The following is a 72,089-nucleotide window of genomic DNA, read 5'->3' as shown; positions in this document are numbered from 1 at the left end:
GGCTGCCAGCAGAGGCAGAAAAAGATACTCTTGCAAGTTAACTGCCCATGATGATGGGTTATGTCTACCTGACCAAATGATAAATTTTCTCCTGCAAGACAAACAAAATCCAGTCAGCTTTTCTGTTCTCCCTTCACCTATAGTATTTCAGAGGGTGTGTTGAGTTTCAAGACGTCCTTGTTGTAAATCACACCGGTGAACAGTCATGTAATGACTGGCTCAGAAGTGACTCTGTGGCGTACAACCCAACGTGCTCTCTCTGCAGAGCACAGCACCAGAGCCTAAAGGGTGGTTTAGTACTGCCTTAGTTTCAGGGCGTGATCCTGGAGACCCAGGATCGAGTCCCACGTCAGGCTCTCTGCATGGAGCCTGCTTATCCCTCTGTCTGTGTCTCTGTCCCTCTCTCTCTGTCTCTCATGAATAAATAAATCAAATCTTAAAAAAAAGAGACAATCTTTGTTGTTTTTCTATTTGTATTACTAACATTAATAATGAATCAATTATTACATTATTTACTAGTAATTACTTAAAATTGGATAATGCAAAGTGAGAGAAAATAAAAGTAACTTGGTGATAGTAATTATAATTATTAATATCTTCATGCATTTCTTTTTCTAGACATATGTTTCATATAAATATATTTAAAAATGGGATCAAGTTATAACCTATCAAATTTTTTATTCTGGGTAACTATTAAACATCATATTGTGATATTTACCTTAGCTTAACAAAATATTCCTAGAAAGGAATATTTGATATTTAATGATGCCTCTAATTCTAATTTTAAAAAGTCATCATATTTTAAAAATCCCTTTTCTACTTTTCTGCAAGTTGGTGCTTGAACAACATTGGGAATTGGGGCACCCTGCACCACATAGTCAAAAATCTGTGTATGACTTTTGATTCCCCCAGAAACTTGACCAGAAGCCTTACTGATGACATAAACAGCCAACAAACACATATTTTGTATGTGATATGTATTCTATACTGTACCCTATATTGTAGTCTTACAAAAAAGTAAGCTAAAGAAATGCTGTGAAGGAAATAATAAGAAAGAGTAAATATATTTACAGTCCTGCATTGTATTTATTGAAAAATATCCACATATAAGTGGACCTTGCAGTTTCAACCCCTGTTGTTCAAGGGTCAACTGCATATTGTCTTTTTTTTTTTCTGCTTCATCTTATAAGTTACATTGTAGTGAACATCTTTACACACAATTTTAAATATATATTTTATTATTTTTTAGGATAATCTGTGGCAGTGGAATTAATGGGTTAAAGGGTATGAACTTTTTTTTTAAACTGTAGGGAGAATATAAAAATCACAAACTTCCCCCCTTCTTTTAAATTGCTGTTATAATTTATACAGAGCAAAGTACAGCTCCTATATGGATCACTAATATTTACACATGTGTTCACCAGATATGGAATGCTGGCATGGGGACACCTGGCTGGCAAGTAGATTAAGTGCCCAACTCTTGAAATTGGCTCAGGTCATGATCTAATGGATTGTGGGATTGAGCCCCACATGTGAGGCTCTGTGCTCAGAGGGGAGTCTGCTTGAGATTCTCTTCCTCCCCCTCTGCCCCTCCCCCACACTTGCATGCACCTGCTTGTGTACCAATGCATGAGTGTTCTCTCTCTCAAATAAATAAATCTTTTTTTAAAGAGTGTTGGCATGAATATTTTAACATCTCAATATTGATTTCATATTACATTACAACCTTGCTTTCCAGAAAGATTGAACCAATTCACACTTCTTCTAACAGGATACCATCATTCTAATCATCTTTCTTAACAAAGGCTTGCCAGCACTGACTCTTAATGCCTTAAACTATCTGGTGTTTGGTGGGCAAAAAGATGATTTTAAGTTGCATGTCATTGTTTTTCTTAGCCACTTGTATTTCTAGTGTGCATTATCTTTTCTTACCTTTTGCCATTAAAATGTGATGTTGGTGGCATCATAATTTTGGAAGAGCTGTTTAAATTAAGATTGTTAATACTTTGTCTGACAGTTATTCAAATATTTTTTCCAGTTTGCCATATGCTTTTTAATTTTGTTTGTACTCCCTGATGACAAAAAATATTGTAAAAAAAAAAAAGTTCTCAGAGGTATTAGTGTTCTTTTTTATGATTTCTTCTTCTGAGTTTATCTTCAGGAAGTCCTTGTCCATTTTGAAATCATTTAAATAAACACCTATGTTTTCTTTCAAGAAAAGAAAAATGTAAGTCACTATTTAAATGATTTCAAGATTGTTTTTGAAATTTCCATTAAAATTCACTTGTAATTTATTTTAGTAATGGTGGAAAGAGTGTTACAGGTATCTCATGAGACTATTTTCATCATACATTAAGAGTTTATTATATATACTAAGGTCTATTTTAGGGCTTTCTTTTCCATTCTTTTGAAATTGCCTGTTGTAATTATTTTAGATTTATAATACATCTTAATATTTGGTTAGGCAAGGTCTTTCTCACTGGTTTTTTCTATATTTTTCTGCACTGGTTTTCTTTCTTTCTTTCTTTCTTTCTTTCTTTCTTTCTTTCTTTCTTTCTTTCTTCTTCTTCTCTTTTCTTCTTCTTCTTCTTCTTCTTCTTCTTCTTCTTCTTCTTCTTCTTCTTCTTCTTCTTCTCCTTCTTCTTCTCCTTCTTCTTCTTCTCCTTCTTCTTCTTCTCTTTCTTCTTCAAGAGGGAGAGAGAGAATCTTAAGCAGTGGGGAGCCTGCTGCAGGTCTTGATCTCATGACCCTGAGATCATGACCTAAGCCAAAATCAAGAGTCAATACTTAAATGACTGAGCCACCCAGGCGCCCTGCCTATTTATTCTTCTAGATGAAAACTATTATCTTTTCTCTAAAACTCTCATTTGCAATGAACATATAAATAGATTGCCTTCCCAATCAAAAACATCATTCATCTAGTTTCATATGCCAAAACCTAGTGTGACTGAGACAGCACTCAGGATGCTCATGTAGCCTTCATAGGCTTAGGACTAGGTGACTAGCTTTGGCCAATGGATTTTAAGCAAAAGTCACCAGAGTCCATTCCAGGACAAGGAAATCACAACTTGGGACACCTTTTTCCTTCTCTCCTGCAGAACCCTTTTGCAGAGTCAAGTACTGACATGACAACACCCTATCTTGAAGAAATCCTGGATTTCAGAGGCAGTCCTAACCCACAGCAAGCTTTGCTTGCATAAGAGACAAATGTTTATTTCTTCAACCACAAGATTACAAAATTGATTTGTGGTTGTGTATCAGACTCCCTTATACCTTCATCTGTTTCCAAGGCATTGAGGTGCCATTTGGGACACCCTCTAACTTCTCAGACCCCTAGCCAATCCATCAGCAAGTACAGAGCCTCAACCTTTCATACTTACCCCAATTCCAGTAATTCTCACCACATTCATTGCTAAAACCACAGACCAGTGGACTTGAAATGAGAGTTTTTCACATCTGTGGGGTTGCATGAACATTTTCCTGAAGGTACAAGAAACAGCTAGTCTAAGACCATTGATTTCTTTGTTCTTCCTCAAGCGCACATGCCTGAAAAAGATGCTGGGCTCATTCATGTCTTGGTGCTTCTCTTCTTGTGCCTCTCCATTCCCAGTTACCTTCTCCATCTTTTATAACAGAAGAGTTTGCCCAACACCCACTCCTGAGCTTGCACTGACATCTTGCCCTGGAGTCGAAGCCCTCTGGGGTTCCTTGGGGAAAATAATAAAGAGGGATGCATCTAAGGACTGGCAAATATCCTTGGTCAAGCATCTGCTCCTGGTGCTCAAAAAGCAAAGCAAAGCAAAACAAAGCAAGAGCAAAACAAAACATAACATAACAACAACAACAAGGAAAGAACTACCCTGGGCTGATAGATCATTTGAACCCATCTGAAAATAGGTTAGCTTGTCATATTTGGCATACAACCCAGGAGTTCAAATCATTGATATATCTTGTTACAATAAAACTTGTTTTATTTCCATTTATATCTTTTGGGGAATAAGTTTTTTCAGCACTTAGATCAATAAAAATTACAATTGGGATAGAATTGATGTTGAGTCCTGTCTCATCTTAGCGGTAAGTAAAAACCATCCAAGGAAACAAGAGCCCATTAACTGCCTGAAAAAGATGCACTTCTAATACACCTTATTTTTTTATGTCTAATCATTATTCAATAGCATTTGAAATGCATTTGTTATTGCAATCAATTGTGTGTTAATAATGTATTTATGGTATTGTAATCAATTGCATATTATTGTGATCAGCTGCACATTTGAATCTCTGATATTGAATCAGAAAAAATTCAATCAGAAAAGAAATTGCCAGGAATTTATAGACATAGGAATTTTTTTAAAAAATTAGTTTTTACACATACTTTTGATTCAGTGTGCTAGGATAGTCAACAAGAGACCTCAAACGTTAAAATATATTACATCAGGATAAAAATCTGTAGGGAAATGTAATGAAAAGCAGAATGAAAATATGAGAGTTAAAAGATAAAGGAATAAACAATTGAGCATCATGCAAAGCTTGTTAATATACTTTTTAAATGAATGCCAGCTTTAAGTGGTATTTAATAAGTCATGGTATTTATAATCAATTAAATATACTGAAAAATGTGACATACAACAATGTTATTTGAAACTGTCAACATGTACCATAAGCAGAAATTACATGTTTTTGTAACTATGTACACTTAGATTGAAACATTTAAGATGTTAACTTAAAAATGTGGGAAGGAGCTCAAAGTTTGTCAAAGTCCTTTTTGGGTGAACAAGAGAAAAATGTTTAGAGACCATTGTCCTAGAAGAAGCAACCCTTGTCTGTTATGTGTGCTTCTACACTCACGCCCTCACTGCTCCCTCTGCTGCTAGGCTGGCCCTTCTCACTGTCAATTCTCCACTCAGCAGCCACACTGGGTTGGTGTTTCTTTCTTTTTTTTTTTTTTAATAATAAATTTATTTTTATTGGTGTTCAATTTGCCAACATACAGAATAACACCCAGTGCTCATCCTGTCAAGTGCCCCCCTCAGTGCCCACCACCCATTCACCTCTACCCCCTGCCCTCCTCCCCTTCCACCACCCCTAGTTCATTTCCCAGAGTTAGGAGTCTTCATGTTCTGTCTCCCTTTCTGATATTTCCTACCCATTTCTTCTCCCTTCCCTTGGGTTGGTGTTTCATTTCTTAAGTTAAATCAGATGTCTTTATTCCTCTGCTTGCAAACTTTCCTATGTCTTCCCATTGAACACAAACTCCTTCTCCTAGTCTATAATGCCCTTTTCAGCCTGGCATATGCTATCTTTTACCTCCTGTCTCCTTATTTGCTTGATGCTTGTCATTTTGAACTTTCTGATTCTGGAACATACCAAGATCATTTTGGCCCCAATGCCTATGAACCTGGTCTTCCATATGACTGTCAGGCTTGTTCCTATCCATCATTCAGGTAACACTTACTCAGAGATTCTCCCTAAAACTCATTTGAAACTGCTTCCCTACCTATTCCCTTTCTACTTTCTGGCTTTATTATCCTTCACAGCACATAGGACCATCTGAAATTATGATATATATATTTCTTCCTAAGTTATTTTGGTGTCTCCCTCCATTGAATGTAAATTCCATAAGCCTCACGTGTGGGGCTTTTGTCTATCTTGTTGTCCCTTTGTTCCCAGTTGGAGTAGAGCCTGGTACATACTAAGTGCTCAGTGAATAACTGTTAATGAATGAAAAGAAATAGTTGGAAACTATCTGTTTACAGGCAAGGTTACATTTTTTTCAACATAATGTGTAGACTTTAAACTCATGTTTAAAAAAAATTTATAATGAGTGAAAAACTCAAAAACTTAATGTTTAGTGGAAAAGATACAGGATTAAGATATTTATATCTGTGTCCATATCTAATTTTTAAAAATATTTTATTTATTTATTCATGAGAGACACAGAGAGAGGCAGAGACACAGGCAGAGGGAGAAGCAGGCTTGATGCAGGGAGCCAGACATGGGACTTGATCCCAGGTCTCCAGGATCACGCCCTGGGCTGAAGGCAGTGCTAAAGCGCTGAGCCACCTGGGCTGCCCTCTGTGCCCATATCTAAATCCGTATATCATCCCACAGGGTAAGATGAGATGCAATTCCATAAAAAGAATAATAATAGTTTCATGGTTATGGGTTGCTTTGTGCTGTGTTTTAAAGGAGTACTTGCATTATGTAGGAAGTTCGGGAGTTTGAAAAGATTAAAGAAAGGTCAAGGATGCCATGTGGCACTAACATAAAAAGAATCATATTAATATACAGAGACTGTCTTAGAAGCTCTAGTATCCTTGAATCTAATTCTCAGGAAAGTGTATGAAGTCCATATGTACCAGCCAAGTTAGGCTATTGTAACAGATAATTCCCAAATATCAGCGGCTTAAAATGGATTAGCCAATTATGGCCCATCAGTCAGATATGGCCCGTGGCCTATTTTGGTATGGCCTACAAACTAAGAATAATTTTCATATTTTAGCATTGTTTTAAAAGAAGAAGGATATGTAATGGAGATAGGCTGCAGAAAGTCTAAAATATTTACTATCTTGCTCTTTACAGAAAAAAATGTATTGACCCTGGTTTAATACTGATTTAATTCTTGCTCATTATGAGTGCCCATTATGGGTTGCAAGAGAGGGCTCTTCTCATCCTTGCCCCTCCTGGACCCAAGCTGATAAAGCAGATGCCATCTTGAATATTGCTGGTTACTCTGCCAGCAGGCAAGAGGGAGCTTTGGGAGTCACATACCTACAATTAAACCTTAAACCCAGAAGTGACATATGTCATTTCTGCTCACAGTTCATTGACTGCAAGTAATCATGTGTCTCTCCACAATCCTAAGAGGCCAGGAAGTGGGGCCTGGAAGGCAGGAAATGACTGCTATCCCATGAGAGGGGCCATAGACTGAGGGCCACGGGAGTGAAGTGAATCTGCAAGGCCCACAGCCAGTTTTAGAGGCAGAGAGTAACTCTAAGTCTTATTCTAGTGGTTTCTGGTGAATATGATGACTGCATCTCATAGCATGGAACCAGTCAATATTGGAAATCACTTAGAGTTCCACAGTTTATTTAAGCGTTTGAGAAACAGAGTTTTTAAATAATTAAAGCCATGACAAACTGGAATCAGAACTGAAGTCATAAACTCTAAGATCTATAGGGGCCAGTCAGGCAATGGGAGCCACGGGAATAGGTACAGCAGGGAGTAGTGGGGACTGTGGTGAACTAGAGGGTGCATGCCCATCTCAGGAGGGTGGTTACTATTCAGCTCCAGCTGATTCTGGCCAGCGTTGGGAGATTTTTATTTTATTTTACTTTGAAGAAGAAAATATTAATCTGGGTTTTTATGAGAGATCATCCAAATTTTTTTAACTGGCAACAAATTTTGAAAATTTACAAAAATGGTTTCTCTCTCTCTCTCTTTTATCCCCCTTATGTTCATTTGTTTTGTTTTAACTCTAGAGAACAACCTAGGGGTTGTTGGCGGGGAGGTGGGCAGGGGCATGGGTTATGTGGGTGATGGGGATTAAGGAGGGTACTTGTTATGATGAGCTCTGGGTGTTGTATGACAAATCACTAAATTCTATTCCTAAACCAATGTAACACTGTATATTAATTGTCTGGAGTTTAAATAAAAACAAAAAAGTCAATTTACAAAAATGAACAGACCCAACAAAGCAATGCCTGTGGTGAACTTTCATCTGAAGGCTTTGAATTTGAAAATCCGGAGCAAAGGAACTTGGTTTTTCCTGTAGAAGATGGCTCTACCTGCTTGGGCTTGGTGCCTTTGGAGAGCTGCCCCTTGAGTTTCCTGCAGGTTAGCTCGTGGTTCAGGGCAGTGATTGTCTTGCCTCTTAGCACACCCATTCCTCCCTCTTCATCTCTTCCCATGGCTGCAGAGGAGGCTTGTAACTCTATCCCAGGCCCTGGAGGAAATCTGTAGGGTGATTCACCCAAGCTGGGCTCACAGTGGTTCAACCCTGCAACCTCAGGTTCTCTGAGGAGGAAGTGGCTGGGCGCTGTGCTTTCCTTGGAACAACCAAGTGCTGCGCTGTTATCGGTGATGTGCCCTGTGACTAGCCATGGCTGCTGCAACCTCCTTCCCAGGAGCGAGAAATCTGACAGTGCCCTGTTGCGGTACCCTGGGTACTGGGCACATGGTGTATCTCATTTTCTGCTTTTAGGTGTGTCTCTAGGAACCCTATTGGCATTCACACGCGGGCAAGAGACTCACTCCTCGGGGCAGTCATTGACCCATGAGGTATGAGAGGACATGGATAAACACTCTTCTCCTCAGTCCCCATGCAGATAAGGCTGAGGAACATTCCGGAAACTCCTCAGAGACTCCGAGAAGAATCAAGCCCAAGGCAGTTACCATCCTGATAAGTCATCCTCATATTAGCTTTCCTTCTTTTCCTGAATCACTTTCCAATCCCGCACTGAGGGTTCCTGAACTCATGTCCCATAATAAATCAGCTGCACACAAACCCTTGTCTTAGGCTTTTCCTACTTGGTGAAACCAAGTCAAGACAAAAGGAACTCAATAAATGTTGAATAATTAAAAGATCCATACATAGAAATGAGGACTTGCAATTTGCTGCAACAGGACCATCCACAGGAGCGCACTGATTCTAGTGGAGGACGTTGCCTTTGAATTCTGCAGGAAGAATCTGCGGATTGTAATTCCAAATTGCATGAAGAATAACAGGCTTCCCTGGAATCATTCCACTCCAGGATGGACTCTCTGCTTTTTTGGCAGAACACCCTCTGCCTCTTAGTTCTGTCCATCCAGGCATCAATATCCCACTTTCCCAACAAACTAAATCCTCCCCCTTTCTCCAACAGTTCGCTGATTTGTGGAAACCCACTAGGCCTGTGATAAAAACAACCACAGGTGCCAATTCCAATGGGGCTGGTCATGGCCTGGAGACCTGGGCGGAGGGATCTGAGGCTTGCTGTAGAATCAGGGAAGGGTGATCCGAGTACCCAAGGGCACGGGAAAGGAGGTGATGACACTTGTGCCACACGTTTGCCCTCCACGCACAAAGCCATCCGTTTGTTTCTGAGCTGTTGGTTATAAACACACCCTCTTTGAAAGCAGAGTTTACGATTATTTTTATCAAATCACATATTTCGAGTTCACTAACGACAACTTTAGACCTGGTCTGTCCTAGCATTTTGCCCTTCCCCACTATCATTTCGACATCTGCCCCCAGTTCTGTATCGCCATGTGAACTAAGTTTTTTTTTTTCATCATTCTTAAAACAGTCTGCTGAGCTTAAAGAATTACAGTATTTGGTCCAAATAACCCAGGAAGACGCCACATGCATTTATGTGTTATAAAAACAGAGGCTCCTAGAATAGCATGTTTAGAAATTAGAGATGACAGACATCTAACAGGTCATTGGCAGCCCTGTACGATTTGGCTTAATGTCTGGTATTTCTACAGAATTTCTTTTAACGCTGCCTATTTTACCAAATATTTCTGTCACACCTATGAGGAAGCTTGATTCATGTATTCTTTTTTTTTTTTTTTAAGATTTATTTATTTGAGAGAGAGAAGGGGAAGAGGCAGAGGGAGAGAGAGAATCTCAAGCAGCCTGCTGAGCACAGAGCCCAATGCAACACGACACCAGGCTCTACGCCACAACCCTGAGATCATGACCTGAGCCCAAATCCAGAGTGGGTTGCTCAACCGACCGAACCACCCAGGAGCTCCTGATTCGCATCTTCTCTTCAGGCATATTTAGAAGGCCACTGCCTTGTGGAGCTTATGTCAGCTCCTTGCCTAGCTTGCTTTTATTTATTTATTTATTTATTTATTTATTTATTTATTTATTTATTTAAGATTTTATTTGTTCATTCATAGAGACACACAGAGAGAGAGAGAGAGAGAGGCAGAGACAGAGGGAGAAGCAGGCATCATACAGAGAGCCTGACGTGGGACTCGATCCTGGGGCTCCAGGATCATGCCCTGGGCTGCAGGCAGCGCAAAACCGCTGCGCCCCCAGGGCTGCCCCCTTGCCTAGCTTTTAGCTCTCAGAAAATGTTCTAAAGCATCATCAAGTTATTCTGTTTGCACAACAATCGCAATAACACTTAAACACAAATATTTACCCGGGAGGTGGTTCGCCAAAGCAGTTTACAACACACACACACAAAAGCTTCAAGCAGTCTGAACGTCTAAAAACAAAGGATCGATTAAATAAGCTTTTGTACGTCTATGACATATACTCCTAGGCCGTCATTACAAATGATGTAGATGCAAATTTATCAATTTCAAATAATGGGTACAATAAAGACTCGAAAGTGACAAAAGTAGATTACAAAGTAGTATGTACACGCTGCCCTGATTTTTGTTGGCATTTGTATATTTGTTTTCCAAGTTTGAAATGTTATATACTATAAACCGGTTAACACCAGCTAATGCTGGTTGCTGAGATTATGAGTGCTGTTAATTTTCCTATGTGTATTGTCTGGCCCTCCTAATTCATCTATACTGAACATGGAGGCTCTTTATAAATGGAAAAGAAATCATTTTAACGAGGAAAACGGCTCGAGCCCCTTCTTTCATTTTAATACCTGGGCCAAGAAGGGTCAGTCCCCGCAAGTTCATTCCAAGACAGCCACCGAGATAGGAACTTTACCAATCAATATTTTCCTTTCTGCTCCCTGGCAGCGTGTGCTAACTGATAACCCCTCTGAAGAATATTCTGGAGTTGGATTGCAAAGGCCCCACTTTGGGCCTTGCTAGCTTCAGCCAAGGTGTCCTCTGTGTTTTGTTAATTCTGCTGGGTACATATTCTAACTCTTTCAAGCCCTGGCTTGCTCATTTAAGCAACTGGGATCCAGGTGCAGACCAGAATCGGTGTCCCCCAGAAACCCCCTAAACGCAGGGTTGCAGTCCTCCGGCCGCCTGCAAACCCAATCCCTCACTCCATGGACAAAGGAGACAGCCTCCCCTATAAAGTTACCCCCTGGGATTGCAGGAGCTCTCCCGTGTGCTCACCTAAGCTTTGTTTATATCCCTTTGAACAAAGACCCAGAAAACCACCAGGGCAGGAAGGTGTGCCCAGAGCTGAGTGTGTCTTGGGGAGCCCTGCGCCGAGTGTAATGTAACTCTCTCCCATCACCTCCACCACCCTGCACACCCCCCCCCCCCAACTTTTAAAAACCCAACAGATTACAAGTGTTGTTAAAGGTTACTGAACTAGAAAAACAAACCATATGCCGTGGCTGGTGCATTCCTAATTACAGACGAGACTGTGTTTAGAACAATTGTTTTCGTACCTCAACACTTCTCTGCGCCCCCACCAGGAAGTGGGCTGTTTCTCCTTGGCCACTCAGAAGCGAGGATTACTGACAATCCAGCAAGTGCTCTCAGCTTTCTTTTCCATCCCAAACTAATATGAAACCATTTCTCAAGTATCAGCTTTTCCAACAAAAGTCTTTAGCGACTGCCATTGCACCATAAAAGCCAACTCCCCAGACCTGACCCCGAGGTATGTGCTCTCTCCCGATCAGATTCCAGCGGAGAATTCCAGTCTGTTGCTGGTTTCAAGGGGAGGATGGAACATGGAAGCTGGGGCTGTTCCTGTCGAGCAGGAGCCTGTAAGTTAACACCACCCATCCTTCTCCTTGTCCTTTTCTGTTGTGTTTTCAGGGGTAAGCGGCTTAGTGGGTTCGGCCCACTGGGTCTGCAGCCCTTGACCCGAGGTGAAAAGGAGCCGGTTGGAGAGAGCAAGCTGGACGGACATGATGGGTGGCATGGTCCTTGGTGGTGGTGGTGGGGGGGAGTGAAAAGGGGGTTTCATTCTGTCTCCGCTCCCATACGCCTGGATCAGCAGAGGAAGCACAGGGCTCCTCATGCTGTCTGTGTCACCCGGCCCATTTTCCCCTGTGCATCCACCTCCAGGATGACACCCTCTCTGGGACGGTCCCCCCACCCCCACCCCAGGCCTCATTGTCAAAGGGAAAAGAAATGAGAGAAATGAAGGACTCCCCCCCCCCCCCCTAAAATACTCTCATTAACACCAAAGGAGACATGGAAAATAGGAAAGCACCTGGCCTTGTACTCGCTAGATGTTTGCTGTGGAAACAATCTGTTCGTTTTTAACAAGAAATGACATCATCAAGTGTTCGCTGCCATCACAACGGCTCCTTGATCTCAGGAGTCGTACTTTCTGGGCTCTGCAAACGACTCCAGGATCGCAGGAGGCGACTTTCTAGACCAGAGAAGATCGGGCTGCAGGAGAGGAAGGTGGCCCGCAGGCCAGGGTTGTGACAATGGCGTCAGGGCCCCCTTGTCACTGTGCCAAGCCTGCGTCTTTTCTGAACACCCCGTTCTTGCCAAAGGGCCGAGGAGCTATAAAATGCTTTAAAAACATTGTATTTTAACAATGCCACGCAGCAAAAAAACGGTTTGCTTTTAATGGCCATCTGTATAAAGTCTCTCTCTCTCTCTTTTTTTTTTTTTTATTTAGGAAAATCTATTTTAAATTAAATATCATAAGCCCACGAGCCATAGCAAACAATATTTTGGGCCATATGCTCTGAATTAATATGCCAAACATTGCAACCTCCGTTTTCTTCGTAGAAAGTCGCCCCACCCTGATGTGGGCCACGGTGAGCCTGGAGGCCGGGGTCAGGGGGAGGAATTTTCAATAAGACCACTGAGGATAGGATGGTGGCTAGGAACCAAAACCAGGCTGCCCCCAGAGTGATCCCTCTTCTGAGTTATCTCAACTCACATCCACTCCCCCCTACCCCCCCCCCCTTTTTACGATTTAATCATGAGAGACACAGAGAGAGGCAGAGACACAGGCAGAGGGAGAAGCAGGCTCCCTGCGGGGAGCTCAATGTGGGATTCGATCCCAGGACCCCGGGATCATGACCTGAGCCGAAGGCAGATGCTCAACCGCTGAGCCATCCAGGTGCCCCCACTTCCCTTTTAAGAAAGACGTTCCCTCTGAGGCCTGTTCCTCCCTCGCCTTCATCCCAGCAGTGCCAGTAAGGCAGCCACACTGTAGCTGACTTTGGCAAGTTGCGGGCATTCCTTTCATCGGTCGCTTGCCCTCTGCTGGGGTGATAATGGTTCGAAAGCAAGTCCTTTCCTCGGGTGCTGGGCAGAAATGGAAACTGGGTGTCCATATCCCTGTGTGGGCCACTCTGCCCATTGCCCCCTGCTGATGTCCTTCTGTTCAGGCTTCCAGTTCCTTCTGCAGTTCCCCTACTAATGGAAGGCAAAGAGCAGCCTGGCTACCCTGGGGAAGCTGGGCCCCATGGTGCCCAAGAATTTAGTGAGTTGTTGACACTTGACGGAAGTGGGGGGTTAAGAGGATTCACTTAAGAGTGGTCCAGCTGCCTTTTGTCTTTGCAAACTTTGGGGGACTGGTTGCATGGGAGTTTTAGGTGCTCTAACCTCTGGGTAAGAATATCGGATTCTTTACTACGAGATCCCAGGGCTTGATGGCACTTGGCTGGCACTTCTTCTATAGGGGCGGTGGCACCAGGAGTTGCTTCAGGCTGTGGATAGCCTTCTGCATGGGGACTTAGAAATCATCCAGCCTTGAGATCTGATTGTTCTTGCTTCTTGTGTTTTCTCTCTGCTAATTTCTTCTTTCTTCTGTTCCATTTTCACCCAATCTACCATGTGTCTTCTTTCTTTCTTTTTTTCTTTCTTTCTTTCTTTCTTTCTTTCTTTCTTTCTTTCTTTCTTTCTTTCTTTCTTTCTTTCCTTTCTTTCTTTTTCTTTCTTTCTTTCTTTTTCTTTCTTTTTCTTTCTTTCTTCTTTCTTTCTTTCTTTCTTTCTTCTTTCTTTCTTTCTTTCTTTCTTTTCTTTCTTTCTTTCTTTTCTTCTTTTCTTTTCTTTTTTTTCTTTTTTTCTTTCTTTTTCTTTCTTTCTTTCTTTCTTCTTTCTTTCTCCTCTCTCTCTCTTTTCTTTTTCTTTTCTTTCTTTTTTTTCTTTCTTTCTTCTTTCTTCTTTCTTTCTTTCTTTCTTTCTTCTTCTTTCCTTTCTTTCTTTTCTTTCTTCTTTTCTTTCTTTCTTTCTTTCTTTCTTTCTTCTTTCTTTCTTTCTTTCTTTCTCTTCTTTCTTTTCTTTCTTTCTTTCTTTCTCTCTCTCTCTTTTCTTTCTTTCTCCTTTCTTTCTTTCTTTCTTTCTTTCTTTCTTTCTTTTTCTTTCTTTCTTTCTTCTTTCTTTCTTTCTTTCTTTCTTTCTTTCTTTCTTTCTTTTCTTTCTTTTCTTTCTTTCTTTCTTCTCTTTTTCCCCCTGGTTTCTTTCTCCCTACTTTTTTTGCGTTTCTATGAAACCTACTATAATTGTTCTTAATATCTAGGATTAATTTATTGTTATTTTTTAAAGATTTTATTTATTTATCCATGACAGACACAGAGAGAAAGAGAGGGAGAGAGGCAGAGACACAGGCAGAGGGAGAAGCAGGCTCCATGCAGGGAGCCTGACTTGGGACTCGATCCTGGGTCTCTAGGATCACACCCTGGGCTGAAGATGGCGCTAAAATGCTGGGCCACCTGGGCTGCCCAATTTATTGTTATTTTGATCCCTGCTAAGTACTATCCGATTTATGAATATCATTGTCAAAACTTACAACAGAAACTTGGGTATCATCACCCCTCTTTTAAAGATAAGAAAATGGATTCTGAGGGAGTTTTCATGAAATGCCTGAGAATCCACATCTCATAGTTGTGGGTGCCAGATCCAGCCTGCATCTGTTCCAGAGTTCATATACTTTCTCCTGTGCCCTAATGGTGGCCCTAGTCCATATTTAGGTCTCTCTCTCTCTCTCTTTTTGTAAAATACCTTACCACTGTCTTTAAGCTCTATTGTCCAAGTTATAAATCTGCTATGGGGCCACACAACAAGATGAATCAAAGCAAGTGGTCAATTCCACAAAATAAAGAGTACACAGTAGATCAAAAGTCTCTCTCTATTATCCCTACTTCATGCTGAGTTTAAAAATCATTTATTCGAGGTGGCCTTGCCTGAATCACTACTTTTTCTTTGGGTCTGTGGCTACTCTCCATCACTCTCTACCTCTCATTGCACTTATTAAAGATTAGAATTAAAATTGTATTTCACATATCTCTCATCTACTAGACCGAAGTGTCCATGGAGAAAGATCATGATTGTCTCGTTCTTTCTTCCATTTGGGTATTTCTTGGTCACCACTTCAAAATACCCTCGGCTCTACCTCTTGTTCCAGCTGGGTGACTAGTTCCTGGCAGGCCTTGACAGGTTTTGAACAATTGTGATTGGGTGTTGTCCAGCCTTAAGCCTTGTGCTCTGGACATGGGGGAAAGGACTGACTGACTTTCCCAGGTAAGTTTTCCTTTGTCAGCTGTTTTCCAGTTGTTTTGGCAGGTATGTGGCATTGGTGGGGGATCAAAGGGCAGGAAGAAGGGAAAAGCAGGGGTATTTCTCCCCCTGTCTCTCTGCCTCTGATGCAGCTGTGGCAGTAGCTAGGGGGAGGAGTCTGTGGTTGTAGCTCTCATCCTGCAGTTCCTCCTTCTCTGGTCCCCGCTTCTACTAGATAGTATCTGCCACTGTTCTAACCCACGTGGACACCCTTTCCTCTCATTGAGAACATGTTCATTGTGGGTTGAACTGTGTCCCTAAAAAAATAATATGCTCAAGTCTTAACCTCTAGAGCCTTTGAATGTAATCTTGTGTGGAGACAGGGTCTTTGTAGATGCAATTAGTTAAGAGGAAGTCGTACAGGATAGGATGGGTCCTTATTCTATATGCCTTGTATCGTTGCAAGAAGAAAAGAGGACAGAGATCTGGAAAGGGATACACCATGTGAAGGTGGAGGCAGAAATTGAAGTGAGACGTCTGAAAGCCAAGGGACACCAACAGTAGCTTCTGTCATTTCTGCTTTCTGTCCAAGAACTTGAAGGATGTTCTTCAAAAGTGCATCTTTGTTCAAAGTTGTCTCATATTTTAAAATCTATTAGTTTGCTAGGGCTGCTAAAACAGAGTACTATAAACCGATGGGTGAAACAATAGAAATTTATTATCCCACAGTGCTGGAGGCAAGAGGTCTGAGATCAAGATGTCACTAGGATTGGTTCCATGCAAGTTTTTTTTTTTTTTTTTAAGATTTTATTTATTTATTCATGAGAGACACACAAAGAGAGGCAGAGACAGAGGTAGAGGGAGAAGCAGGCTTCCTGTGGGGAGCTTGATGGGGACTCAATCCCAGGACTCCAGTATCATGACCTGAGCCAAAGGCAGATTTTCAACCACTGAGCCACCCAGGTGCTCTCCATGCAAGTTTTTATATTGTTAGCACATGCAAAGGAACCCATAAGCAATATATAGCATAGTTTTACATTTTAAGAAACTATTATAAATGGTTCATACTCTATGTGTTCTTCTATTAGGATTTATCGATGTGAAAACCTCTAGCCCTAATTCATGAACTGTGCTAGAACAAACACTCTTGGACTAGTCCCATTGTGCTTACAAATGGGTTTCTGTAGGGTGTATGTCTGTTTTCAAATTTTCTAAATTTTGCAAAATCTAAAATAGTTATCCTACTTTATTCCTCTATCAGCAGCAGCATAGGAAAGTTCATGCTCTACCTGTCCACTAGCATTTGGTCTTGGCAGAGATTAGATTTTTGGGTCAAATTTATTATGGTTTTAATTTGGCTTGTACTTCCTTGCTAATTCTGGAGGAGACTGAACATCTTTTTACATATTTACAGATCATTTAGGTGTACTCCTCTGTTTATCACAGGTTCATATCCTTTGTTCTTTAGACTTTCTAGATAATTATCCTTATTGGTTATGTGCATTGCAAATATCATTTTGTAGGCTGTGGCTTGTCTTTTTTAAAAGTTTTTTTTGTTGTTGTTATTGTTATTTATTTGACACAGAGAGACAGAGAGAGAGAGAGAGAGAAAGAGCAAGCTAGAGGCATGAGCAGAGAAAGGGCAGAGGCAGAGGGAGAAACAGACTTCCTGCTGAGCAGGGAGCCCAACATGGGGGTCCATCCCAAGACCCCGGGATCATGACCTGAGCTGAAGGCAGATGCTTAACTGCTTAACTGACTGATCCACCCAGGCTCCCCTTGGCTTGTCCTATCACTTGGTTTAACATAATTTTGTTGTTGTTGCTTTACAGAAATTTTAATTCTAATGTCATCAAATTAATCATTCTTTTGCTTTATGGCTTGCACTTTGTGTAACTTGTTTAAGAAACTTCTCTTTAGCCTGAATTACTCTATCCAACCCTTAAAGACTCCAAATTTCCCACCACTTTACTTGGGAACTAGTTCCTTAACACCTTCTAGAAAAATATTTGGGCTTCCAGGGGAAGGGGACTGTCTTATGCATGACTCTCTAATACTCTCTGCCTCTTCCATTGTCTAAAACTCCTGCTTTTTCCTCAGATCTCCCCTCAGAATCTTACCTCGTATCTCCCAAAGTGTGTTTTTCAAGATTTAGATCTGCAAAATAGCTCACTATAAAAGGGATCTGTGGTCAATTAGGTTTGGGGGAAACCCTCATAACTATATAATGAAGATAGAGCATGTTAAAGGCTCTGAAAAGTCCTGCAGCAGAGAAACTGACCATAGCAAGCCCGGTGTTTCTCATTTGACCACTGACTCTTCTTTTGGGTAATATCTATTATCATATTGTAGAACTAATATTTTCTTAAATAGATACTCCTTGGATTGTTGCAAGTCTTTATTTCAGGGGTTCTAAAAAAGTTGATTTTGCTGAGTTTTGCTTCTCCTTTCTGGAGGAGCAGATTTTCAAATTTCCACCATTTTGGAAGATTTGCCTCCTAGAAATAATATTTTAAGATAGACTAATGCTGAGGTCTCCTTTTCTGCAAAACCATCTATCAAAGCTGTATTTCTCACTCTTTTCTTCTTCAAATTCCTTTGCATACAGGGTATCTCTTGAATTGTGTAGGGATTCGTGCAGCTTCCTGGTGTCCATGCATACAACAGTAATTGTGAAAAGGACTATTACAATCACCTTATATCTCTCTGAATTGCTAGAAGATAAGAAGGAAAAAATATTGGCAGGGATGTAAAGAAAAAGGAACCCTCATGCACTGTTGGTAGGAATGGAAATAGGTGCAGCCACCCTAGGAAACAGTATGGAATCTTCTCAAAAGTTAAAAATAGAAATATCATACAAATTCAGTAATTCCACTACTGGGTATTTACCCAAAGAAAATGAAAACACTATTGCAAAAGGATACATGTACTCCTATATTTTTGCAGCATTCTTTACAATAGCCAAGATATGGAAGCAGCCCTAGAGTTCATTGATACATAAATGGGTAAAGAAGATGTGTGTATATATAATGAAACATTATTCACCCATAAAAAAGAATGAGATCTTGTCATTTGTGATAACATGGGTGGTCCTCAGGGGTATTACACTAAGTAAAGTAGGTCAGACAGAGAAAGACGAATACATGTGATTTCATTTCTATGTGGAATCAAAAAAAGTAAAACAAACAAGAAAAACAACAACAAAAAAAAGTAGAAACAGACCCATAAATATAGAAAACTAACTGATAGTTTCCAGGAGGGGACTGGGAAATGGGCAGAAGGGATGAGTGGGAGATACGGGCTTCCACTTATGGGATGAGCAAGCCACAGGGGTGAAAGATTTGGCACAGGGAATATAGTCAATGGTCTTGTAGTTGTGTTGCATGGTGACCGATGGTAGCAATATTTATAAACTTTTCAAATCGCCATGAAACTAATGTAATAGTTTATAACTATTACTTAACTTACTTAACTAATGTAAGTATGGTTGAGTCTCAACCATACTTCAATCTAACAAATCTGATAGTTGGAAAGTGGCAAAAACACAATAAGCATAGCATAAATTATTTAATGATGGTTAAAAAAGAAAAGGACTTACGTGCTTTTCCCTTTTCTAGTTATTTAGTAAAGTTTAACACTTTTTTTTTTTCCCAGAAAGCCAGAAGCCAGATTACACATTGGTTGTACTTTCCTCATGTTTGTTAATAGGTGAGTTATTGGACTTCAGGACATATTTTCCTATAGAAACAACATTCTACACGAGTTTGCCAAACTCTAATGTGCATACAAATCACCCAGGGTCGCAAGGGGGCTTGTTAAAATGCAGATTCTGGTTCAGTAGGTGTGAGGTGGGGCCTGCGGTTCTGCATTTCTGAGCAGAATGACCATGCTGATGGTCCACATATCATACTATGGGGAGCAGTGTTCTACGAGGACCTACCAGATGGAATGCTGTCTCTGTGGGAAATGCACTAGATTCTCATTTGGGGAAAATGTATTTCTGAAATATCAGATATGGGAATAATGCATGGTGAAAAGGCTCCAGAATTCCATCAGAACTACAGGTCATCCACGACACAGATTAAGGAAGCTCTTGCGGGCTGCTTTGTGAATCAACAACTAAATGATCTCCTTGTGTGCATGGTATGTACTCACTACTTTAGGACCTCAGACTATCTAGCATAGTGCTAGGAGGGGTTGGATGTAGGCTAGTTGTTTAATTTCTGGATTGGGATAACTAATGCTGGTTGGCTTATAATGTGTAGTAGGCCCTCCCCGGAGTTTAGGATAAACTCTAACCCCTTGTTAGGGCCTGCCACACCCTATACATCTGACCCCTGCATGTCCCTTTGACTTGACCCTCTACCACACGGTCCTTTGTTCATGGCACTTCATCTACTTGAACCTTCTTCCTGCTTCTCATTATCCTAAACTTGTCACCCTTAAAAAAATTCATAAGTTTATTTATTTATTTTAAAGCTTTTATTTATTTGTTTGAGAGAGAGAGAGAGAGAGAGAGTGAGAGAGCACAAACAGGGGCAGAGGCAGAGGCAGAGGGAGACGCAGCTTCCTCGTTGAGCAGGGAGCCTGATGTGGGGCTTGATCCCAGGACCCTGAGATCATAACCTGAGCCAAAGGCAGACACTTCACCTACTGAGCCACCCAGGTGCCTCCCACTCTCACCCCCAAACACAAAATTCAGAGGCTATTTGTCCTTGTTGTGTCATCTACCCCAAAAGAGAGTGTTTAGATGTTCATGCTTCTGGGTCCTGTTTGTCATTCGTGTATCAGCTCAGATGTCTTCTCTTCAGGGAAGCATTTTATGACCTCTTGCTCCACCACCGACCATCCTCTTTTATTCCTAGCATTACTACCAACTTAATGGATTATAGGTATTTATACATGTAGTGGAAGCTACAGGCTCTGACCAGATCACCTTGGCCCACTAGGGGGGCCACTCCCCAGCCGCTGCATGTTTTCACTACTAACGGCCCACAGTTGCACACTTCTCCCTAGAATTGCTCTTGGCCAACAGGAGCCACCCAGCCAGGGGATGCCTAAGAGGCTGGGATGGCACCCACTGACCCAGCAGGACAGCTTGCAACCAATGGCTGACTCCTTACTGAGTCTAAAAGCAGCTCCTCAAGGTGAGTGAGCTTTTGGGTCATTCACACTTCAGAGCTCCCCTGGGATCAGGCTGAGGCTAGACTCAGCTTTGCCCTCTTCTGCCGTCCACACCTCCTAACACATCCTTTGTGAAACTCGCTTATTGAGTCTTTAATAAATCACAACAATCCTCACCTCAGACCCTGTGTCTAGAGAACTCTACTTAGTCAATGTGTTTCTTAACCTGTTCGCCATCTGTCTTCCCCACCAGAGTCTAAGGTCTAACCCTGTCCTCTCCATGGGAACAGAGACAACGTTTCATCCACAACAAATTTCACAGCACAATGCCTGTTACCTAGTAGATGCTCAATAAAGATGTGTCGAATAAATGGGTTTGTATAGTCCTCCTCTGAGTAGTGGCAGCTCGACATCAACATTAGAATTATAACCCACCCCTCAGCCTGAGCCCCCAAAAGCATAGACTCGTCTGCGTTATGAACAAGTGTGTACCCCTTGATGTGAAGGGCACGGCAAGTGTGCTCTTCTTATTTTTATCCTTATGAAATGCCAAACCATAAAAAGCTGGGGGTGGGGTGGGGATGTCAAATCCACCCCACAATACGCCTCCTTCAAGTATCTGATTACACAAAGTCCTCAAAGAATATGATTAATGTAACTAAGCCATATTCACACTCTGACATTCTTCCCAGCCAAACACATATTTTAGCCTCACCCAGTCCCTTTCAACAAATAAGCTGTTTTGAAAATGATTTCCAGGGCGATGTCTGTTGCCATAGGAATGACATTAAATGAAAAGGATAGAAAATATAGAGGGTGATAAACTGCATGCTTGGATGACACACTTGACTTGGAAGCCTGTGTTCAAATGAGGCATACATGCCAAGATTTTTATGAAAGACAAAATTAAAATGTATCGCTATCAAGCTGTAACTGACAAGGTATTGTGTGGCGGGCTGTTAACATACTGCTCCATATATTTATTGTTTGTCATTTTACTGGCCCTGACAAAGGTCTCTCAGTGCTGTAAATCACACCATTAAATCTGCCACGAGCAACAGAGGCTGCTGGAAAGAAGAGAAAGAAAGCGTGGTGTTGAATCTCAGTTTCTGATACATGCTGGGCGAGCTAGCGTGTCCTCCAAGGAGACTTCCCCTTTGGGCTGACACTTTTATAAGTGTCAGATTATTGGCTTTTGACCCCTGGAAAAGAGAAGAAAAAAAAAGTAACAAAAGCTTCTCCCACCCTGGTTCTGATTGCTCTTAATGTTGCTGTTCAGAAAGATGTCTAGAAATTGCACCCCACTTTGGCCCCATTTTATGCTGTTTTTGGGTGCAGGACCCCAGAGGCTCTGGGGTGCCCTGTGGATGGGGCCCTGCCTGAGCTGGCTTTTATTGTTCCCTTGGAGGTGTGCTTGGGTTACCATGAGACTTAACCTCTACACCAGTCGAGACTTGTCCGTTCTTGAACAAGTAGGGTGAGAGTAGGTATCGTGGTGGCCGCGTCCTGCAGCCTCAAGTGTCTGGACTACCTCTCTGTGTAGCTAGATATCAGCAGGCTTGACCCCTAAATCTCCTTCATCCCTTCTTTCCAGACGTTGGTGTCATGGAGACAGGGCCATAGCACCAGGCGGTCACAGTGCTATGGAGACTGGGAAGAGGAATATGGAAAGATAAATTCAGATCTGAGTTGGGACCCTGGCTTCCCTCCGATGAGATGTGTGATTCTGGAAAGCGTTTAAACATCTGTGGACCATAGTTTTGTCATGTGTTGTGGAAAAGGAGGTATTGTTGGGTCTCAATTACTTCTGGGTTGCCTTCCAGGTTCAATCTTATTTTATTTACTTAATTATTTTTAAAGATTTGTTTATTTTAGAGAGAGAGAGAGAGAGAGAGAGTGTGTGTGTACATGAGGGAGTAAGGGGCAGAAGGAGAGAGAACCTCAAGCAGATGCTGAGCTGAGCGCAGCAGGGTCCATCTCACGGCTGGATCTCATGACCCTGAGATTAAGACCTGAGCCGAAACAAGAGTCCCACCGCTTAACAGACTGCCCTTTATCCAGCCAGGCTCCAGTTTTAAATAAAATTAAGGGACTGGCTGGGCCATTTTACCATCTTTGGAAAGGACTCTCCTCTATTATTCAGAACACGTCTCCATCAGAGGGGAGGCTGCATGAAGAACCATCAGGCAGTGTGCTATTCTCTCAGTAGGAAAGAAGAAAAAAAGAAAAGAAAAAACCCACCACTTTCAGAGTCTAAGCTTGGGAGTGGGGAGACAAGAATCCAAGCACTAGTTTGGAGTGGGGACAGTGTTTTCAGGATTCATTAAATGCGAGAGAGTTCCCTGCCAACGCTTCTCTGTAATGTCTGCATTTATTTTTATAACACAAATGGATGTTTTAGGCAACAGAGTTTAGAAGATCAGACAGCTTTTATCTGCACATTTATGTTCAGACTATCTTTTTCCCAAAACCTTCTAGGCTAAGAACCACCTCAATAATATTTAAAGGTCTTCTTGTCCGAAGCCTAAGAAGTGCGTTCTTTAATATTTTGAAGGCAGACAATTGTTATTTGGGTCAGATATTGTCATAACTCTGCACATGCATGCTTCAAAATCAGCAACTTATGTGTTGAGTTTGCAATAATCCTATAATTACAGATTGGAAGGAAAGTTAAAGTCCCCAATAATTGGGAAAAGTCTGATCAGTGAGCCACACCATTCTTTCATTGATTTGCTGTTGTAATCAAGCCCCATCCTCACCTTGGAACTGGCCTGGAGAAGCTCTTTTAAGACGCTCTTGTGTGGCTCAGCGGGGCTGCACTTTGGCTCAGGGCGTGATCCTGGAGACCCGGGATGGAGTCCCACGTCGGGCTCCCAGCATGGAGCCTATTTCTCCCTCTGCCTGTGTCTCTGCCTCTCTCTGTCTCTCTCTCTCTCTCTGTGTCTCTCATGAATAAATAAAGAAAATCTTAAAAAAAAAAAAAAAAAAAAAGACGCTCTTGTGAGAAGGCAGGCAAAATTCCAAGTTTATGTTTAGAGTTGAGCCCTAGGCCTTGGTTCTGGTTCTGTAGCTACTGATGTGGGAAACAAGAAGGTCACGTAGGGGATCCCTGGGTGGCTCAGCGGTTTAGTGCCTGTCTTTGGCCCAGGGCCCGATCCTGGATCCATGGATCCTGGATCCATGGGATCGAGTCCCACATCGGGCTCCTGGCATGGAGCCTGCTTCTCCCTCCTCCTATGTCTCTGCCTCTCTTTCTCTCTCTATGTCTATCATAAATAAATAAAATCTTAAAAAAAAAAAAAAGAAGGACACGTAGATAAAATTAAATGTCCTTCTAACCTGCAGCCCTTGCTAATACTTGAGATAAGCAGATTACAACATTCCTCCAGCATCCTGAGTCTTCCTTAGCATATGAAAGTCCTTTTGGAACTTCCCTTAGTCACAGCTCTACCATCTATTTGCTGTGTGACTTTGGCCTTTATTTTTCTCTCTAAGCTTTATTTTTTTTTCATTTGCAAAATATGGTGGTTATGATTCGATGAGCTAAAGCACGCTAAAGCTGATTTATTGCATAATAAGGACCTAATGAATCTTAAGTATCATTAATTATTATTATTCACTGTGATTTTATAGAAGTCAAGCAATATCTCAAAAACTTTGATCCGTTCCACCTATGAAAACAAAGTAATGCTACATATGCTGTCATTACCGCAAGACTGGTATTAAATCAAATGTGATAATAGCTCTCAAAGCAATCTGAGCCTTATGAAGGATAGGTACAAATAAAGAAGTGATTGTTATTTTGATTTTTATCCTGTCTTGTGTTCCAGACCAGAAAATCTTCAAGTAAGATACAATGACAGCTTTAGTTATCACCAGATTACTCAAAAAAATTTTGACTGTCATTTAAGAATATTAAGAATAAAAAATAAACTGCATTGAATATCTACTGCGTTGGTCAATTAACAAAAATTTAAACCTACGGTCTTTTTGCTTGCTAATTGTGAGCAATTTTACATCAACAATTACATGAGATCTCGTATGTACAGCGTTGGAAGTGGTATCTGGGCATAGGTCCTTCAGTGGGAGAACACCCAGCTGCATGACATTTCCAATCCTTATGCAAATTACAACTATTAAGATCTTCCAAGGCTCAAAGAAGTCCCATCAAAGATGATTTAAATCTATTTCAAAATGTTGAAATATTTAAATGTATTTAGAATATATTATATAGAGAGAATATTCTATTTTATTTTCTATTTAGAAAATTCAAATTCATATTCAATGTAGAACTTTTAAAAAACCAGTAAGAGATGGACATTTCAATAGAAAAAAAAGTGTGCAAAAGAATATATACAGTAAGCCAAAGGAAATACACATAACCTGTACCCACGGATAATCAAAGAAATAAAAACTAATATAAGGATGTGATGCTTTTCCCTTACCACTTGGGCGGAATATAGAGATGAGGTGATCCAGGGTCACTAAGGGTTGATGGGAGTAAGTGTCATGTGGTCTATTACTGGTAGACTTGCCTCTCAGTGGTGAAATTATAGATAATCTGTACTTTCTCATTTTCATATATTTCTGTTTTTTTCTGAATACATTTGAAGGATGGATTCCTTTTATGATGAGAAAAAATAATAAAATGATTTTCATTCTCTGAAAGCACTCTAAAAAGTTATTTGAAAATACCATTAAATTGAACACTATTCACAAATTTGTTCGCTAGAGGTGTTTCTTGTTTTTGTTTTTGTTTGCTACACCTTGTGTTGAGTTTTTAGTTGGGACAGAGATATTTGGATGAACATAGATTTATCACACTATCCCATGTCTCAGTGAGGGTGGTCTTTCAATGTCCTAAATATTTGTGTCCCCATACAGTTGCTTTGATGTTAATTTACTTAGAATTTCCTTGAGGCTAAAATTATGTCCATGAACAGAATTAATTAAATGCCGAGAACAAATGGCCTTATTTACATTTTAAGAAAAAAAAATAGAATAAAATTTCTAAATATTCTTATGGGTTCAAGGCTGGATCACATACTGAATTTTAGGGGATATAAACCTGGCTAGAGAAAAAGTTTGAATACATCTTCAAGGCCTATCTGATTAGTGTTTTCTCCCCATTTAATGGCTTAATATTTATAATTCACATTTATTTTTCACTCATGTCAAGTCCAATTGATGTAGGTGTAGGAGGGATAATGGGGTGGAGGCTGCTCTGTGCAGTCATTCAGGGGCCCAGACTGATGGAGGCACACCATGTTCACTACCAAGCATCCAAGGGCATCCACAGCAGCTATGAAGACAGGGTGGAGGATCACTCAGGTGGTTCAATGAGCCAAGCCTGGAAATGGTGCACACCACTTCTGCTCACATTCCACCAATCTGTGGAGTACTTATCTCCTGGTCACCCCCATCTATTAAGAGAGGCTGGTGATGTCTTCTGGCCATGTGCGGAGGGGGAAGGGAATCGGTATGGCCAATTGTAAGCCACTCTACCACAATCTCTAATATCTTGTACCTTTCATGGAGTTATTATATTCAAGGCATCTGTGACATTCAGAGTATTCAAGCAAGTTTTCCTTCTCACTAGGGAGTCCTAGATTTTTTCTCCCATAGTTGTCAGTAATTTTCCACAGTCCTACTCCCTGAATGCCACTGGGTTGGTGTCACTGTTCACGGACATTCATTTTCCTGATGGATGCCCTAAATCTTTCTCTCAGTTGATACCTTTCTCATTTTGATACCTTCAACCTAAGTAGTACACTTCACAATAATAGCTACTCTTTGTAGCTACCGTTATTCTTTTTTTATTTTTATTACTATTTTTTTTGTGTGTGTAGCTATCTTTAGATGCTACTTGTAGATAGGACATATGCTAGTTTGCCAGGACATCAGGACAAAGCCATAGAATAAGTTGTGTTTGTTTGTTTGTTTGTTTTTTAAGTAGGTTCCACACCCAGTATGGAGCCCAATGCGGGGCTTGAACTCATGATTCTGAGATCAAGACCTGAGCTGAGATTGAGTCAGGTGTGTAACTGACTGATTTACCCAGGTGCCTCAATGAATAACTTTTTTTTTTTTTTTTTTTTAAGATTTCTCTTTTTTGAGAGAGAAGGGGAGAGAGGAGGGGAGGGGTAGAGGGACACGACGACGAGGATCTCCAACAGACTTCCAACTGAGAGTAGACCCCCTCAATGGGGGGCTCCATCTCATGATCCTGAGATCATGACCTGTGTGGAAATCAAGAGTTGGATGCTTAACCAGCTGAGCCACCCAAGCACCCCTAGAAATAAGTTTTAATAACACTTTTGTGAATAAAGAATGAGGCACAGAGGCGACACACCAAAAGACAGAGACCCTACAATTAATAATGGGTTAAATAGTAAATGAACCTCAGACTTTCTGGTTGCAATATCCACTCCATAGCTGCCACTCAGCCTCCTTTCTTATTTCTATATTCTGCAAATGACCTGACAACAGTTCCTCCTCACTTCTGTTCAGCTAGCTTTCCCCCTGCCTCGAATGAAATATCTACCTCTAACTTTCAGTTGAAAAATCTCTGAAGGCAAAATGTCCTAGTGCCTCACCAGATTCGCTATAGATCAAGTTTGCTAGTTTTGGCTTGTGCCCCACTCAGCCTGCCATGGGATCCAGTTCCACCAACCCTTGTGGTGTTCCCACTATAATAGTTCATATTGTTTATTGAGTTCTTCCCCTATGCCAGGCCCTCTGCTAACTGTTTTTCGAGAATTATCTGAATTGATCCTGAAAACCACTCTGCGGAGTGGCAGGGGAGGGTGGCCACTATGATCATTTGAGTTTTGCAAGTGGAAAACTTGAAGCACAGTGAAGTAGCCTGCCCCAAGGAGACCCAAGTCAGCTAATTTTAGAATTCAGGCTTTCCATCTTCAAAGATGTTGCTTCTCATGGCTTTGACAGTCCTTGGAGGGGAGGTGGGGCCAGGTGTGTGTGTACAGGGTGATTAACATTAGGGTTGGAAGAATCATCCATAAGGAGTGAGACGTACCCACTGATGTTAGTGATTCTAAACCCAGTGTGGTTTCCGTCTCTTGTTCTACCCCCCAAATGCTTCAAATAAATCCCGATTAGGAGGGATTCAGCTCTAGCATCAAATACTCTCTTGTTTTCATATGCAATTGAATGCTCAAATGTGTTCAAAATTCTTTTTATGGAAAACTTTTCTGTATAGTATAATTTTCGATAGTTCTCAACGGAGCGGTGAAACTGGATCAGCACATCACCTGTGTTCATTTTCTTTTCCCAGGCAATTTTGAAAAGGGTGTAAAAGATCTTTTATTTATTTATTTTAATGTTAATCTTCAAAATTCTTCTGGGGTATATATAATCCTGAAGTCAGCTTAACTGCAACCAATACTGAGTTTTCATTTTTTTCCCCCGCAAGCAAACAAAAACAATCAGCAAAAAGATAATTTACCAGGATAAAACCCTCTCTGCTGATCTCTTTTATATGTAAAAATATTTTTGGATGTTCTGCTTTTAGCTATATGAAGTTTTGAGAGCTAAATTTTGAAGAGATCGAGGATCTCTATACAACAGAAGATCACGTGGATTGGGGTTTGAGTGTACCCTTCCATTTTTACTAATTTGTAATGTCATTTTAAATTTGTTGCATTTTTTAGACTATGTGCTTAAAGATGCACCCCCCACAGGGCCACACTAGAAAGTACATCTAAACATAAGAGCAAGACTAATTACTTCATTTCTTCAAAATAAAAGGAAACTGAAGCTGTCAAATGAGCACATTAATAATCCAAATTCCAATTTATCACATCTTAAGGGTGTCTTGAAAGCTTGAGTCACTTCTGGCATAAATATTACATCGAGATTTCTCATTAATTTAAAACCAGCCAATTGATATGAGGCAAAATTTCATGAGCTTTAATTTTTGTCTTCCTAGTGACTGAAAAAGCAAAATCTAATTAGGAGGTTGGTAACCACGCATCTCTATTACCCCGATCCTTTGCAGAGTTGGATTGAAAAACAAACAGAAGCTTCAAAAATACCTATTTCAAAATCATCAATGGCTTTTTTGGTTCAAGATTTAACTGGAATCTTGACCAAAATGTCAAGGTTCTTATGAGTTTACTTTTTCGTGTGCTTTTTAAAGCAAAATCAGTGAAAAGTGGACCATTGTTATAAAGTTACCCCAAAGGAAATGAAGACTGGGCAGGCATTTTTGCCAGAAAAATGTCTCATAGAAAAGTAGGTCATGCCAGTTTCAGCGCACATGCAACTCTTCCCTTTGCCCGCTGAGCTAAGGACAGATGTTCTCTTATGTTCTCTTGTCCACAGACAACTCCTCTCTCAGCTCCAAGTGAGACTGCTGTGTTGGCCAGGGTCATCCTCTGCCATCCAGGAACTTTGGTATCCAGCTCCTCAAGAAAACTAGAGGCTCCTGAGTGAACAACCTGTGATTTCAAGTTTCTTACCTGCTGGGAATTCTCTGGGACCTAATCATTCCTAGGTAGGTAAGGTTTTAATAAACGGACCAAAACATGGCAGCAGAGCAAGAAAGCCTGAAGGATCAAGATGTTCTTAAAAATAAAACTCTAAGTAAGTCACACCATTATTGTATGGTTGTTAACCCAAATGTGTGTTGGTGAGAAGGTTATACCCTAAGTACTATGCTTCTTTCAAGCTCTGGATGTTGCCAGAGGGTCTGTGTTAATCGTAGGCACATGCCAACCCGAGTCTCAATGGGGTGAGGCTTGCTCTGTAGAAGATCAAAAGGAGAATGGGAGGACAAAAGGCAAGATTGCCTAATGGTCTAGCCACTTGTTTCTTGGTGATGTATCCTGAGACTAGTCATTTCAAAAGATAGGAGGTGATCAGTGGACCTCCAGCTTGGAAGAAAGCCACCGAGGTTCTCAGTGAGAAGCTCAGCAGGCTGAATGTAGCTCCTTGGGGTCATGGGCTCGGAAGGGCTGATCCCACTGAAAGGGTTTCTGAAATCTTGAGCCCTTTGTTGTCTAATTGGCTGCATCAGTAACTTGCTGGTGGTGAGCTTTAAAGGTTACAGAGCAGGAATAGGTTGTGGCTTTACGGGAAGGCAGGTGTGAGGCCATTAAAATTTCACTGTATCCCAGTGCTTTTAATCCCACTGACCAATTACTTGGAATTTAACTTGGAATAAGTAACAGAAAATGTGGTTCCTACTGCGTCCTGGGCATGTTTTAAATACATATGCTAACGTATACTATAATTGATCATGAAGAACAGCTCATTTCTTCTCTTTCTCTCTCTCTCTCTTTTGAGCTGGTTTAAATTTGGGGGGTGATTATACTCAACATATTGAAAAATGCTTCTTTCAATAACTTTTTAGGCAAGGTTAGTAAGAATTCAAGATTGGATGGGGATTTATATCCAATGAGGCATTTTCGATCCTAAGGATTCGACGGGTCTTTAAATCAAAGATCTCATGTGATCATTTCACTTGAATTAATTGTGGTAAAATGATCTGGTTTCTCTTTCTACCTCTCTTTATCTTTGATGCTTATTTGAAAATATGTAAAATGGATGAAAACGCTCACGATAGAAATCCAATTTAACAATTATTCACTAGGTATCTACTACTTGTGTAGGATAGTTTGGGGAAGAAGAGTCACCCAAGGAGAACCGAGGAGTCTAAGACTTGCTCCCAGACCCTCAGCCAACTGTGCATTCACGTGAGAAACAAGATAAGGCGACTCACTTGGGAAATAAATTAGAAATAAGTATAAAACAGTATGTCATCTGTTACCAAGATGAACACAATCGATGTTCAGGGCTCTGAGAAGTCAGAGAGATGGGCAGGTTAGATGATTCTGGCAAGTGATTTAGGGGAGGAAAGCTTGGAAGCCTCTAAGGACAGGTTTGGGATAGAACACATGAGATGAACAGCAGCAAGATTTCCTGAAAGAGTAAATAACTTGTGAAACCCCTTTGAAATTCCTTTTTTGTCAGCAGAGGGAATAGGTTTCTTTTCAAAGCCAAGCTTGAGAACAAGAAAGGCACTGTGGCCTTTCATCATGGAAAGAAAGAAAGAAATGTACTTGGTTCATTTCTTTCACCAGCAGGGCTGTCTTGGGTTGTGAATCTTGGTAAAACTTAGGGTACTGAAATGTATGATTTGGAGACCCATGAGTCTACAGTAAAATAACTATTGAAAGGACGGAAAAGAGAAACCCAGAAAAACCAGAAGTCAGATGGGATTCCCACAAGGATATTTTGTTTGTTCCCTGTGTCCAAAGTGAAGTCCAAATGAAGAGTGGATACTGTGCTGGTAGAAATGAATGGGACTTAACTAAAGTCATACTGGGGGGGTAAATATATGACTCCTACAAAAAGGACTGGGTCTCTGTAATTAATGTACCTTTTCTCCTTCATGGAAAGGTCAATGAGAGAGAAAAGACAAGTAGAATATTGTGAGCCTTCCTGGCTTTGAAAAGGAGACCACAGAGCTTTGCTGGACTGTAAGAGCAGGCCTGGAAGTTGTGGTAAAGGGCACAACAAATTTTATGGGGGCCTTTCCTCTGAAAAATAAATATCTATCTACAAATACTGGGTTTGGGAATGAGAAGCTTCCGCTCTGCCATGAAGGAATATCCAAGGTTTCGGCTTCCCTGTAGCCCCTCCTTCTAGAGTTCCTGTTTTGCTTTTGCTCATTAAGGGGCAGCAGTGGGAGTGGATCATCAATCATTGGGTCTGAAGGCATAGATTTTGGATTTTTTAAACAGGGTGCTGAATTGAAGGGATTTATTGGATTTGGGGGTTTTGCTTGTTTGCTTGATGTGTTCATTGAATCTGGTATCAAAAGGACACGAGTGGAAGAGATCAAATATTTCTGAAGAAAATGACAAACAGGAATAGGAGTTACCCTGTCAGTGCTCCCTAAACTTTGGACCAAAATAACCCACAGCAAATTCAATTAAGATTTGAAATCCCCTACCAAGGAGAAGAAGAATGCTCGTTTGTCAAACAGCTGCGTAATAACTCCAACAAATTAGTCACAAATAAAGATCATTATTTAAACATCACTTAGCTAACTTCATATGGCTTACAAAATCTCTTTGAGTAATAGATAATTAATACTCCAGACATGCTCTAGGATTCAAGATGAGTTTAGAAGCTAACATTTTTTTTTTTTTTTTTTATGATAGGCACACAGTGAGAGAGAGAGAGAGGCAGAGACACAGGCAGAGGGAGAAGCAGGCTCCATGCACCGGGAGCCCGACGTGGGATTCGATCCTGGGTCTCCAGGATCGCGCCCTGGGCCAAAGGCAGGCGCCAAACCGCTGCGCCACCCAGGGATCCCAGAAGCTAACATTTTAACCAGAGCTTTGCGGCCTGGATTTTATTTCTACCCCAAATAAAGCTCCAAAATTAAAAAAGAAAAATACTATCCCAATACAACTTTGGAAGATTAAAAAAATTAAATTAAAAAATAGTACTTAATTAAAAAATTAGAGTTTCCATTTCTTGAGTGCTTGCTGTATACAAGGTGTCTCTTGAAGAACTGGACTCCAGCATTATATCATTTCCTACTGCCCCTGACGACTACGCTGGCTGAACTTGAGAGCATTATGCTAAGTGAAATAAACCAGACAAAGACAAATATTGTATATTGTCACTCAGATTTGGAATCTAAGAAAAAAAAGTAAAAATCATAGAAAGAGTAGAAAAGTGGTTGCCCAGGGTTGGGAAGGTGAGGGGAAATAGGGAGAGGTCAGGAAAAGAGCATAAACTTCCAGTTATAAGATGAATAGATCTGAAGATCTACTGTATATAAAATGGTTATTATAGTTGATAATACTAAATTTTTTTTTCAATTAAAAAATTCCCAAAAAACATGCATCGAGAGTCTCTTATGGGCCAGCAATAAGCTAAGTAGTGGGAATGTAACTGTGAATGAGACGTAGTCCTTGACTTTGAGTGGCTTGCAATCCTAAGTTTTCAGATGTCACTTGGTCCTGTGCCCCGTACACCTCTAGAGTTGGCACCTTTTGTGTTCTAATTTACTGTGTGCACCATATAATTCTTTTTTTAAAGATCTACTTATTTATTTTAGAAAGAGAGGAAGGGGGCTGGGTGGAGAGAGAGGGAGAGGGGGTGGAGAGAGCCCTAAGCAAGGCTCTACACTCAGCTCGACTTAGGGCTCAATCGTATGACCCTGAGAACATGACCTGAGCAGAAACCAAGAGTCAGATGCTTAACCGACTGAACCACAGAGGCACCCATATGCTCCATATAATTCTAAATAAAATTAAAATAGGGATGCCTGGATGGCTCAGTGGTTGAGCATCTGCCTTCAGCTCAGGGTGTGATCCTGAGATCCTGGGATGGAGTCCCACATCGGGCTCCCTGCAGGGAGCCTGCTTCTCCCTCTGCCTGTGTCTCTACCTCCTCTCTCTGTGTCTCTCATGAATAAATAAATAAAATCTTAAAAAATAAATAAATAAAATAAAAATAAAGTAGCCTTTATATGAAAGCTGGAGAGACCTGTGCATCTATGAATTTTATGGAATTTTATAGGATTTTAGGGGAATCATTGATTCAAGATGACTTGTAGCACCTGCCACAATTTAATATTGGAACTGGCCAATGTAGAAGTTTGCTCAGCCATTCACTGGCTGTATGACCTTGGCCAAGTCATGCTACTATTCCAGGCTTTACTATTATCATCTGCAAACTGGGAATGTGGACAGGACTTGGTAATAAACATCAATTCCCTAACCCAATGCTTGGCATGTATTAACTATTTTTACCATTTGAGAGGGGGAAGGACTTTTTCTGACTTTTTTTAGCAAAATGAAATTTCAAAAATTTCGCTGTTGTTTTGTTTTTATTTTTTGACAACATAAGCAAGATATGACTCGTTGTGGAAAATCCAAAAAGCACAGACTGGTAGAAAGAATAATATGGTGAAATATTTCCTCTTGATATTTTTCTACATGCATGTGTTTTCCACATAAATGAACTATGTTACCTATTCAATTTCATTTCCTAGATTTTTCATAAATAAATTTTAAGTATATGTGTAGTCAGGCATATAAATCTTTCACATTGCCAATGATGTGCTGGTAAACCAGCTACCTCAAGAAAAAAATTCTCTTTGCACCATTTGTGAAAATCAGTACAGACATAATACATCGATTGTGAATTACTCTATTCAGAATGATGTGAGGTCTTAATTTCAGTTTTTTTTTTCCCCCCTGGTAGCTAATGTATGATTATAGTGCCCTGCATGGAAAAATCCTTTTTAATTTTTTATATGCCTTTGATATGGGTTGCTGCTTTTGGGCGTATATTGCATGTTTATATTTATTAGGATCTGTTTATAGACTTTCTATTCTATTTTTTTCCATATCTCCACCTGTTCCTCTGCTAATCCCAGACTGTCTAAATTATTTTGGCCTTATGATCTATCGAGTTCCTTGAGAACAGTAACTATGTGTTTCTGTCAATACATCCTCTGGCCTAAGAAAGATGCCTTATATGCAGTAGGTTCTCCAAAATACGTGTTCTTGCTGATGTATTTTACTTCCTGGCAAGATAAATCCTTCAGGGAAATCCTGGTATTCTTAGGTACATGCCAAGTATTTACTGGACCTGCATATTTAGTAACAAATCTCTAGAAGTTTGTCCTTAAAAGAAGTCTTTGGACATTTATACCAGTTACCTATTGCTCTGTTAACAAGACACTCTAAAATTTAGAGGCTTAAGATGAACATTTATTGATTCCCATGGGGTTGCTTGGATGGCTCCTAAGCCTGTTGGCCTGAACTCACTCATGAGGCTGGATGAAGCCAGAGTATCAGTGTGGGGCTGGGCTCCATCAGGAAAGCTATGATGGTTGGCCTCTCTCTCTCCATGTGGTTTGTTATCTTCAGTGTCTCACATGGTGGCCCCAACATTTCAAGAGGGCAATACCTATACCTAATTATTAGGCTTTTCCTTGCAGTGTGTTTGCTGAGCAAGTCGCATGACTAAGTCCCATGTTCAGATGAGGGGAGGCTACATGAGGATGTGGGTACTGGGAGATGTGATTCATTGACACATTCATTCAGGGGGAGCATTAGCATATCAATCTATAACGACGTTTAAATGTTTCTTTCTCCTTTTCTGATCCAATCTGGCCACATGATTGGCCTCCATGTAAATGGAATTAAGCATCCAATGAGCTGATTATAAATGTTATTTTTTAGGTCAATCATACTTATTATATTCTTGGCATACGTGATTTTACGTACATGTGTTATTTATACACCAGTTCCAAAAGGACTAGAGGCGGCTTGCAATGAAAAGCAGATATACAATTAAACATTAGAAATACTCCAAAGCCTTGAAGGCTAACTTTGTTGTTTTAATTGAATATTAAATTTAACATCGAGCTTCCTAGGAATCAAGGCAAAAAGGGAGAAACACGATAGGTCATGTGCTCTTCATTCCTTACTAAGAGGAAGCACACTGTTTTTAGAAGTGATCATCTTTCTCTTGTCTGTAAATCTGTAGAGTGTTACAGAGACTGTGTATCCCACAGCTCACTACTGAGAGTGGAGAAGCACTCTCCGTACATCCTGTGACAAAAACCAAAGGCATGGCATGATCGTTGGCGCACCAATGTAGCACAGGGAGGAACTTCGAAGACCTCCAGTGGTCACTGCAATCTTAGACCACAGGGACACCGTTGGAGATACGCAGGGCCACTCACTGTTCATCAAACCCACCACAGAGCTCTGGTCCTTCTTGTCTTCTCACTCTAGATCATTCCTGCACACATTTGCACAGTTTCCCACTCCCTGGCACCTTTCAGGTCTCTATATTTGAGCCCCCTCATTAGAATCTTTCCCTCCCTGATCATCAAAATCAGTCTCTTCCCATCCCCCTCTCTGCTAATGTCACTCTCTAGGCACCCATCCTGCTTTATTTTCGCTCACGGCTCTTGTCATCACCCAGCAATGACACACGCAGCTGTGCACGGTACTTTTGAAGACAGTCCAACACATTGCCCCCCAGTTGACTTTTCTCTGGATGGAGTCTTCACATCCATTTTGTTGGATCCCCAGCTGATGGCTTTTGTGAAGGCACAAGATGCGCGAAACTTAAAATAAGGTAAAAGCATGTCCACATCTCCTCTGCACAGAGGAGCCACAGCCTTTGTGACCGGGTCGGCTTCAAGCACAGGTGCAAATAGTGAAGTAGGTGAGGGAGGAGCTGGGTTTCAACAGGACACGGATCCAGTCCCCGCTCAGCCACCTACTACTAGCTGTGTGACTTTTGGTAACTGTGGGCTTCCATTTTTGCAGGGGTGACATGGGGCCAATGATGGTGCCCACTGGCCACGTGGTTTCAGTCGGTGACAATCACATAAAAAGCAAGCTTAACTCAAGGACTGGCACACATTATGAATTTTCCCTTTCTGGTCACATATATACGAAAGAGACAGAAGTTGACAGAAGAGAGATCTAGCTCTTTTTTTTTTTTTTTTTTTTCTGAAGGCAATTTGTTGGACTACCGCAGGGATGTTTATTTTCTTAAGTAGGGGTCACGAGACACGAAGACCACTAATGAATGAGATCGGTGGCTGGGGGAGCTGAGGGGTTTCCCTGCTTCTTCCAAGTCTCTTCTCAGACTAAAAAAGAAAAAAAAAGAAAAAAAAAAGGTCCCCTGTAAATTTTATGACTGCAGTGTCAAAAGTCTTCTATCCAAATTGCAGTAAATATTCTAATGAAGTCTGGAAAGAAAGCCATTTGTAATGGCTCGGGGCAGAGTATTAAGATAGCCTGTTTCTAGTTAGTCAGTCATTAGAGAGATCTAACATGCATGGGGAATGATTTCCTGTTCTAAGTGCTTTAAAACCAAGTTTTAGGAAACCCCGTTTCCTGCCGGCTCATTTGGAGACAACAATGTGCCAACTGGTCAGACTTTTCAGATGGCCAAACGGTTGCCTCCTCAGCTGCAATTTTGTTCAGCGACATCAGTGTCTACCAGGGAGCATGGGCTTCGCATCTCAGGAGTCCTGGCCGGGAGTTGACAGGTCCACAGCGCAAGGACATCTGGACCAAGGCACCACTGGGGGCTCTCCATTGCCTCTGTTTTAAGAGCTTTGGAATTGAGTGATTCACAGTATGAATCAAAAACAGGAGGAGAATCTCCCAGCCCGGAGCCTGGATAGAACAGTCTAGGATCAGATAGATGGGGCTAAGAGGACAATGGGAGATAAACTGGGGAGGGACAGGGCAGCTGAAGGGAGAGGGCATTCTTTGGGCTACCTGATGTGTTGTGCATTAAAATGGGATTTTCCAAAACAAGGAAGTCCCAGAGACTTCAATTAGGATGTAGATGAAAGTATTTGCTAATCAAATCCATTTGCCTCTTTTCGTGTGTAAGATGAGGGTCAATACTGTATGGAGAAGCAGGAAATTGATGGATCCAGGAAGACCACATGTTTCCTCACCTCCAGGAGACACCTTCTTTAACAACTGCCCACATCAAAAAGGGAGATCCTTAGTCCTTAATCCGTCATTGCTGCTTCACCCAGGAGAGGACTAAAAACACACCCACCTCTCCGTACCCTGCCGTTCTCTAAGGGGGCACAGCCACATGGAAGTCCTGTACACGCACTTTCTTAACTGATTATCAGGATAATGCAGCGAGAAAGTACTTTTATTAGCCACTATGGTAAATCATATTTTGGGGCCCAATTCTTTATCCCTCGTTTCTTCGACACTCTTGCCGTAGCCTCATTCTGGGCAGAATTTATCCCTCGATTTTGGGCTTGGCTGTGTCCTTGTTTAGGCCAATGACATACAATAAGAAATGTCAGTGTCAGTCCTGAGCCCAGGTCTTCAGAGGCCACACATGTTTCCTCCTGCCCTCTGGCATTTCTGTCATCACTGTAGGAAGAGCCAGCTGGGTCTGCTGGCCCCAGAAAGATGACAGACACATGCAAGGAGCAGAGCCACCCCTATAAACCCACTGAGTGCAATGAGAGGCAGCAGCCCCCGGAGCCAATCCTTGGACACATTAGAATAGATTGCGGCTCTCTTAAGCCCCTGGGTTTTGGGGCAGTTTGTTATAGCACAATAGCTAACTGATACATCTCCATTTTACAAATAAGGGAAATACAACTCAGAGATCATGGTAGTGATTTTTCCCAAAGCACAGAACTTATAGCTGGTTCAGTGAAGATTTCAACCTAGAGACATTTAATTCTTTTTTTTTTAAATTTATCTATTTATTTGAGGAGGGGTGGGAGGGACAGAGAGAGAGGATCTCAAGTAGACTCACTGCTGAGTGTGGACCCATGAGATCTTGACCTGAGCTGAAATCACAAGTCAGATGCTCAACTGACTGAGCTGCCCACATGCCCCTAGAGACGTTTAATTCTTCACCAGCATGCTGAACTGCCTTTCCCACGGACCCTCCTATTGATGGACTAGCAATTTCTAGGAGGTTTCTCAGGGTTTGATTATTCTTTGCTTTTTAAGGCAAACTCCATTGTCACCTTTTTGGTTGGAACAACTAAAGGTAGAGTTGATTTGACAGCCAGAGTCTTCAGCTCATAGGTAGGAGGAATAGGCAGGCAGAGAAGAGACCCATGAAGTAGCCATCTCTCTGCTATTTTCAGACCTAATTGAAGATCTTTGTCTCTGCTCCCCTTATCATCTTATTTCTGCCCAGTTTTAGCCTGGATCACTGCTTTCCACCTAAGTTGATATCTAGTGATGAGTACTTTCATTTTAACAAGGAAAACACCCTTTTAAAAAAACTCTTCATAATCCAAAGTAAATGGCAAAATTCAGATCTGCTGCTGGGACAAAAGGTTTGGTCTGCCTAGGACACCTTAAGCCAAAATCCATAGGTAGCCACTTTTTAGGCAGATCCTGGTGGGAAGGTGACTTGAAGACAGCATTGCAGATTGGAAGAGCTTTGGCCAAGGGTCGAGACCTACACTTGAGGCCCATTTGTGCAGCTAACTTACCACATGAACCTGAGAGGCTCCACTCTCCCTTTCTGAACTTTAATTTCCCCCAAATGTCAGTGCAATGCATTTGGTCCTATTCAGCTTTCTTGTGAGGTGATTCTCATGGCGAGGTGCAATGCATTTGGCCCTATTCAGCTTTCTTGTGAGGTGATTCTCTGTCGCTAACCACAAGGCCCCAGAAGATCCAGGCAGTGCCATAAATACTGAGCTTGAGTCAAGTTTCCCCGTCTCAGAACATCAGATCTGAACCTGTTATTTTCCTGATGTGCTCTGAACAACCCAAGATTTCATGTCACTGGGTAGAGCATAGATATAATTTGGAAAAGAGGAGGTTTATAAGAAGTACAATAACAGTCCTCATTATTTATTTTTTAAAATCTTATTTAAATAAAGATTGTGCATTTAAAGTTGCATTTGATTGAACAACTGTCCTTTTTTTTAATTTTCCCTGACAAAAGCTATGAATTATTAATTTCTGTCATTGTATTCACTGAACAAATGTAATTGCAAGTAAATGTCTGAAGTTAATGAAAAAATTAAGAAAAAAAGATTTCTTTATAAGAATTAATGAAACATTTCCACAAACCTCTTTGAAATCGTGATTATGAAGCCTTGCAACATTTCTTTGGAGCTGCATACCCAGAGCAAAGGGGTTTGAGCTCTACTCTTTCTTTGGCATGAAGGATGAAAACATTTTATTAGGACTGTACCAGCTGTGGAAATTACCACACACAAGGATTCTAACCTTTACCCTCTTGAATATTTCAATTCTCTTTAAACTGTTTTTTCATTTGCTCTGAGCCACTGATGGGAGGTCATAGCGTGTTTTCATCATGTTACCATTCTGGCTGCTGTCATAACCATTAAAATTTCTATATTAACATAATGCCACAAGAAGTTATGCTTTTATTTCGTAAAGAATAATAATAAAAATAGACAAGGGCACACAGGGATTGGGTCTCTGCATTGGGCTGGTATTTAGGCTCAAAATAGAGAAGTGAAATAATTTTATGTCCCATTCCTCAAATATCCTGTGAATAAGACTTTACCAACACTTAGATGAAACCAGAACTAGTCTTCTGATTCTATCTAGCCTCTAGCTCTCTTGAGGCCCTCACCCTGACCTCACCCCAACTCTCCCTCCAAGTACCATTAACAGCCAATTTAACACTGGAGTATTATTACTTATTTTTGTGACTTGGAGTACAAGCAAGTCCCTGTCCTGCTCAGAGCCCCATTTATTTATTTATTTTTATATATTATTTTTATATATTATTTTATTTAAATTCAATTTGCTAGCATATACTTTAACACCCAGTGCTTATCTCATATCACGTGCCCTCCTTAATGCCCATCACTCAGTTACCCGATTCCCTCACCCTCTTCCCCTTCTGCAACCCTTTGTTCCTCAGAGTTAGGAGTCTCTCATGGTTTGTCTTTCTCTCTAATTTTTTACCCCTCAGTTTCTCCCCTTTCCTTATGGTTCCTTTCACTATTTCTTATATTCCACATATGAGTGAAATCATATGATAATTGTCTTTCTCTAATTAACTTATTTCACTCAGCAAAGTACCCTCCAGTTCTATCCATGTCAATGTAAATTCATCCTTTCTGATGACTGAGTGTATTCCCCATATCTTCAGAGCCCCATTTAAAATAGGGATAACAACACTTGCCCTGCCTCCTTCATAGGACTAGCATGAGGGCTGAGTGAAATTTAGCATATTGTCAACCATAAATACAAATGGAAGAAAATAGCTTTTATTGTTATTTCAAGTCCTTTTGTCTCTGAGGAAATCCCAACAGCCAGGCAACAGTACTGTGCTGTGGCTTCTGAATCAAAATAGAGGTTAGAAAGCAGTTGTCTACATTTCCTAGCATCCTTTGCAACTAAGTGGAGCTACATGACCGAATCTGCCTCACACTCCATTAAACCTCTCACGTAGTTCTCTTGACTTCTCTCTCTCACTCCATCTTTCCCATTTCCCAGGTGAATGCTGAGTATCCAGTGGAGCTCTCCAAGTTTCTGAAGACGGGAAAGTCACTAAGATGGAAACATATTGAATACTTGAGTCACCATGGAGAAGGTCACCCTCTGAACACCCAATAGGACTACAATATAACCAACAAATAAACTTTTACCATGTTAAGCCACTGACATTCGGGGCTGTTTGCTGTATCAACTAGCATGACTTACTCTTACTCATCCAGCAGACTGAGTAGACCCTATGGGGAAGCTTGAATGTCAATCTACAGACAACAAAGTTAACATTGAGTCATTTTTGCTGGGACCGTTTCAAAACAATTTTTCTGGGTTAATTGGCCACCAACTTATATGATATGAAGAGGAGTTTATGTTTGGAAAGCTCAGTCCCTGTGGGGTAACTGCTGGAATGGAGCAGAGCCAACAGAAATTTCTCGATAGGAAATCACCAGGGCTCCACATCCTTGGTTATCCTCTGAAGCCAACTCAACCATTTTGCCACCAAGAGAAGCATGGGAGTGGGGAGGGCCTGTGTGTGGTTTATGATTCTGAGGTTTGTAATGCAGAATCTTTTCTCTTCTCTCTAGTATTGCCAGAGCAACATCAATGACCAAATAGGGACAAAAAAGAACCATATTTTGAGTGCGTGCACTCTCTCTCTCTTTCTCTCTCTCCCTGCCTCTTCTCATGCACTCACCACCCTGATCTGAAGCATTTCTAAACATAAAAAAAGAGATCAAGCGAAAAGGCATATTCCTATAATTTACCCCAATGTGCACATTTCAATCTATGGATAACAGAGGCTCCAAATTACCCCCAGACCAACACACTCTCTTTATTTAAGGAATCCTCTTAGCTCTTTTCCTGAAGTCTCCATAAATCTGCCTGATATATAGATGTCAGGCATTTTCTGGCAGTTGAAACATGAAACATGACATCAGCTGGGGATTAAGTTACAACTCATAAAGACCATGTTTATTTGCTGGTTCTGTTTAAAAATGTTTTCCAACTATCATTTTACTCAAATGGCCTCCTATTTTATGGGAAATAAAGTTAGAACTAATGAGCTCAGATAGACATGCAGGCTGTGGCCATCTTCATTGTAACCAAATATTTAAATTATTTAGAGCTGATTACTGTTCGCTGTGTTGACAAAATGGTACCATGGGTTGATATAGAAACTTTCAGGGCAGAGATGGGAGGAGACATCTAAGAATCAAAGAGATGTTAAAAATGAGAGGAAAATGATTTTGAGACGGGGGGTGGGCTTGCAGTGCTCCTTCCCTCAGCAGCCCTCACTTTCTGTAGAATACTCTAGGCCATTGGAAAGAGGGCTTTAGGCAAGTACACAGGCCTACCGCACCCATCTGTCTGCTGTTCACGCGTGGGGTTGGAGCTGCTGACAGGAGACACCATTTCCCGAGAGTAGGAGCTAGCACGAGAGGAAATTTCTCTTGTTGAAGGGTTTCAGGGCATAGGAAGAGCCATGCAAAGAACTAAGTTCTTACCACTAGAAACTCTGGTGCTTGCACACTGCTACTCTTCTTCTAAGCCCTCCTCCCAAACACACACACACACACACACACACACACACACATCAGTAATAAAAAGAACTTTGTATATCCAGGCCCCAACGTCAGCCTGAAGTAGGTCTTCAGGAAAATTTGTTGAGTTAAACTCTGCTCATTTGACAGATCTGGGCATATGGGCAACAAGGGAGGGACTGAATCATAGTTTTTTTTAAGTAGCATTGGGAAGCTCCCTTGCTTTAAAGCCCCGAAAATTCCCCTTCCAGAAAATCTGCCATTGCTGATTCTATCTATGCCTAACACTTTGTTTTGGCAACACTGGGAAGTCTCCTTGTTATCCGCCCCGCAACAAATGCCTTTCATAAATCCTATTTATTTATTTACTTATTATTTATTTGTTTGCTTTTATTTTCATCTTGCTCGCCTTATCTCTCTACTTGAAGGCCTTTGCTTTAGTGAAAATAACCTTGAGAGAGGTGTGAAAAGGCATTCTTCACATTCTGTAGTGAATCTGGTGGATCTTCTCTCTGTCTTGTTCTGCGCAGCATCGTGCTAGCCTCAGTGAGCAGTGGTACAAAATTTCAGGATGGGGACATGCGGGCTGGCTCCAGTCACTGGATGCTTCTTTCTGGCTGAGCCATGGACTAACACATTATCTGAGGGTCATATTTCCTACCTTCCCTCGAACACTACTTCTTAAACAGGGAGGGATTTCCCATATTATCAGTGATTTGGGGTTCTGGGTCTGGGCTCAGCAAGCCAGCTTGGGAACCATATCTGGAACCTCTGCCTGGTGAGACCCAAAAATCAAGAATGGTTTTTACATTTTTAAATGATTGAAAAAAGGAGTGTCTGGGTGGCTCAGTCAGTGAAGCATCTGCCTTTGGCTCAGGTCATGATCTCGGGGTCCTGGGATTGAGCCCCACATCAGGCTCCCTGTTTGGTGGGGCCTGTTTCTCCCTCTCCCTCTGCCCACCTTCCTGACTCTCTACTTCCTCCCCATTTGTGCTCTTTGCTCTGTCTCATGTACTCTCTCTCAAATAAATAAGATCTTTAAAAAAATGGTTGGAAAAAATCAAAATAAGAAAAATCTTTTTGAGTTGCGAAAATCATATAAAATTTAAAATCTGTGTCCACAAATAAAGGTTTGCTGGAAACTGGCCATGCTCATTCATTTACATATTGTCTATAGCTACTTTCACAATTCAAGGACAGAGTTGAATGGTTGCAATAGAGACTGTACAGTCTATAAAGTCAAAATATTTACTATCTGGCCCTTTACAAAAAAAAGTTTGCCAACCCTTGTTCTAACCGGGCATTTTATGGCTTAAGAGACTCAGTGTTTGTGCACTTTTTGCATTTTAAAACTTTATTTACCGGTGTCATCTTCCTAAGCAAGATCACATTCTCCAGGCTGTGTGGGTGTGTGCATTAAAATATACATCACAGAAAAATTCACAATTTTCACCATTTTTGAGTGTACAATTCAGTGGTAATAAGTGTATTTACCAAGTCGCAAACCATCACCATTATCCATTTCCAGAACATTTTTATCACCCCAGAGACTCTGTGCCCATTACACAATAACTCCCCCTTAGCCCCTCCTCCCAGACCTTTGTAACCCTGATTCTGTTTTCTGTCTCTATGAATTTATCTATTCTAAATAGGTCATATAAATCATATCATACAGTAGGTGGCCTTTTGTGTCTGGCCTCTTCCACTTAGCATCATGCTCTCGAGATTCGTTCATGTTCTATCACAATTGCATTCTTGTTCATCTAGTCCCCCTCATTGTGTGAGAGATGGTGCTTCAGGTTCATTCAGATGTCTGGTTCAGTGGGATGCACAGACAAAACCACCATGCTCAGAAGGGGGTGAATGGTGGGTAAGAATCCTCCATTTCTGGACATAGGCACCTCCATCCCCAAGGGGCTAAGATCAGGTGGTTCAAAGAATACCTTAGTCCAAGCTCTCACTTCTCTCTGAGTGCTTTAATGCCCTAGGGACTCAGCAGTTGATGGGAGCTCCTTAGATATTTCCCTACATGTAGAGAAAATCTGGGAGCCTCAGAGATGTGTCCTTTCTTCACAAAGAAGTATCTATGAAATATCTCAAATAGAGATGACTTTTCACCAATTTCCACTATAGAAACCCCCTGAATATGGGTGAGAAAATATATTGTCATGTGTTGACAGTGACTGAATATGTGTACTGCGTATATTTTACCAAATTGTCTTACTTTGAATTAAAATGATCTAAACAAGAAAAAGTGTTAACCAAAGCACTGTTCCTAAAATAGAGTCTGTTGAGTTACTGTGCTAGGCACTGAAGATATAAAGATGGGCAATGTAGATCCCATAACATCCAGAAATGTCAGGTCTAGTGTTATGGTTCCCAAACAGTGTGGTGGGGCACTCAGGTGCCACAGTGAATGCACGAAGGCACACTGTCCAATATTTTACATTTTAGAGGAAAAGATAGTCACATTTGTAGGACACCGCATGAACTAGTAGCTGGAAGTAGTTCATAGTTTCAACATTAGGATCGCACTACATTTCTTTGGATGACTTCCTATCTGTGAATTGGAGCTTTCAGCAGTTGCTGTGTTGAAAAGCAAGATCGATGTGGAACAGAAAAAGAGGGTCCAGGCCCATTCCAGGACTAACAGGCACAGACATCCCATTAGTAAGTAATTGTGGGTATTCGAGGATAAAAGAAACTTATTTTTTCTTTCAGTTTTTATGTATTTTTTACATGCCTATGAAGTTGTGAGGACCTCAGTACTTATGAAGTTGTTTGGAACTGACTATTGAATAAATGGAACTCTTAGACATTTCTTTTAAACAGGAGCACCCTGAAAAAATTAGTGAGACATGAAGGGTAGTAAGAATTGAGAAAGTTGGTGAACCTCTGATCCTGTGAATCAAGGATGCTACTTATTGTGTATATAAACACTTTTTAAATTAAACGCAAACAACAGACAAAGGCTAGATGTTATGTAAACAATTCAGCAACAAGCAATGTTGCTGCTGTTATAATTCAAGGGTAATCAATGTGATGCCATCGGCATTAATAACACACAGTCAATATGCGCAAACTTTTAATATAGGCCTCATTATGAGTGTCTCTTTGCATGAAACTAAAAATATTGAAAATGGTGACATTGGGGAGGTGCCCTTGGATCAGAACTCCTGAGGAAGTCAATAATCTATTATGATTTTCATTTTGCAGAAGCAATGCTATTATTTCAAAAGGTCTCAAAAATCAATTTGGCATTCAGTATATCTGTGTAATAATGACATCCTAATTAAAAATCCCAATCTGAGTAGTACAAAGGATGATGCTTAATCTCTAATCAATGAACACCAAGTCTAGAAGTTATAGATGCAATAACCCTTTTTAATGAACTTTACTACTTTTCTTTGACTTGGTATACTTTTCTTCCTGCAATTTGGGGAGCCTTTTTTGTCTGGAAACATATCTGAGGAAGCTGGGACAATTTGGTGCAACAAGCACATAAATTAAAACCAGGAACATCAAAGAAAAATATCTTCAGAATTGTGTGGGTTTCTTTTTAATTGGAATTTATAATTACTCCTAATTATAGGACATATTTTAAATGTTACTTTGAGAGGCTGAAGGAGGAGGTGGAGCCTTGTCCACTCCAGCCACATGAGCTATAACCTTGACGTTTTAATTAGATATTATTTTGAAATATGTAAAAGGGATTTATATACTCAGCAAAACAGATCATTGATTGTACGATTTGCCCAAGAAGGCAAAATGATACATAATTTAAAAACCAATCAACTTTTCAGAGGAACTGTAGAAATTCTTAAGAGGGGTGGAAGAGACAAAACATGTCACCATTGTGAACCCATTAAGGTTTTCTACTATTTTCCCCAGGCAGAGTCTCCTCTTTGTTACAAGTCAGTGTCAGTGACAGCATCAGACCGGGCAGAGGGAGGTGGGTCCATTGATTTATGGGCCCTACACACCCATATTGCAGATAAAAAGGGAGGTCAGAGGAGGGTCAAGAATCTTCTCTTAGGAAGGAATTTCTGGTGCCATATTACCTGGCTGCAGGAGGGTGATTAAAACAATCCCTTCAGTTGCCTTCTCATGAGATGCCTTGCTCTTTGATGCTTCAATAAATTAACAATTTAGGGCAGAAATTATAGAACAGATGGGACAAAGCCATCCTCCAAACTTTTTTTTTCCAACTTCCGTCATAGATTAGCCGAGGGGGGGAGGGGGTTGCATGAGATGAAATTTACTGCTGAAATCCAGCAGTTGGGAACATTTACTTAGGGAAGTCTTCTGGCAGGGAGGAGATGAGAACAGAGAACCCTATGGATCTCCCCAGCTTTAAACATTATAGTAATCTTTCAGGATTACTGAAGGTCCTGCCTCGAGATTATCTGTAGGTCCTGCCTCGAGATAATAATTAGGGGGAGCAATAAGCCTCATAAAATTAAACCCAGCAAGATATGAAAGAGAAGGCTAGATGGTGAAAGGGGAGCTTTGCCACTATGAGGCTCTGGACTCCGGACCCTTGCCCAACTGTCTGGGGCACTGTGTGGGTGACGATGCTTACTTGGAGAGGGATATTCCCACCAACTTTGAAGGAAATGCCTTGGTTGTCAGGCTCCACTATCCATTAACTTGACTCCCTGCCAAGGTCAGGATCTGAACCAGGATTTGGGAGCACTTGGAGGGAGACGCTCTATCCAGACCCTTTCATTCCAGTCCTGGCCGGCATCATGTGCTTCAGCCTTGGCTGCACCAGTAAAGGGAAGACACCCCATCCTAGATGTTAGGTTTAGGGCCCCATTTTGCCCTGGTGGTTTTCTGCTAGGCAGTCAACTTCCGAGTTGGCTGGTGTCAATGGCATCCTCCAGCCTCAAGGGGGTGCCTCTGAGTTATGTCACTGCATTGGGATGGGCCAGAACTAGGACATTTTTGAGGTGTTCATGGGTGAGATGATGCTGGAGAAGAGAATAGGAGGGACATGAGATGGAGGTACTTAAATGGGCTCTGAAAGAGGATGTGGCCATACTATCTTGGACCCACATTCATAAAGCAGATAAATCACATGGGTATGAAACCCGAATCCTGAAACTCAGAGTAATTGGGGCACTGGTAGAGTCAGGGGCCATTTCATTTTCAATTAGTGGCTTAACACTCACAGTCCTTCTAGAGAAGATATTGCCTGAGTTGGAGGAAGGAGACATAGGGAAGACCTACCCTCTAGGGCTGTTAGAAGCTGGCTCTTTCAATGACAGCAGCTGGAATTCTGTTTTCCACTTTCTGCTTTCAGCAGCTTACCCCAGCCTCCCAGACCCCACTGCAGGGAGTTCACCACTAGCCACTCCTGAGCTAGCTACCCTTTAGGCTTACCCCACACCCTCCAGCATGGGGGGCAGTCCCTCATCACCCCTGACATTCTGAGCTTGCCCTACAAAGCATGGAAAATGTTCCCTGGGCAAGGAGAAAAAGCACATGGATGTCTCATCCATCCATGGGATGTCCTCTCCACTGAGGACAGAGGCATTGCAAAACCCTCCTGGGGAGACAGCCGGGCGGGGGCACACCCCTCTCACAGTGGACTCATAAAAACTCACTCTGTGTCCAGGATGCAACTGTATTTCCTCCACACACCTCAACCTAATTTCCTGTGGATTTCAGATCATCTTTTATTTCCAATTATGCTGCTGTTCACATTATCGATTTGGAGGATACAAATGTTGAATGACAAGAGAGAGAGAGGAAGGCGGGGGGGAGGGAAAAGAATTCCATTTTGCCTGAAGGATAAGATACTCGAAATGCCACCCTGCACAGCATCTCTGAAGCGTTCATCAACGTGGCAGAGGCTGGCTCAATTATCTTTGTGTCAGATGATTATCTGAGAGCTTAATTTAATCTCCATTATCCTCCCCCGTCATATTTCAATTAAATCTGCTATCAGAGTGTTAACACATCTTTGAACCTGCTATTTCTTCAGTTAATTTTCCACTAAGAGGTGCTGGAGAGTAACAGATGTCATAATTATGCAATTATTAAGTGTATTTGACACTCGTTCTCTCAGGATTTTGTGGTTGGGGTAGGAGCGTTGGAAAATTAATCTGATGACAATATGCTTCCGTTGTGATCCGTAACACCACTGCAGGCTGGGGGACTGTCCTCCCGCTGTTTCAGAAGCTCCCGCCAAGAAAGATGGAAGATTAACTGATTGTGCATCAGATTTGTTTCACTTTTGTACATCTGGTAAATCCGATGAGTTCATTAGGTGAGCAGAAGTTCATTTGGGGGGGGGGTTATTTCACCCTTTTTAAGACCTCACAAAGCATAGCAAGTGCATGTTGGGTTATAGCGTGAGGTAGACAATTGAAATGTTAAGATTTTTTTATTTAAGAGATCAGAGTTTCATGTGGGGATTGGATGGGATGTCAACCAACAGTATGACTTTGGGTTACATCATCCCCTCTCCGAGCTTCGGTTCCATATGGAATGAACAAGCTTGACTCTATCATTAACCACCTTTTCTAGCTCTACCATTTTGTAAAAATGGAGAACAACTGACTACTCTCAGTAGATAGATGATAGATAGATAGATAGATAGATAGATAGATAGATAGATACATAATCCCTCTAGATAAAGATTGCTGTCTAGATAGGTAAATCTCTTTCTAGATAGATAAATCTCTTTACATATATAGATGATACGGATATATAGACATATATCTATAGACATCTATGGAGATACAGAAATTTATGAGATATATAGATAGATAAATCTTTCTATAAATATATGAAAATATATGTTTATGAAACATATAAATGTACACTTATTTTAAATATGTTTTTAAAATTTAAATATATGTACATTTATGCTTCATAAATATATAAAATACATATAAGTATATATACATTATTCCATATTATCTCTATCTGTAGCTATTTAAATCTTCAAATCTGTTAAATTTGAAGTCTGATAAGATGTCTTTGTTGGCCTTTGGCTCTGTGATACCTAGTCACTAAAACCAAAAGCTCCTTAGGACTCTAAATCCTGCTTCTGAATGTGTACTGTCTGCATGACCTTAGACAAATTGCTTTCCCTCTCTGAGTTTCAACTTCCTCCTCTATGAAATGAATATGGAATGATGAAACCTCGTTCACAGGGTTGTTGAGATGATTAAATAAAATATTATACGTATCACAGTCTATTTCTACCCACATATTCAATTCATATCTTAGGAAGGAGCTACAAATACATAAGAAAAGCCAAAGTTAGGAATGGATATGCAGACTGGATGAGTATGGGTATTTGGGGAAATTTCTTCTGGATGTCACATAAGGTTTTTTTGTAGTAGGAAAGAACGCTGATATGTCCATGACGATCTCAAGAGACTATCAAGGTAGAGCCCCTGCCCTTTGAAGAGAAGGAAATTCTAGCCCAGAGTCTTGGGTCTACCCAGGCACATCACTTGTTGGTGACACAGTAGGTCCAAGAACCCAGCTCTTCTTGCTCCCAGTCAGGGTATTTACTCTGTGCACTTGGCCCCTTAATCCAATGGATCAGTTTTACATGAGCTCCAAGTTTGCCACAATAGTCTCAGATGTGCTTGTCATCCAACCCAGACTCCTCTGCTTTGTTACTCTTTCATGCTACCCTTGTGGATAAAAGGTCAACAATGAGTATTCTCAACCCAATAGACATACTTATGAATCTTGCCTCGAACTCTTCATTCAATGAAAATCCTATTTGGAATCTAGATAGATAAAAACATATGAAAGTAAAATGCTCCGATTAAATCAGGATTATGATATTAGTAGTCTGGTGTGCTCACTCACACTCTTCCGTCCATGATGGGTTCCAGGGAAACCCTGGGGTTCTGTAGATGGCATTTAAAAAACTAACATTTCATGTCATAATTTTCTGCCTGAATAGAACTTTATTGAATGAACGTAGAAAACTTAATTGACTAATCGCCTTTTCTTGGGCATCTAGGTTGTTTCTGATTTTTCACTAAAAAGATTTGTAAGAAATTAGATATTTGGTTTATGAAAAGCTTCCTTTCATATGTGTTGGTTCCTAATAGATTTTCTGTCTCGAAGGTGTCACCTTCTTTCCCTTAGGAAAGATATCAAGATTAACCAGGGCTCGATATGCATGCCTACATTTATCAGAGCCATGGAATGAAGTAAAATATATTACTATTCTCTGGCAGTTAGGTCTTTGGAGACAGTATCTCAAGTGAAAGAAGAGAGAGGCTTCAGGTATTGCTGGATCAAGGGCTTAAATTACATCATCATGTTTGTCACTTGGGAATCTCATTCTCAATACTCTGTCCCTCTGTGCGCTGGCCTCATGCTCACATATACAGACAGGTTTCTTTCACGCAGCCAGAGAAGGGAACCACCAGTAGCCACATGTCTCTTGCAAAAGATTTTCTTTCTGTTTTTTTTTCTTTTAACCTAATACTTTACTATCAATGTAGACTGATAGTTCCTGTCTTTTGCATACTCTGTTTCTCCAGATCATTCTCCACTTTTCCCCACCCTCTTATAGTAACTGCTTTAGCCAGGTTTCCTTATCCTCTTGCTTTCACTGGGTTTGACAAATGGGAGACTACATTAGTTTTCCTAGGGGCTGCCTTGATTCAGCACCACAAACTGAGTGGCTTAAAATAAGAGAAATTTATCATCTCTCAGTTCTGAAGGCTGGAAGCCCAAAATCAAAATTCAAGTTTCCCTTTGAAACCTGTAGAGGAGAATCCTTATTTGCCCCTCCCACCCTCTGGTGTTTGCCAACAATCCTTGGCTTGAAAATATATCACTTCCATCTCTGCCTCTGTCATCACGTGGCCATCTTCTCTTCCTGTCTGCCTTGGTGTCTGTTTTTATAAGGACACCAGTCATAATGGATTAAGGGCTCCACCCTGCTCCAGTATGACTTTAGCTTAACTAATTACATCTGCCATGATCCCGTTTCCAAATAAAATCATATTTTATGAGGTACCGGGGGTGAGGACTTCAATATATCTTTTGGGGAGAGGGCGACACACAATTTAGTCCATCCCAGAGAGCAGAGAGAAGAGGAAGGAGAGAGAGGGAAGGAAGCAGAGAGAGGGAAGGGGTTGTGTCTTTATATCCCCAGGTTACTGAAACCCACGGCCTTTGGAAATACCCTAGCTCCTGACAGAGGGCTCTTCTGGGATGCAGGTGACTTCCTCCTCAAGCCCAGTCAGGTCTGCGGTGGGGGTTGGGGGGATGCAGCTTTATGAGCTGCTAGCCCTCTGCTTCACCATCTTGATTTCCTGTCCTTCAGCTCACTGTCCTACTTGAGCATACCTTCTCCCACACCTCAGAGGGTAGAGCTAAAAGGTACGTGATGTGTCATCGTTACAGCCCCTGAGGACTCGATGTGAATGGAAGCCACTTGAGGGTGTTGTCCACGTGCGGACTCTGTGGAATCTGAGGTAACAGGTTTGGGGTGTTTCCCAAGGTGGTGCCTTTCTAAGGAGCATCCAGGCTGCGAGGTGAGCATTGACAGACTGTGGAGGAAGTGGCACCAGGCTAATGCTGAGCTATTGCTGGAATTCACCACAGGAGAGAGAGAGAGAGAGAGAGAGAGAGAGATCACCGGTGCGATGGGCTAGAGGTGCACAGGAACAGCGGTGAAGAGACCCAGATGACCTCTTTTGTGATGTCCCTCGTCCAAGGCCCTGCCAGATCCAGACTTTAGAACAGTAAATGTTCTGTGAGGTGGGGCCAGAACCACCTACTTTTGGATGAGGAAGTAGGAACTTTAAAAAAAAAAAAATCACCCTTCCTTGCCTCCTCAAATGTCTTTTTACTAGAGTCTTAACCATATGTAATCACCTTTTTTTTAAAAAAAAAAGATTTCATTTATTTATTCATGAGAGACACACACACACAGAGAGAGAGAGAAAGAGAGAGAGAGAGAGAGAGACAAGGCAGAGGGAGAAGCAGGCTCCATGCAGGAAGCCTGATGCAGGACTAATCCCAGGACCCCAGGATCACACCCTGAGTTGAAGGCAGATGCTCAACCACTGAGCCACCCAGGTGCCCCGTAATCACCTTTTAAAAAGGTACATGTCACCTTACGAGAGTACTGAGGTTTCTACAGCTACTTTGGCCCATCTGAGGCCCGATTTTCCTCAAGGCCTCAGACACAGTGGCCCAAGGTCAGTAGACAGCTGAGAAGGTTCAATTTCAGGGGTCCTGAGAAAGGATTTGATGGTTGCCATCTACCTCCAATGCCCATGGGCTCCCTCTCTCAGAGGGGCCATCTTGGTCGCAGCTCTTTTCCCTGTGGTCTAGAAAGAGCTATCACAGGCTGGGCCATGGCACTCTTCCACATGAGGAAGCCCTTAGCAAACTTTCCAGCAATTAGACTTTACTGCAGTATACAAGTTCTGTGATGCATATACATATGCAGGCGATGGACTGGAAACACAAGACAAGAATCTGCCCCTTCACAGAGCCTTTTTGCATTTTCTGGAAAACTTGGTCCCAAGGAAGGGAATCCCAGGGAGTCTCCGGGTCGGAGGCACTTGTAAGGGCCAGGGAGCTCACTTTCCTTGGCATCTGCAGTTGGCTTGTGTGGGTGACAATCCCTTAGGCCTTTCTGTGAGGTCATGCTGCATCAAGGAGGGCAGGCTGTGTAGACGTCATCCTCACTCCAGCCTTCAAATTTCACAGTGATTTATGGAGGTGCAGGATTCAGACACAGTGAACACTGACAGTGAAAATATGGACCAAGGAAGAGGTATTTCTATGCAGCGTCCAGCAAAGAAGAGTCCAGGGCAGTTCCCCTACACAAGGAATGCAGAAGGCCCACCTCCAACACCACTGCACAACCCCTTTCTCATTCCCAGTTTTACTCCTTTCTTTTGCTCTCCTTCCCCGGCCCCCCACCCCACCCCCTGCTTTCCACCCCTTTAACTTGTTTTTCATAAAGCAATCTACGGAAAGGCCGCCATGGAAAGGTTTCATATACAAGAAATTACTATTTTTATGCATTCCCCCTTAGGGTACACTCCAGCACAATCCATACTTTTGTGGGCATTTTTTTCCTATAATGTTTGTAGCCAAAATATGGAACCAGCTTCGAGAAAATTAAACAGAACAAGGGAAGCCATGTGCCCCGCAATTAAAGGAAACACTCCAAGTAGCAATAGGAACCCGACAGGACAGTGCACTGTGCCAAGGGAAAAATGTGCAGCCGGAAAATCTGCCAAGTGTCCCTGATTTGTAAAGATTTTTTTCCATATTTAGGTAAATTAATGTAATTATTTAATGCCTCCTGCAATGGTAATAGGATTGCGCTTGGGCCTTTTCAACATATGGTGCTGGCACCAAAATCCTCTTTGAGGGAGGAAAAAAGGTGGGGGGGGGTGTATCAAGGCTCAGATCTCATTTGCCGGTTTTAATGTTGGAGGTCGGCCTGGCCCTCAGCCAGCTTGGGGTTGGGGGTGGTGGTGAAAGAGCTGGGGCAATTGATTCGGGCCTTTCACCAGTTGGTGGGGACAGCAGGCACATGTGCCACCACTGTCACAATCGATGCTTCCTCCTCAACAACTCTGTGTGTTCATTTATGGAGCCTGGCCTCTGGATTTGGGACCCATGGGCATGTAGTCTCTCCTCCAAGACCTCCACAAATTACTGAGAAAGTAGGAGTTCCTTCACTTTCTCTTAGGTTACTTTATCTTCAAAGATGTCACCATTTCTGGGGCACCTGGGTGGCTCAATCGGTTAAGCGTCTGCCTTTGACTCAGGTCATGATCCTGGGACCCTGGGATCAAGCCCCCCGGTGGGGGTCCCTGCTCAGCAGGGAGGCTGCTTCTCCTCCCTCTCCCTCTGCCCCTTCCCCTGCTTGTGCTTTCTCTCAAAAAAAAAGGTGCCATTTTTTCTAACATTTCTGTTACCAGATCTAGATGCAAGGTCCCTTGGAAGGTTATACAGATTGTCCCATGGCCCAGAGTCTTCCCTGTATGGGGGATCTATCTACTTAAAACTGTACACAGCAGATGGCAAATCCATTTAGATCCAAAATTTGGATAATCTCTTCAGAATAGAGCATCTATTATGTGAAGCTAAAGGCCTCCTCCATTGCCTGAAAATTAATCACAGCAACAACAGCATTTAATTTTTTTAAAAATTGAGTGCTTAGTTTATGGACTAAAGAGTCTCAGATACACTGCCTCTTTGGCACAAGGCGTATCATTTCAGAGGAGAGATGGGAAAACTCACATAAAATAACAAGAAACATTGGGGACAGGATGAATAGTGTGGTGTGGGCCCCTCCTTCTGGGCCTTAGAAAGTTGGGGGGAAGGGCACCTGGGTGGCTCAGTGGGTTAAGCATCTGACTCCTGGTTTTGGCCCAGGTTGTGATCTCAGGGTAGTGAGATGGAGCCCCATTTTGGGATCCACACTCTATCTATTTGAGATTTTCTCTCTCCTTCTGCTCCTCACTCCCCCCACTCGCTCATTCTGTTTCTCTCTCAAATAAATAAAAATCTTTAAAGTACATATGTAAAAAAGAAAGCTGGGAGGAAAGAAGTGGTTATGTGCCAAACTTGAATTTGATTAAAGACTTGCTTAAAGAGATAAAAGGGGAAGATCCATTTCAGGATGTTTATGCAATGCTAGGGACCCTGAAATGCAAATGGCATTGAGAGTTTATCAAGAATAGAGTGGAGAACACCTTGCAGGGAGGGAAAAGCATGGTTAGATGAGCAGTCTTGGAGAACTGTAAAAGCAAGTTTTCCAAGGACTTCTTAATATTCTTTTTAAGATTGTTATGTGCTTCAGGATCTCAAAAATTTTATTCGCCTTTGATAATTTTCACCTCATGATGCTACCGTGTTCTTTCCAGGAGAATTCCTACTTCCCTCTGGGGATACGTCAAGGAATTGATATTTATTTGGGTCTACTAGCACGAGTAGAAGGATTGGACCACCAGTGGTCATCCTTGGCTCCCACTGAAGGCCTCTGGAAGAGTCTTTCACATTTTATTTCTTGCTTTGATGGAAGCACCCTTGGATGGAAGCTAGCTTCTCAATCTGAGTGTCCCAATGTCTGTGGTAGTGACCAAGCAGGCTGCGTCTGTGTGGGATTGTCCCATGTTTATCCCAGATGCTGTGATGGCTTAAAGCCAGTAAAGCTGGATTGTGGTGTTTATGGATCCAGGCTCTGAACCGAAAGCTGCCTTTCTCAATTTGTAAATCTGAAGCCCAGGCTGAGGCACTGAGAGAATGCTTCTAGGTCCTTGGGGAGCCATTAAACATTGTCCAATTCTTGAACTTAGGTACTTTCAGCCAAATTCCAGACTGTGCATAAGTGAGGTTCAATGCTTTCTTGCCATATGACACTCCTCCCATAATTTTGTCCATCACAGGTTGGAAGAGGATGGGAGGGAAGGGGGAAGGGGCATGCTTTACAACACACTAAGCAGGAGAGAGATATATGTGTCTGTACTATGGAAGCATAGCATGAGGATGTGTTAAGCAATACCTGGATGTGGACAGTGCTCAGCAAATTAGTGCTTAATGAACATTAGCTGAATCAATGAATGGATGGAAAGATGAAATTTTGAGTCCTGGGTTCTTGACTTGAGCTTGTTCTTTAATATTTTGTGATATTGTTAAGTCATATTCCATCTAGGATTCTCTATTCATCTGTTGAATGGGTAAATTCCTCTCTGCTTTCTTTATTTAAATAGATTCAATGATCACATAAAATTATAAGTGGAGGGTTCCTGCTGCTGGAATTGGTGTCACACAAAGAAAGGGGATGGCCATCATCACCACTGAGAACATATATTCTTGGAGGACTCTCCAGGTAAACAATCCATCTAGTCATGGTATTCAAGACATCATCTACACAATACTGGGACTTTTCTACCTCTCCTTTCCCAACACTGGATCTTCAAGCATATCTGGACATTCTGGATTTCTTTTTCTGTGTAGGTAGGATGAAATGAAGATTGGGAGATTATCAGTGAATATAGACCTACCAGCATGGCATGGCTACTCCAAGTCTATCAGGAGCCTTAAACCTGAGTTCCTGAGTTGAATTATCCTGAGAATTTTGTTTTTTGGTAGTTCTCTAGCCTAAGAAAGCTTGTAAATGTATTAGAATAAGATCTTCTTGGTAGAACACCTATCATTCATTCAACTAACATTTTTGAGCTGCTTCTCTGTACGTGTTAGCAAAATGCTAAGCTAAGTGATGGGCATTTCAATCATTATCTTGAGAAGCTTATAGTCATGCTGGTTTAGCAAACAGGTAGTATTTTGAGTGCCCACTTTAGTCATCTGTAATCTCAATTTTTTAAAGAATTTATTTATTTACTCATGAGACACACACATACACACACACAGAGAGAGAGAGAGAGAGAGAGAGAAGCAGAGACACAGGCAGAGGGAGAAGCAGGCTCCATGCAGGGACCCTGATGTGGGACTCGATCCCGGGACTCCAGGATCACACCATGGGCCGAAGGCAGGCGCTAAACTGCTGAGCCACCCAGGGATCCCCTGTAATCTCAATTTTAAGGATTCCAAGATCACATAAAGACTGATAGAAATGCTATAATCAATTAACAGTATTTCCAATGGGCATAATAGGGAAAGCAACAATATATTTGTTGCATATTAATGAATGTAAAAAAAAAAAAAAAGATACTATTCCCCAGTCTTAGGGCTGAATGTCACTGTTCAGGATAATCCTAGCTGCTCTAAAAACAAAACAAAACAAAACAAAACAAAAACCAAATAGAATGACTTAAACATAATAAAAGTTTATTTCCTACCCACATCATGTCCAAAATAGATCTTCCTAACTGGCTATTACCTCACCTCCAAGCAGTAATGGAAAGACCCAGGCTCCTTCCACATTGTGGCTCTGTCATTCAATGTGTGATTTCCAGGTGATTGTGGTTTTCTGCAAAAATCCAGCAGAAGGAGAAAGGGAGATGGTACAGGTCTGAAAGAGCCACTCATGCCTTCTGCTCTTATTCCACTGGTGATATTCCATGAGCCCATCTACACAAAGGAAGCAGGTGAAGGGACATGGCTTCCTCTCTCAACAACTGTATACCACCTTTGTTGGACTGGGAGCCACTGCTTCAAACACTGTCTCGAGATTTTCCAATCACGCCTGCCTCAGCTTATTTTCATCTTCCCTACAATGATCCTGGCTTCTTTTATTTGAAGCTGGAGAAAGTCTAATCTGTGTCTTTATATATAGGTATTCTCTTTACCAAGTTTTCAAATACAGTCATTTCCAATTCACTTCCAACTTGCTGTGAAGCAAACCCCAGAGACAGGTCACACCATTCTCATTCAGGGCTCTGCCAGGTGCTGTCAGGAGGAACTATTTGAGGAAAAACACCCAACAGGGTGTACAGTCATAAAGATTGCCTAGACTTTGCCCCAGGGGGAATGCAGGGATTTGAGTTTCTCTTTGCTAAGCCACTCACTGAGACTTGGCCTTTACAACTCAATGTTTGAAGCTCTGGGGCTGCTTATATAAACATGCTATTCTAACAGCACCTGGCAGCCCAATATAAAATTAATTTTACTGTATCTTACAAGCTGTATAGAGCCTTTATGGTAGAGGGCAGCATTAGGTCTTTACATAAAGACTAGCAGATAATTTTATCTAATTTCATTGACTGTGGTTAAATGTTTTTTTTTTTTTCTTTTATTATTTTTTTTCTTAACCCCTTTTGTTGCTACTTCCAAGGCCCCTCCCAGTCTCTCCACCACTCTGTCCACGAAGCACATGGGAGGAGTCCCTGGGGGACTGAGTCGTTCCTGCTGATTATTCTGGAGTCTCTGTCCCTGATAGTTGACTCCAGTTTTTCCAGGAGTAAGAATTATGGTCAACCAGCATCTGGACCCCTCCTGCATGGATAGGGCAGCCCAGTCAAGGCCAGGATAAGCCTCTTGTAGGATGTGTGCCTTTCTCTATGCTCTCTTCCCATATCAATCCCCACTCTAGAAGAGGAGGCAGAAATACTTAGTGGAAAGAGTATGGCAGGACTAGGTTTATATCTAAACTCTCCTTTAACCTGTTGTGTGATCTTGGGCAAGTGACAACCTCTCTGAATCTTGTCTTATTCATTGGCTAAATGAGGATAAACCTTCCTTCTTTTGGTGTTGTTATGAGATTTATCTGGGATAACCTAGCATAGTACCTGTAGAACATCATGGGCTCAGGTATTGGTTAGGGTAGAGTGATGTTACTTCCTATAATAAACAACCCCTAGTCTCAGTGCCTTAAGTTAATTTAAGTTTCTTTCTCACTAACTAAAAGCCAGCGGAGTGTTTTTGGTGGGGCAGCTCTCCAGAATGACCATCTCCTAGGGAGTGACTTGAGGTTCCGGGCATTCACACACTCCTGATTCCTCCAAGCCATCTTCTATGGCCTTGGGAAACCTGGCTTCTAGTCCCATAGCTGCAGGTGTGGGTGGGGGGTGTCTCCAGGGGGTTTACCAGCCAGACCCTGAAGTGATGCATATGCATGCATCATTTGTCTCTGGAGTCCATTGGCCACGGTCTGTCACATGCTCTCACCGGGATATAACTGATGAAGGTAGGATTTGGGGAATGTAGTTATCTATCTGGAAGAAACGAGAATCAGATATGAGTGAATACCAGCAGCTACGGCAACCAGTAAGGGTAAATGGTCCTCTCCTCTCATCCCTAGACACCATTCTCTGCCTGAGTCTAGACAGAGCTCAAAGAGCCTCCTCAGATTCTGGCCACGGCCTCCTCTCTGCTCCCTCTGTGCCCCAGTGTACTGGGTCCTTCCTCCTCTTTCAGACTGGCACAAAATACTGCATCCTGGTGAGGGGAATCTGGCTCTCTGAGTGCCCATGAAGGAGATGATGTGACCTGCAAGTGATCGTTTCCACCACCAGTAAATGGGAGAGAGGGCTGGGCAGGTAAATCCCTTTTCTCTGTCCTGTGGCCTGTCCCAGTGTGCAGTCCCTCCTTGTAGCCAGCGGGGAGGGGGCTGCCTGCTATGTCACTTTGTGGTCTATGACAAAGTGTAACTCATGTGCTAAAGCAAAGTCTGCATTGCCCCACCTCTCCCCCGTATCTCCCCCTCACCATCATGGGCTTGTACAATCTCAGTGCGAGGTTAGATCTTCATTCTTGCCAGAGACCATTTTCTAGATGACCAGAGCTGAGATATCCTTCTGTTATTTATTCTCCATTCTATTATTCACTCCCCCACCCCCTCCGGTTTCTGAGTTCTGATGACATTGGCCTACTTTGGGATCCTCTGAAGAAGCATGGCTTCCTCCTTGATCTCTCCAGGCCTACACTCATACCTTCTTTCTGCTTGGGGCCCTCTTTATTCTGGAATGCAATTCAGTGTCATTTTATTGACTCATCCTGGACCTCTCACCGAGTGTCCTTCCTTGGGCCAGCCTTACCTCCCCTCATGTCCAGACTTGATTGAGACTTCTGGTTGCACTTGGATTCACAGCCTGTACTTTACCTTCACAGCATGCCACAGGTTGACATGATACATTTGTGGGAATATTTTATTGATATCTGTTTTCTCTACCAGACTATAAGCTCTGTGGCATGTGGAATGACGTTATTCTGTTTTGCTCTCTCCTCCGTTACCGGCACCAATATGGCTTCTAGCACAATGTAGGAGCTTAAGAAATATTTGTTGAATGTCAATGGCTTTCGCATGAGCCTCATTTCTCCTCTGACCCACTGTGAAGTAGCACAGAGGAACTCTCAGGGCCTCCTGGGATGGTCTGCAATTGTGGGATCAGATATCAGTTAATGTGTAGAACTTAGCAACATCTGAGAACATGGGCTACTCGTCTAGCCCCAGTTCAGGACACCCAATCTTTTGGAACTTCCTAAGAGAATGAGATCTTTTCGTTGACAGCTAGGTGCTCTCAGTAGCCAACAGTCCCTGGAACGATTGTAGGCAACTTAAAATATTGTTTTTGAATATACATGACTGATGGTACTATTCTGTCCCTGTCCACTCCTCTTACCTCCTTACTTGGGGGACCTTCTGTATGTGGGCTGTCTTGACACATGTGATCAACTCCTTAGAGGTATATTTAATGACAAAAATAGTAGCAGCAATAATAATAACAAAACACATTTATTGAGCACCTGCCGGGTATTTGATATTTATTGGCTTAGGTCATCCTCCCAGTTCCATGGAAGGTCGATGAATAGGAGTCATTTGCTCAAGGGCAAAGTTAATGAGCGGCAAAGCTGGGATTTGAACTCACCTTAGTTGGATTCCCAAGCCTGTTCTACACTTTTCACTCCATCAGGCTGCCTCCACTTGAGCCCCTGAATTATCCTACAGTATCAGTAGCCATCAGGTATGCCACAGAGTCAAGGGGAAGGGTCAAGAAGAGTAGTTGCCTGTGATTTTGTGGTTGGTATTTCTCCAGTGGGTGCCCTGCTTCCTCGCAGGGCTGTGCTCACTTTCCTTCCCAGTGTGGATCAGGATGCAGAGAGACCTCCCTCCCCACCCCCTCGTTCCTCCTGGGGCCATTCAGCTGACAGCTGCGGAAAGGACGCTCCCCTGCTGAAAAAGGGTCCATAATTTCCCTCTGGCAAGAGACTGCAGTCCAACTTTGGAGAGGACAATTAGCGTGCTCTCAGCTGGAACAATGGGAGCAGCAACAGATGCTTCTCATCCCAGGGATGCTCCAAGCCACAGCCCCTGCTAATGGGAGGCTTTCTTCTTCCCTGTGGAGGGAACCTGGCAGCCATGCCAGCAGCCTAGGGGCGGGGCTGGCCCCGAGCTGGTAGGAGAGAAGCAGGATCAGAGCAAACCAGAGGAGCAAGGGCCTGCAGGCATCTAGTCACCACCTTCCTCAGGGGGCTGGGTACCATGCCATCTTCCTCCTGGAGGAAGGAAGTACTCAGGACTGGCTCTGCTCTGATCCAAGGTTTTGGCAAACTCTAAAAACTGTGGCCAAATGCTTCTGAACAAACAATCCAGAGTGGACAGTTGTGGGTTTGAATCCTGCATGCCATTTACTAGCTGTCATCCTTGGAAAAATCTATAACTTCTCCAAGTCTCAGTGTCTCCATTTATAAAACAAGGGAATAATAGCACAAACATTGCAAGTTGGTTTAGGGGGAGGAAAGAAAATAATACATGAAAACAGCTTACGTGAAAGTTGTAAAAAATGCTTCATATAAAAGGGACTGCTTGTGTTATAGTCACTTTTCTCTCCGGGGACTAGCACACAGTATGTGCTCAATAAACATGTGATCAGACGTAGAGCCATGTAGAGGCAGAGGAATCTCTGGAGATCCTCTAGCTGGGGATGTTCAGACAGTTTACTTGGAGGTGTGTCAGGGGATCTCAAAACATTCCTTTTGATGTTTGTTAACCATATTAATAACATACACTTTAGCCTGTTAGTTGACCCCAAACATGTTAAGTTGTGTTGCCAGGCTAACTCCCTTCTCTGAAGACCTTAGAAGATGGCTTAACTTACCATTTTGGCTAAACTGGAGGTTCTGAGATTGTAAAATGGGCATTTACTATTTGTAAGTGCCGTGAGAATCCCCTTGTTTCGCCATGAAAACAAAAATTAAATATAAATCAAATGATTATAGTGGTTATAAAGCTGTCCAGCTCTTCCATTACCTCAGATTTAGTTGGCGTATATGAGGGCATTGGTGGTTGGGCCAGAACAAGTGTACAGAGAGAGATGTGCAGCCAGTGTCCTGGTTACTGTCCCAATTTCACACCAGTGATTCTTGGACAAACCTCTTTTCTTACATGTCTGAAATTATGTCTTCAAAATTAAGGAGATGGAGAAAATGAGTGGTACTCGGGCTTTATTTTTAAGCAGCAGAATCTTACAAGGAATCCCAAAGAGAAGTGGAACTTAATTAGTGTATGCATGTCATGTACATTCAAGTGTATAGCATTTACTTATGTCAAGTTTGTCAAGAACAATCATATGCCCTAATACAAACCAACTATTATATTATTATATATGGTGATAATGAAGATGCTCATACCTGCCTCAGCTGGGCATATTCTTTTCTTGCCACTGGGGAGAGGGTCCCCCAGAGCAGCTCGGTGCTGCCACTGCCACTGTGAAAGCAGAAGAGCCCTCTGTCAACAGGGACCAATTATTACTCAAGGGCTTATTAGATTTCTCAGTTGGAAAGAGCAGCCATTCTCGGCTCCTTCTAAGGAGCAGCCCTAGATGCTTCCCCTCCCACATGATCCTGGGCCAATAGCCTGATGTCTTCAAAGCCAGCTTTCCAGGACTCCACCCAAGCAGGCTTTCTGAGAAACTCTGATGTTATCTTGGGACAACCTCTTGAGCGAGTCTGAGGAGTCCAAAGCCAGAAGGGCAGAGGTACAACTTTACTCCCTGAGGGTAGGGGAGGGCCCACATGGTAGCTGGCCAGGCCTACCAAGAACTTCTTGGAGACTTCTGGCACCAAGCCTTGGCTTCTTTTGAGTTAGGGAGCGGTAGATATCTGCTCAGGGACCCTCCTGCAGATGCCACCTTGTGGCCACCCTGAAATGTCACCTGCGTTTATCTGGACTATCAGGAGGAAAACATCTGCCTGCAACTTGCTCACTTATGCAACCAAGTATCAGGAATACAACAGTGGTGAGGACAGACAAGACCTCTCTCGTCATGGAACCTCCTTTCCTGTGGCATGGGAAAACGTTATGTAGGCCCCAGATGTGATGGTCAGTTTTATGCATCAGTTTGGCTAGGTTTTAGTACCCAGTTATTCCATTAAAATCCAGGTGTTGCCATGAAGGTATTTGGTAGCTGTGGCTCATAACTAGAATCAGTTGATTTTAATTAGGAGATTATTCTTGACAATCAGAGTGGACCTCATCCAATCAGTCAACTGAAAGGTCTTAATAGCAACACTGAGGTTTTCCTGAGGAAGAAGAGTGTGGAGAGCAGAAAAGTCTGAGTTGAGACCTGGAGGGTGAGGAGAAGCTAGCTGGGTAAAGATCAGGAGTACAAAGAACCAAGATGATAAATCAGGTGGTGCTGATGCAGGAGGAAGAGTTGTGGTAAAATTGGGTTAAAGGGGTGGGGAGAAGCAGTTGGGACCAAACCAGGAAAAGCCAGGAACACCATGGATGATTGTATCCATGGCCTTCAATGACAAAGGTGACCATGGGAGGGTTTTATTTGGGGACCTTAAGGAAACCACTGAGCCTAAGTTCATTTCTAAAAGGGAGATTCTTGTTCCATTCCCAACCAGGATCCTTTACAGACCAGCAGTGGGCATCATACAGCATATGGTGTGTGAACACCTTTTCAAAACTAGAGTGCATTTTCCCAAAGGGGAACAGAAGACTTTTATGAAGCAGGGAAGATGAATGGAAATTGTGGCCAGTGGAGCTCAATTCCCTTGGATTAAATATAAACCTACTGGAGAGAGTCATATACTTTGGCTCTCCGGGATCTGGGTTGGATTTCTGTGTACCTTAAGTTGGCCAGCTACACTGAGAATGACATGCCCCAGCTTTGAGCAGAAATCCCCTTCTGAACAGTCCCTCTGACTTCTGACAACTGCCTTTTCCTTACAGAAGTCCTTCATGCTTCCAGTCCCTGGACATCAAAACTGTGGTCTGTGTCCACCACTAAATCAAGACGAAGCCAGAGTGGGTTTCATCTTGCACTCGTTATGTCATTAGCCCTCAGAGATCTCTGAGGTGGCCTCAGTAGGATGGAAGTATTAGAAAAGACATATTTGGGGATAAAGAATTCAGTATAACAGGGAAATTATTGGCTCACATAGTTAAAAAGTCCATAGGTATTTCTACCTTAAGGTATGATTAGATGCAGAAGAGAGGATCAGTGCTGTGAAAATTGTTTTCTTTGCCACGTCTCATTTTTCTGCTGTATTTGGCTCCCTTCCCTTGTAGGAGCAACATGGCCACCAATAGTTTCAGAAACTCTAAGGGAAAGAGAACACCTCTCTTTTGAAAAACTATTGCTGATCCCATATCAGCATATCCCTTGGGTCTCCTGCTAGTGTATTTGTCATCCACTGTCAAGATTTCCCGTGGTGGAACTGGAAAAGTCCTAGTTCAGCCCATGGACCTCTGGTGCATCTGACATTCCTTGACTCTCTGCCAGCTAGCTTGTGCATAATCCCTGTTCCATCTGAGAACACTGATGGACGCTTCAAAAATTCATTGTTGACCTAGGAGATTTGATAAGAGTGGTGAAATGTTGTGTGACACAACGTACAGGCAACTCAAAGCCAAGAGGTACTAAAGAAGCAGAGCTCATCAGGCCCACTCTAATTTCTATGGAATGTTTGATTTTGCCCCAGTACAGGCATGAAGAGGAGAGTGGGAAGAGGCTTTCACTCTACCACTGTTCTCTCTTTCTAAGAATCTTCCAGGCTCAGAATCATGCCATCAGCTCAAGGCAGCTGAACCTCAAAGGATATTGAGCAAATCTGACCTATACATTGGATAGATTTAAACTTGAACACAAAGTTGCATTGTTTTCCGTTTGTTTATCTATTTTGATTTTATAAGTCATGTGTATATGATGTACATAAAAATAAAGGATATAAAAAAATCAAAAACTTACAAATAAAGGTATAACACCCCTTTAAATCCCTTTCTCTTTAATCTTGGCCTCCTCTTACTTCCACAGACATAGATACCATTAACCAGTTAGGGAGGTGAACTTCCAGGCCTTCTGTGATTTTTCATATAAGGAAATGATGTACTCCTGGAAAAGAAATAGTACTGTTTTATGATCTATTGACTTAACATATAGACATTTCAGCTGTATATGTTACTCTGAAATTATCTTTTCCCATTCATTCTTGTATCTTAAAGGAGATTCCATGTTGACAAATATAGATTCACTTTATTATATTTAACTGCTGTGTATGAGTAATGGTTTATTTAACAATTTTTGTGTTGATGGATACTTGACTCATGGCCCTCTTTTTTTTTTTTTTTTTTTTTTGTCTCTTATGAACACCCTGTACCTGTTTTTGGCCACATGAATTTTTCTTTTATTTTTTTTAATATTGTATTTATTTATTTGAGAGAGTGAGAGAGAGAGAGCATGGGCAGTGTGTGTGTGTGTGTGTGGAGGGGGGGAGGTGCAAAGGGAGAGGGAGGAGCAGATTCCCTGAGCCTGAGTCCCTGAGTAGGGAACCTGATGCCGGGCTTGATCCCGGGACCCTGGGCATACACTTAACTGACTGAGCCACCCAGGAATCCCTGGCCACATGTATTTTTCTAGGATAAATATGGAGAAGTCAATTCCTGGAACATAGGGTAAACACACTTTTAATTTTACCAGGATATTCTCAAATTAACCACACTGTGACATGACTAAACCAATCACCACTCCTGTTGGATTATCAATTCTTTAAAGAATCATTATTTTCTATATCTTGGCCTCTGTGGTTTTTCAGACTCCATTTTCCTTAGTTGTTCTCCATCCAGTTGTTTCTAATCTTGGCATTTGTGTTGATGGCACTGAAGGTACGCACTGGGTATGCTGAGCAGACAAAGATAATTGATCAGAGAAGTAGCTGACAGCTCGGCTTCCATTGCACAGCTTCAGAAGGATGCTTTGCCCGTTGTCTGTTTTCTGATGTAGTGCCGGCTACTCAAAATCAAGTGGCTATTGGTTGAACTTTGGAAAGCTCTTTATTATAAAGATATACTTAAAACACATTTCTGCCCATATATTATGTGGACTTTCATCCCTTGTGTATTTTCCTATATATTTATTTATTCCTTTCTTGTTTTTTTTTTAAGATTTATTTATTTATTTATTTATTTATTTATTTATTTATTTATTTATGATAGACAGAGAGAGAGAGAGGCAGAGACACAGGAGGAGGGAGAAGCAGGCTCCATGCCGGGAGCCCGACGCAGGACTGGATCCTGGGACTCCAGGATCGCGCCCTGGGCCAAAGGCAGGCACTAAACCACTGAGCCACCCAGGGATCCCCTCATTTATCCCATTCTATTATATGTTTAAAAGAATAAAATAGCAGTTTCCTTAAAAAAAAAAAAAAAGATAAAAAAAAATCAAGCTACTCTGCAGGCAGCATGGAAAATGAAAATATAGACATTTGTCTTCACAAACAATCATAAAATGGGTCAGCTTTGCCAGCATTTCTTCTCCACACAAACACTTGGTTGCTGGTCCATATTCAGCTTTCTAGAAACCACTACTCACTCAGCTGGAGAAACAGGCACATTGAAGAATGGATCTAAGAATCTAAGACAATCTTACATTCGATTTCTGGTACACATTTTCCTGTTAACTTTTAACATATGTAGCCTGAAGGCATGCTTCACACAAATCTCCAACATTCTAAGGAACCAATGATCAGTCAGAGAAATGTGTAAAGATTTGAGAACACGCGCAATTTTCACTTTATATGTTGTTGGTGAGTAACTATTCCAAAGGTACTTTTCTCACCACTTGGCTGTAAAAAAATCCGTAATGTGGTGGCGCTCTGACAAAGTTACACATTTAATGAACACACCACCCCAAGGAATATTTCTTCAAATTTGATAACTGCTTCACTTGTATTCAAAGACATGCTAACTAGAGACTTTGAGTTGGAAATAATTCTTCAATTTATCTGATTATATAGAGAAAATAGTCAACAATCTGTTTTACCTTAGCTCAGCATTTATATCATTTGAGTATGGGCAAGGGTGGGATTTAGCCTTGATCAATTGAGAAGGAATTTGGTAACTAAGCAATCAATGTAAACAAACATTCATTGAGAATGTTTATGTAACTCTGTTCTTTTTCCTGACCCCCTACATAATTTGTTGTATGTCTTCCTCATGTGGACAGATCATTCTATTGCATATTGTTATTATAAGTCTTGTCTGTCTAGTTGGGGTCCTTAAGGGCAAAACACCCGTCTTTACCTTCTTTAATCACCCCCATGGCTTCTGTTGTGGGGTGTGGTAATTAATAGGCACCAAATAAATGTTGGCTAAAATGGAGGACGCTTCAGAAAATTCCCATCCACCAATCAATTTCTTTCTTTTTTTCTTTCTTTCTTTTTTTTTTTTTTTAAAGATTTTATTTACTTATGCATGAGAGACATAGAGGCAGAGACACGGGCAGAGGGAGAGGCAGGCTTCATGCAAGGAGCCCGATGTGGGACTCGATCCCAGGTCTCCAGGATCACACCCTGGGCTGAAGGCAGCGCTAAACTGCTGAGCCACCCCCGGGCTGCCCCACCAATCAATTTCAATAGACTAACTAGAAAATTCTTATCAATCCATTAGGCAATTCTCCTAAAGTATTTGAATATTTAAAAATTTTGAGTTATCTCCTATGCTTGTATCACCATGAATTATCCTCAAAGTTACATAAGAACAATTGCAATCAAATAGCGATAAGAGGTGCATGGGTTAGGATACCTTCAGCTGCAAGGCACAGAAGAACCCCAACTCAAATCAGCTCAAAGTATAAGCAAATTCTTCATACCACATCATGGAGGTAATGAAGGAGGGTGGCTTCTGGGTTGGCTAATTCAGTGACTGGACAGTATCATCACCAAAGACCTTTCATTTTTCAGTTCTGAACTCTTTAGTGTACTGGCTTTGTCTTCAGGTTGACTTATAGAGAAAATAAGATGATTTCTTCTTTATGCCTCATTTTGAGAAAGGAAAACTTTCCCAGAAACCTCCAGGTTTCTTTTCCTGTCTTATTGGCTAGAATGTGTCACATGACCAATTTAAGTCAATGACCATCTCTTTTTGTATCTGGAACTGGAGCTAGACTTCCTTGAAGAGCCAGACCCTGAGCAAGAGAACAGATAGATGACTAACTGGGGCTCTGTTTTAAGCAGGAAGGCAGAGGACATTAGAAGGCAGCTGTTTATTTTCTGCTACAGTATGTACAATTGAAACGAGAAAACTGAAAATGTCGAACTATTGCACCAAACAGCGTCTGCATGCCCATAGACTAGAACCAAAACAGAAGCACAGAGACATGAATAGGGCTACATGCACAGGTCTGCTAGGTGTTCATTTCCACTTCTGGGAGGCTGAGAACCAAATCAGCTTCACTTCTTGAAACTAGGGACTCTGCTAGCACGTCCCCTCCTGTAAAAGGAAGCTGAAAAAGAAATGCAGTGTCTTCTCCTGGGCCTGTGGCTTCCAAAAGCTAATTATCTACAAAGGTAGATGGAAGCACCTGCAAACTCCCAGGCTAAGACAGCAGCCTGGTCCATGACTGGATCTTAAAATCCCTGATGTTCTTCAGCCAAGAGCTGTAACTCAAGGTGTGGTGTGGTGCCCCAGGTGGTATGAGCCTGCGGACTGTTTGTTACTAGTACATGACTAGATAAATACAAAAGCTAGGAGTAAGCATTTGTAACTTTTATAGCAATTTGATATGGTCAAGACACACTAGCAGGTGCTAGTATGCTTCTATAATTCATTTTTATTAAATTTTACAAAAGCACCAGTCCTTGAGGGACTGGAAGAAAACTAGTCCATCACCACAGATCATGTGAGGAACATTCCCTAAGCCTAGACTGAGTGCCTAAGTGTTCTGGAGGCTTGGCAGGAGATAAATACAAAATATCTGGAGAGAGAGAGAAAGACTGACTCAGACTGGTAGAAACATGAAAAACTAAAGTAAGAGATTGCTCCTCAAAATGAGCCTGCAGACTCAAATCCCTAATGTGTATGGAAAATTGGTAGATAAGAAAGTCAATATTTGGAAAAGAATTTATTCATGGTGAAATAAAATAATAGAAATAAGTGAAAATGACTTTAAAATTAGTCTACTTAGAATCACTAACAGGGTAGGGGCCCCTGGGTGACTCCATTGTTTAGGTGTCTGCCTTTGGCCCGGGTCATGATCTAAGGGTCCTGGTATCAAGCCCCAAGTCAGGCTCTTCTGCTTGTCCCTCTGCCCCTCCCCTGCTCATGCTTTCTCTGAAATAAATAAATAAATAAATAAATAAATAAATAAATAAATAAATAAATAAAATGTTTTTTAAGAAAAGAATCATTAACAAAGTAAATAAATGCATACTATTCACATAAGAAATTAAATATAAACCAAAACAGGCATAAATAAACTAGGAAAAGGAGGACATATGAAGAAAGCAATTAGAAATTCTGAAAATACATTGAATCTGAAAAGACAAGATACTTTGGCACTGGAAGTAATCATTAAAAATCAATGACGTAGAATTGGGAGATTCAACAAGCACACGGACGAAATGGCAGTTCAACATTTGGTACATGCACACGTATGGCCTTAGCAGTTTTCATAACAGCCCCAAACTGGAAGCCACCCAGGTGCCCTTCAGCAGGGGAACGGTTGAACACTCTGTGCTAGCTCCATGCCAAGAAATACCACTCAGCAACTGCAAAAGAATTATTGATCCACATAGCAACTTGCACAAGTTACCAGAGAATGATGCTGAGTGAGAAAAGCCAATGTCAAAAGACTACCTACCAAAGGATGTTGTGTCTGTAGCATGGTGGAGAGCAGGTTAGTGGTTACAAGGAGTTACAAAGGGAGTGGGGTGGGAGAGAAGTGGATGTGTCTGTAAAAAGGGCTCTGTGAGGGGTCCTAGAGGTGATGCAAATGTTGGGCATTTGACTCACATGCTCAATACCCCTGTGGTGAGGTTGTACTACTATTTGCAAGACATTTACCACCGGGCGATCCTTGGTCAAGGTACATGGGATCTCTCTGTATTATTACTAATAACTGCATGTGTATCTCAAAAGGATCTCAAACTAAAAAGTTTTCATAAAGTTTTTCATGACAAGTCATGAAATGGTATCTTCAAAGTCCTGAGGAAAATAATGGTAAACACAGATTCTTAACTCTGTCTCTCAATTATCTTTAGAGGGAAGCCACTAAAAAAGTAACAAGTAATTGATAAATTCCAAACGCTCTAGGGAAGTAAGAAAAAAGATGAGTGAAAATAGCGTTAATAAGACCACAGAAAACAGGAAAACAGCAGGGGAGGGACAAAGAAAATGCACTGTAAATAGAAGACAAAAGTAAATAGATGGAAATAACCTCCAAACACCGTAAATCATAATAGGTTAAACTCATCCATTAAAGGGCAACAAATGTTAAATTGTATTTAAAACCTGAAATAATGTAACATAGAAATGTTAAAAACCAAGAAATGAAATAAACTCCAGGAAGAATTCTTTTTTTATTGGTACAAGAATATTCCTACAGGACAATATAGAACTAGAAACAAAAAAGCCTTAATAAGCATAAAGAGAAGAGAATGAAAAGAAAAATCCGATAATACAATACAATAATAATGTACTTGTCTATACTTGAGAATGTATCATTTAGTTGGGAAAAAGGAAAACTGCAAAAAATTAATGCACTAAAAGAACATAGACATAATAACTGTTAACATTTGAAAACGTGCAACTGGAGTCTTTTAGACACCTTTATATAATATATATGATTCTTTGTCATTGAACATCTTTCCATATCAAATCATCGACATTATAATCAAGATTAACGTGCATGATTATAGTCACGATTGAATGAATATATCATAATTTATTTAACCAATCTCCTGTCATTAGACATTTAGACTTCTTCAAAGTTTACTCTACTATAAACAACTCAATGAATATCCATGAGCAAACAACACTTTCACTTTCCCCACTATAAATAATACATATCACGATGCCTTTGAGACATATCGCTTCATCATTTCCTAGTGGTGCATAAGGGTGCTTATTTTATTAGCCGCTCATTAACACTGGGCACTTTCTTTCTTCCTTTTTAATGAACATGAAGATGATTTAATTTTTCCGGACTCTATAAACAACATAATGTATGGCTCTTCTAAATAATTTTCTGCAATTTAGGGAGATCAGAAAGGAAAGGAAAGAGTACCTATTACTTCTCACCAGAGATAAGAATGATTAAAATTCTGTGTATGACTTGCTAGAATATTTTCTTTTTTACAAAATTGGGGTTATACTATTTTTTCCACTTTCAAATTAAGTTTAAATTTGCCTTCAAAAAAAATGCAACACTTTTCACGTCCAGTTTTGACAAATGTCTATAGTTGAGAAATCACCACCACAAGAAAGATACTCTTTCCTCTAGTCCAAACCCCTGTTTTCCATCTGTATAGGTTTACTTTTTTCCAGACCGTCACATAAAATAAAATCATGCAGTATGTAGCCTTTTGAGCATCTTTGTCACTTCATATTCTTTTTCACTGATGTGTGATTTATATTTCTTACCTTTTTGCTAATTTTACTGATAACCATGACATATTATTCTTCTTTTACAATTTTACATTTTTTTATTACTAGTGAGATGAAACATATCTTTTATGTTTTGGCCATTAGAATTCCCTCTAAAGTGAATCACACCGTCTTCCTTTAAAACATACCATGAAAGAGGCAAATACTGTATGTTTTCATTTATATGTGGAATCTAAAAAAAATCACACCCATAGAGCCAGAGAGCAGAACAACAACAGTCTTTGGGGTGGAGAAGTGGGGGAAACTGGGTGGTGTTCAAAGCACACAGACTTTCGGGGATAAGACGAACAAGCTCTGGGGATCTAATGCACAGCATGGTGGTTACAGTTAATAATACTGTATCATATCTTGAAATTTGCCAAGAGAAGAAGGCTTCAGTGCCCTCACCACAGGGAAAGAGGCAACAATACGAGGTAATGGATGTGTTAACTAGATTGTGGTCATTGTCTCACAATGTACCCACCTATTAAATCATCATGTTGCACGCCTCAAAAAAAAGTCACACCATACAACCTAAACATATACAATTTTCATTTGTCAATTGTACCTCAATAAAGCTTCAAGAAAAGACTCTGTGAGTCTGGTTTTCCTCAACCTCCTCATCGCTGCCCATCGTGATGTGGTTTTACTGTCTAGTATTTGAAGACTTAATTGACCAAGAAATCTCATCTGTGCTCTAGTTTATATTGGCACTGTCTGTGTGTGATGGAGGTTGAGACACATGCCTCTAACAACAGATGGGCATTAAGCCAGGGCCTTAAGCAACATGTTGGT

The 72,089-nt window shown here is 41.5% G+C and overlaps 2 long non-coding RNA genes across 10 annotated transcripts; one reads left to right on the top strand and one right to left on the bottom strand.

Moving 5' to 3' along the window:
• Window positions 1-11,429: 11,429 nt before the first annotated feature.
• On the top strand, window positions 11,430-41,215 carry LOC140633026 (uncharacterized). 3 transcript variants are annotated; one of them, XR_012030658.1, is made up of 4 exons: window positions 15,310-15,354; window positions 18,985-19,038; window positions 28,798-28,969; window positions 40,461-41,215. It is a non-coding gene; the product is annotated as an uncharacterized lncRNA (long non-coding RNA). The 3 variants fall into 3 exon arrangements; XR_012030659.1 differs by lacking the exons at window positions 15,310-15,354; window positions 18,985-19,038 and adding an exon at window positions 11,430-11,627; XR_012030660.1 differs by lacking the exon at window positions 18,985-19,038 and having other exon boundaries at window positions 15,297-15,354.
• A 7,713-nt stretch (window positions 41,216-48,928) lies between these two features.
• Window positions 48,929-66,766, bottom strand: LOC140633912 (uncharacterized). Of its 7 annotated transcripts, none has more exons than XR_012031501.1 (6): window positions 66,694-66,766; window positions 64,624-64,767; window positions 62,054-62,129; window positions 58,511-58,638; window positions 56,870-57,919; window positions 48,929-49,755 (listed from the first exon to the last, which is right to left on the bottom strand). It is a non-coding gene; the product is annotated as an uncharacterized lncRNA (long non-coding RNA). The 7 variants fall into 7 exon arrangements; XR_012031503.1 differs by having other exon boundaries at window positions 56,870-56,954; XR_012031500.1 differs by lacking the exon at window positions 48,929-49,755 and adding an exon at window positions 54,888-55,973.
• Between the last annotated feature and the right edge of the window lie 5,323 nt (window positions 66,767-72,089).

The sequence above is a fragment of the Canis lupus genome, chromosome 5, assembly GCF_048164855.1.
Source record: "Canis lupus baileyi chromosome 5, mCanLup2.hap1, whole genome shotgun sequence".
Taxonomy (NCBI): Eukaryota; Metazoa; Chordata; class Mammalia; order Carnivora; family Canidae; genus Canis; species Canis lupus.
The sequence above is the reverse complement of the archived record's forward strand: the minus strand, read 5'-3'. Positions and strand labels throughout refer to the sequence as shown.